Source organism: Brienomyrus brachyistius, unplaced genomic scaffold (genome assembly GCF_023856365.1).
Source record: "Brienomyrus brachyistius isolate T26 unplaced genomic scaffold, BBRACH_0.4 scaffold108, whole genome shotgun sequence".
NCBI classification, from domain to species: domain Eukaryota; kingdom Metazoa; phylum Chordata; class Actinopteri; order Osteoglossiformes; family Mormyridae; genus Brienomyrus; species Brienomyrus brachyistius.
In genome coordinates this window covers 398,900-470,988 of record NW_026042383.1, presented here as the reverse complement: position 1 = coordinate 470,988, position 72,089 = coordinate 398,900, and the positions used below count along the sequence as shown (strand labels likewise).

At 45.1% G+C, this 72,089-nt stretch overlaps 2 protein-coding genes and 2 non-coding genes across 4 annotated transcripts; 2 read left to right on the top strand and 2 right to left on the bottom strand.

Annotated features, from left to right (window-relative positions):
- The first annotated feature begins 17,135 nt into the window (after positions 1 to 17,135).
- Positions 17,136 to 17,207, top strand: trnad-guc (transfer RNA aspartic acid (anticodon GUC)). Its single transcript has one exon. It is a non-coding gene; the product is annotated as a tRNA-Asp (tRNA).
- Positions 17,208 to 17,766: 559 nt separating this feature from the next.
- On the top strand, positions 17,767 to 26,481 carry LOC125727658 (splicing factor U2AF 65 kDa subunit-like; the record flags this gene model as incomplete). The annotated part of the gene is made up of 10 exons (XM_049004530.1): positions 17,767 to 17,815; positions 19,781 to 19,955; positions 20,303 to 20,406; positions 20,655 to 20,806; positions 21,157 to 21,273; positions 21,361 to 21,499; positions 22,732 to 22,811; positions 25,755 to 25,877; positions 25,969 to 26,055; positions 26,242 to 26,481. Coding segments are annotated over exons 1-10 (1,266 nt in total), but the record flags the coding sequence as incomplete, so codon positions are not given.
- Positions 26,482 to 27,235: 754 nt separating this feature from the next.
- LOC125727659 (splicing factor U2AF 65 kDa subunit-like) lies at positions 27,236 to 35,903 on the bottom strand (the record flags this gene model as incomplete). The annotated part of the gene is made up of 10 exons (XM_049004531.1): positions 35,772 to 35,903; positions 33,632 to 33,806; positions 33,181 to 33,284; positions 32,781 to 32,932; positions 32,314 to 32,430; positions 32,088 to 32,226; positions 30,780 to 30,859; positions 27,840 to 27,962; positions 27,662 to 27,748; positions 27,236 to 27,475 (listed from the first exon to the last, which is right to left on the bottom strand). Coding segments are annotated over exons 1-10 (1,266 nt in total), but the record flags the coding sequence as incomplete, so codon positions are not given.
- A 476-nt stretch (positions 35,904 to 36,379) lies between these two features.
- Positions 36,380 to 36,451, bottom strand: trnad-guc (transfer RNA aspartic acid (anticodon GUC)). Its single transcript has one exon. It is a non-coding gene; the product is annotated as a tRNA-Asp (tRNA).
- Positions 36,452 to 72,089: the final 35,638 nt, after the last annotated feature.

Below are 72,089 nucleotides of genomic sequence, written 5' to 3'. Positions count from 1 at the left end.
TCCGTTGTTTTTGCACAGCTGTCTAACTTAAGGTGGCACATCATGCTGTGACAGCTCGTTTCGCTTCTCTGTTCCTCAATGTGCCAGCAAATCTGCTTAGAGGAAGTAAAACTTCAAGGGGTGGCAGCTTATGAATGTTGTGCAGATGTGATCCTAAGCTCTTCTGAGTGACTCGAATTTTCCCACAGGGGCTATACGACATCCACATCAAGCTGCAGAGTGTGCCCTTCCTGCACTGGGATGCCCCAGCCACCTCCCACTCCCTGACTGCCAGGTATATTGCCCCCTACAGGATTTTCCCTGCTAATGCTTCAATGAGCCCAGTACACGCCTTTAGCAAGACATTGGTGCTTCATTCTCACTGTATATTCAGGTTTGGTGTGTCTGTCCATTCAGGGAGGTTATGAGCTCTCCAGTAACCTGCTTCAACCTGGTGGAGAAAGTGGGCACTATTGTGGATGTGCTCAGCAACACCTCGACCAATCACAACGGGTTCCCTGTAGTCTCCGGGTTGAGTGATGGCTGTGAGGTATGTCCCTCCCACTAGGGGTGATTTTGTTTTCCTGGAGATTTGTCACATGATGTACTTTGGGGCTTTGCTAATCTGAATTTTGTGCTCTTAGCCAGGGAAAATCTGTGGCTTAATCCTGCGTTCCCAGCTTATCGTGCTCCTGAAACACAAGGTGAGTGTGACCTAAGGTTCCTGCAGAGGTCAGCTGAATAAGGAGCATGTCTGTCCACACTAACACCTATCAGGGTGCTTGGTGTATATGCATGCCTGTGAATGACAGTGCAGCTGACCAATGAGGGGTTTGATTATTGAATACCTGGATGTGACTGGCAGTGCGATTGACCAATGAGGGGTCTGTTTACTGCGTACACGGTTGCGAATGTCAGTGCAGCAAGCCAATGAGAAGTGTGCTCATCCACGTTGTGACCGGTGTACTCTTTTCAACCAGGTGTTTGTGGAACGGGCTCGTTCTCGTCTCAATCTGCGCAAACTGCAGCTGAAGGACTTCCGGGATGCCTACCCTCGCTTCCCTCCGATCCAGTCCATCCATGTGTCCCAAGACGAGAGGGAGTGCATGATGGACCTGACGGAGTTCATGAATCCCACCCCCTACACTGTCACGCAGGTACTAGTCTCAGTCTCAGCCTTGGTCTTGGTCCTTGAGAACCAGAGACACATTTGACTAAACAGTCATGTTCTGCGACTGTGTTCTTCTGCCTCTTTTTCAGGAGACGTCGCTTCCTCGTGTCTTCAAGCTGTTCAGGGCCCTTGGTCTGCGGCACCTCATTGTGGTGGACAGTGACAACCAGGTGCGTCTGCCTTGCGAGGTCCTCAGGCCTTCGTCATCTCCAGCACATATCTCCATTCTCATTGTAAAATTCGAAAATTACTGCATCGGTTTTCAGCCAGTGGCCGTTGGGCATCCATCTAGATCAAGGTTATCACCCTGGTTTCCTGTGCTACTCCCACCCCTCCCTCATAACATAACCAGCTATCTATGCCCTGTTCTACGTACCAATCATGTTCCCGGTGCCCAGGTGGTGGGACTGGTGACGCGGAAGGACCTGGCCCGTTACCACCTGGGCAAAGACGGCCTGGAGGAGCTGCAGCTGGCACAGACGTGATGCGTGGAAGGCGACTGCCGCGCTGCTCACCAGGCCAACCCCCCCTGCCCCCAGTCAGCCCCCGCCAGAACCCGCACCGGTCGTGCATTTCAGCAAAGTCCGGAACCCGGGATGCCAATGACTGACTTTCTGGTTTCGTTCACCGAGGGTTGGTTGTGATGGGGGAGGGGATCGATTCCATGTGTGTTTTGCGACTTTTTGTTGCCCCCTCCCAGTTTGCACATAAAATAATTTATCCGTTATGTTTTTAAAGCACTTCAGAGAGAGAGTGAGTGTGTGTGTGTGTGTGTGTGTGTGTGTGTGTGTGTGTGTGTGTGTGTGTGTGTGTGTGTGTGTGTGTGTGTGTGTGTGTGTGTGTGTGGTTCTACACACACTTGGGTGTCAGTCCCGCTCTGTGGTCATTTGCAAAGCTTTGGTAGCATTGTGATATACATTAGTGTAAATGTGTAAAAAGCATTTCAAGCTGTGTGTGTGAGAGAGAGAGAGAGAGAGAGAGAGAGAGAGAGAGAGAGATTAGCCAGGCCAATAACGTTCCTCTTTTACTCAGAGTTTTTTGAGTGTGGTCTATTGACAGAGGGTACCACAGTTTTCTTGTGACTTTAGTTTTACTTTAGGGGAAGTTAATTTTCCTCTCCCAGATAATTGTCTTGCACATTGTACCATTAACCAATGCCTCCCACCCCTCCCATGCCAGTGTAGGTAAGACCAACCCTGCCCCCCCCCCCCCCCCGGAAAAACCCTGACTCGCTTTGACCTTTTTCTCTCATGCTGGATGCTAGCGGTTTTTAACATACAGTGTTTTTTCTCGTGAATTCGCCCATTGGCTGACTGCCACACTGCCTGCGTCCTCCCCCACCCACGCCAGTACGTGACAGTATGTATCCCCCCCACCCCGGGTGATTCTCCAGGTCCTGTGTTTTTGATGGCGATTTGTCTCTTGTTGCGCCGTACAGCCTCTAGGTGGCAGAAACCCTGGTTTCTGATATATACCTGAATAAATTATGCAAATCGGGGTCAGGTTTACATGGGTCGGGTGCCAAACAATGCCAGTAGTGTGTGTGTGTGTGTGTGGGGGGGTGACTTCACAGGTGCTCTCCTGAAAATGTGTGTATATCATTGTTTTTAAATGGCACTTACTGAAAGCAGAGTGGGGTTCAGGGCAGCTTAATGATTTGCAAGGTGACCATGGGTCGTGTTTGGCCAAGGGGGCGCTAGTGTGTTGAGGAAAGGAACTTATTCTGGTCTTTGCAGGCTGTGCTAGAAACCCAAACCCACCCCCATGGCTGTATGTGGCTCCGCACTTTAAATGCTTCTTACCCCACCTCGTTTCCCATCTGCGCCCTACAACTTACAAATCCTTGCAATGTCACGTGCAAGGGGGCCCCCTACTGGCCAAGCAAGGCCCTACAGTCGCTGGTGCCCTTGGGGGTCCAGCCGTACAGTTTTTGCCAACAGCAGAGTTTACACTTTGACTAGTTATGTGCTGTTTAGTTATTTTGTTTTTAATTAAGGTGAACTTGCCTAAGTGACCCTGATCAGTTAAATAGGGTTTTTACCCACCCAACAAGCCTATCGAAAATGGACATACCAGTTAAACGGTAAACGATGTGAATCCCTTATCAGATTTTGATTTTATTCTGAATATTAAATGTCGTGTTTTAACTCAACCTTAAATAAATTAAAGTATCTCCATTTTAAAGAGCACTGTGACTGGATGAGAGAATTGTTTCGGCGTTGGCAAGTACCACCTTAGCGTACATTTATAGAAACGGCTGAAATATACTGGATAATTTTGCATAATTTTTATTTTGCCAAGCTTGATTTTCTTCTGTGATTTCTGAAATCTAATAAAGGTTTTGATGCATATGCCTATTTGTATTGCACGAGTCAGTCATGCTGTTTAATAAGAATCATTTGTATTTATACAAACAATGATAAAAAAATTATTGTATTAAATGGCGTGTTTGATGATACTGCTGGTGACTCCGTGGCACTCTTTGAGCAACGTGTCCGTATCCTAATTTTCTACCTTCTGACACACAAATTCTCAGACTAAATGAGATTACTGCAGTCCCGTTGCCGGGGTAATGCAATTGTTTAGGTGGATGTCGCTGAATGCATTTCAGTGGGAGGTCCAGAAAGCCTGGGACGCGATTTGACGGGGTAGAAATGAGATGTTGTACCTTGCAGATTTGTACCTTGCAGATTTCCCTCGATTTGCTTATTAGTTGCTGGAAATCAATATTTAAAAAAAAATGTGCGTTGAACATGCCTTTCCATCCCGATCCATGAACCCAGTTTTCCCAGATATCAGCAAAACAATGAGAAATTCTATATATAAAAAAAAAAAAATCAACATTTGATTAAGTTTTATTAATGCTTGCTTTCATGTTAAAAAATTTTGGTGCACAATTTAATTTTTTTTTTAACACACAACATTTGGTTGAAATTGTAACGTGGAACATCAAGTCTGGGGCGCAGTTAAGGGGGGGAGATTAGGACAGTAAAAAACTTGGAACATAACTGCATTGGTGTGGGTTTGTGGCCCAATATGATATGCATTCATGGGGCCCAAATTCTCTAGCAGAATCACAGCATAGATTTCTTTGTATATTTTTTAGGTTTAAAGGACTCCGGAGATTGAGATATTGTGTTTTTAAAGTTTCCTTGGACTCCCACAGTAAATTTTACAGAGCTGGGGTCTCCATAACTTTTGCTGTGCAATAAATTTTGCTGACTGGGAAAGGGGGGGGGGGTTCCCCAAGATTTTTGCCGGCTCGCCTACCCATCGGCTCACCTTGAAAATGCCCAAAATGCCACCTGGCTGTTCAGCCCTGCTATAAAGTTGCAGAAAGACACGACGTTGTACTGTGACCTTACGATGTTACAGATCCGAGAAATAGCGTACTAAGCAGCACGTGTTTCCCTGCTGTGTTAAGGTGGGCCTTAGAAACCCATAACGCACTAATGCAGCTCTGGATGGCGGGCTATGCGTCAGTAATGCTGTCAGAGAAGATTCACTCATTAGTCTGATGTGAACTTAATCAGATTATGGGTCCTTTTTAGTCGCAGAATACAACATAATCCATGGCAAATGGACATCGGTGCCGTCTTTATGATGTTATGCTGACAGTGCCTTTAATCCCACCCCCCACCCCCCACCAATCCCTTTCCCAACTTCATGTTGTCTCTTAATCCTGTATGTTTCAGTAATATGAAGACGGAATTTCAGTATTCTCTGTTGCGGTTGTTTTATTTTTATCTCGCGAGTTTCATGCATTTTTAAGAACCGCGCAGAACATCAGTTAACTCTGTGCTGCTGGAATCCTGAGGATTGCCTTGATGGGTAGTGTAGGAGTTGAAGGATTTGCGTAGTCAGATTTAATTTTTTAAAAAGGAAATCTATTAAAAAGTAACATGCAAAGTAGTTTATTATTATTATTTTTTTTTTTTTACATAAGAATTTCAAGAGAAACTGAGAGCCTCGTTTTAATGGGCTTGTCTGGTAAAGTTAGTTTGACACTTGTACTGCATGTATTATTAAACATTTATCTATCCATCCATCCATCCATCCCGGCTCCGTCAACATGCAAACTTCAGTAATTCAAAACACTTAGTATTGAGCTTCCATTGTGAGCCTTAGCAGCCAATAAACAAACCGCCAATAATGAATATCACAGGCTTTGGTGATGGACACAGACTTCCAGACACGCCCCATATTCCTGACGCATTCCTCACCATGACCCTGTCTACTTCACATTCGCAGCCCAATATTTCATTCAAACTGGAGTTCGAAAGCTTGTTGGAGCCGAATGGACAATTTTAAAGACCAACATGGCAGAAAATTCAGTTCTGAAAGAAAGGAAGTTTCGATTTTTAATGAACTTATGAGATGCAGCAGAGATTCATCTTACCCTCAGTAATCTTTAGTTATAGCTTTCAGGGACTGGGATATAGATAATTTAGAAATGTGCTGCTTTTTAAAACACTAAGTAGGATTCCAATACTTTTCCAAGACACGGTATAATAGTATAATGTATTGTTGGTGCGCTGTGGGAGGGAGGTGCTGTCCTGGCAGGGGAGACAGGTGACTGAAACCTTTTGTAGCGATTTGTTCCGCCTGTCTGTTGGGCAGAATTTAGTTTGCTCTCTTTGTGCTTCCAGTAAATCTAGGTCCCGTTCCCATCATACCAGCAAGTCCGTGCAGGGTGGATCTCTGGCTAATCTCTTTTGTTGTTTGATTCCCTCCACGGAGGAAAAAAAAAAGAACTCGAGGTCACCTGCGGTTCCGAACCACATCTCCAGCAGGTCAGTGATCTCAGAGTAGCACATGCCGTTTATAAGCCAAAAGAAAAATGGTTGAAAAGTACGACACCTGTGTTATTCTATTTTGGTATTTAAGTGACAGAATTCCACTAAAGGTGAATTAAAAACTTGCTTAATTTATTGAGAAATGCTGAAGAAGTAAATGAACAAAGGATGAGAGAAGCTGCTGGAATCTGAAGCAGACATGATGCAGGTTCGAAACTGCACAGTTTTGATCTGGAATATGGGACACAATCCACATTATAAGCACTGAGCTAAATGCCAAGTTTTAAATGGCTATTTATCTATTACAACCATTGTTTCAGTGAAAGTTGTATGCAGATGTTTATTACTTAGTAATAAGGCAATATTTGGCTCAACTATGGTTTGTCTGTTACTAATGAAATAAACTTTTCCTATATATAGAGACACAGGACTTTTCTCACTTCTGATCTAAACCATAATTTAGTCTGTTCTTATTTAACATGACACTATAATAAAAATACATCCGAAGTTAAAAATCCTGGAAGACTGCGTCAAATAGAGCAGCAGAGCACCGCCCCCAAACAGCCTCTGTGGGGCAGCAGTGAGCTCAGAGTGCATCCCCCCCCCAGGAGGCAGTGTTAGGAAGAGCAGGCTGCTGTGGGACTTGCTGGTGACCCCAGGGACTTGGTCTTGCCGTTGTCCTCTAAGGCCTGGGCGAAAAGGGCAGGGTTACGGCTGGAGTGCCGCTGGCGTCTCACAAAGGGAAAGACACTGGGGCATGATGGGAAGGAGAACATGTTAGCGTTCCGCTAACACTTGTGGCACTGCCTTTTCTAAGTCAGCCATGTTGGAAAATCCTTGACTACCATGGAATTACAAACAGAAACTGGAGAGCATCACAGGGGACGCAAAAGCAATTAACATTACAGAGCTCTGTGTAGTCTTAGTGACGAAGCTAAGCTGAAGCCAGCAGTTCACACTAAGCCCAAAAATCCCTGGAATTAATCGTTAACAACCCCAGAAACAGAACCTGTGTGTATCCCACACCAATATGAGTCTTATCCCCTTATATAAAATACATGGAATATATTACAGAAAGACCCCTTTTATAGAAGATAATAGTTTTACCTTTTTTTGGTCTCTTGTGGTTCTATGGCTCTAGCCAGCATGTTTTTGTAGAGATCGGACTTTAAATAGCGGGCGTAGGAGTCCTGAGGGTGAGAGGAGAGGCCGAGAGCCCGTTTTAATGAAGCTGTCATCCACTTTCATGGCTGTGCACAGTTAATGCTCCTACCTTCTTCATCAGGAAATAGATGTGCATCTGGGCGTCATCCAGGACAAAACGATGTGGGCTTTTCATGCCCTGCAGGGTCTTCTCCATGGTCTTGCTGTCCACGTTTACCCACTTGCTGGCTCCCGGGGCCAGGAACTGCCTGGGGGGAAGGAAGTGATGAGCCTGAGCTTTGCAGTCCCACTGGGAGTAAGCAAGTGCCACATCAGGGCCTGCTCTAAATTCAACTGGGATGCAAACTGTCCCACTGGGCCACAAGGTCGCACTCACTTGTAGACCTCTTCCACCTTCTGCGGGATCGTAGCGCTCTCGCCGTGCCGGATGTCCTCACAGGCCTCCCAGAAACAGAGGTTCTCCACTGTGAATGAAACAGCGCATGCATCAGCTACCTGCAGGAGGCGCTCATCACGATGCCAATATGGAGGAGAATTGCCTTTCATAGAGGGATCATGATTATTAATTTAGCAGATGCTAGATCCTATTTTTTTTTTTTTTTGAGAGGGCAGGGTCAGTCAGTCCCTGGAGTAACTGATCGACGGCCCAATAGTGAGGTCACTCAGCTGACTCTGGGATTTGAGCTGATGACCTCCTGCAATGAATCCCAATCTGCTGAGTCACACACTGCCCAAATAGGCCCGCAGTGATCAAATAATGAATATGATTCTTACTTGCTGACGATGCCTCCATGAAGCTGATCTACTTGGGCGGGGGGGTCTACATGCTGCTCACCACTGAACTCCTTCTCCAGGTACTCCCTGAACTTGCACCGTCCCAGAGGGTCCCTAAGGAGCTCCGTGAAGCCGAACCCCCATCGTTCCACCCGCAGCTTGGTGGGTGTCTCCACCCTGCACCAGGAGGCGTGGAAGTGAAGAGACGACAGTCACCTCTGGGGGTGTGGCCCTGAAGAGGCAGGATGGGGCGCGGTAACGCACACTCACATGTCGGCATTCAGCGTCCAGAGTGCCGTGTCATCTGTTATCCAGGGGTTGCTGGGGGGGCAGCCTTGCATCATGGGGTCATGGTTCAGGTACTGCTCGCTGAACTTAAGGAAGCTGAACACAGAAGACCAGCCATTCCCAGTTTTAGTCCTACTTTCTATAATCCTTGCAAGTCATCAAATATTCAGGTTCAATGCTGGCATATTCCAGCAAACTGGAGCTCGAAATGGTGACGAAATGATTATACGTCATTGAACCCTATAAGGAAATTCTCTTTTCATCTCCTCCATCTTGCTCTCCATAGGTGAGAGAAAGCTTGGTAGCAAAGGGCAGCTGCCCGTAGAGGCTCCCAGGAACCTGGGGGTTAAGGGCCTTGTTCAAGGACCCACAAGTGTGCTGAAGCCAGGCTTGAACCGGCGACCTTCTGATCAATATTAAGTAATTATTTGCAGTTAAATACAGTTCAATTCAGTTTAATAGTCAACCGGTTTCAATATTAGTTAGGCATCATTAATCCAGGATATGTGTGACTCTGAGATTTATGGTGAAAGATGGATGGGCAGATGGACGAAAGAACGAAATAACGAGGTTAGATTTTCACAAAGAGCAGTCCCCAGCATTTTTGTCAGAATTAACATGAAATAGATCCCCCCCCCCCACCAATCAGAGGCACAGTATACAGAATACCCAGAGATATCCCCCAGTTAGGGACTAATGTGGACTGGTGTCGAACCAGTGGTCCCCCAGCTATGCTGGGACTGAGGCTGAATCACAGGTGTTGGGGGGGGGGTAGGTGGGGGAGGCTGTTATCCAACCTTTCCAGGCAGATGGAGGACTTGACCCTCGAGCGGCCCAGGGATTTCCTGATGTGTTCAATCTGGTGTCGGGAGCCATGAAAAATCACACGGGGAATATAAGAGTCAGAAAAAAGGCACAGCATGGTACACATCCAAGCCCTGATAAGAGCCATGCTGTTGTACCTTTAAACAGAATTTGTCAATATCTGAGAGCCAACAAAAGAAAACGACAACACAGATGTAGATCCTTCCGAAGCAATTTTCTTATGACAGCATTCTTAAGAGCCCACTTAATCACCCTCTTTGGTTGTTCTTGGCAACCATCCCATCAGCTGAAATAGGTTCACTCTAAATTCTTTCAGGCTTACCTCTCTTTTGTAGTAGTCCGCGTTCTGTTCTGTAAAGAAGGAAGAAACAAAACCGTCTCTAAACATGATATAAGCCACATGTTTATGGGAGTTTTACTTGCGCAAAAATGTTCTGAGGGCACAAGGTTCATTGGTTCAGAGAGATAACCAATCAGACTGTAGAAGTGGTGGATACAGGCAACTAGAGGAGGGGGGGGGGTCAACCAATCAGATGTCTTGTTCCTGCCTCCTCTAGTTCCTTAGACCCACCTCCTCTACAATCTAATTGGTTATCTCTCTGAACCAATCATTTTTCCTTCTGCCCTCAGAACATTTTTGTGAGGGTAAAACTCCCACGAGCGAATCACATGCAAGGAATCAGACAGTAGGAATTCTGCTCACACTCAGCTCCTGGCTTTACTAAGCAGACATCCAGTCTAGAAACCATGAATAATATAGCACTATTACGAGTATGTATTGTGGGACTGCTGACGTACTTACGTTAGCATGGAAAACGAGAGCAGGAAGTGAGGAAGAAGTGAGACAGAAAGATGAGCACAACGAAGTGCTGTCACACTCACACACGAGCTTCCCTCGGATGCCCTCCCACCAAAAACACTGATTATCACTTCACTTCCTTGGGTAATTTGGGGGCCCAAGGCAACAGCCTATTCTGCCTATAGCTGCCATATATATATAGATATTAATATACATATTTTTTCTTCATGACTTTGATCTTATCTAGGCCCCGAGCGGCTCTCTTGTTTGCCCGGATCCGGTCCTGTGACTGACAGAGGCGATAAACAGCAGGTACTGGCATTACGGAAAAAATGTATATGCTTAATAAAAAGCTCAGACCAGCTGGACTCGGGAGTTGTGCCGGTTCCTTCGCTCAGGGCCTTGTTCTTGAACGCTGAATGTTCCCGGCTGCAGAAAATCAGAGGGTGAGAAATCCTTAGCTGAACTTCAGATGAAGAGTGAGCTCGTTTCTCTCAAGCAGACTGACGCCGGTCTAACGCTGCATTAATACCCCTTAGCACTACTGGTCACATTTCCCATGATGCCACTGGGTACAGCCCATGGCGACACTGCCCAGTAGGGGACAGTGTGACAGCTTTCCAAAAGGACCATTCGGTCCTGGAGGGCCAGTCGGTGACACAGTATCCATGATCAGGACTGGGGTACCCTGCTTTACAGAATAAACTAACCAAATGTCGATACTGAATGCAATCTGATTTAACATGGTTTCCTTAAATCCCAATTAAAGTGCTTCAGATCAGCTCAGGACTTAACAGCAGAGAGACTATTTGGCAAATTATTACGCTGCTATTTGCAATTACATCCATTATCTCTCCGCTAACATGCAGCATTAAGCCTGAGCCGCAGGAATAGAGGTCAGATAATGGATCCGGTATTCCGGAGGTGGGATCCTCTTCCAGCTCGTTTAAAAGGCCCAACAAGTGGGGGGGTGGTGGGGGGGGAGACGCAAACACAGCATGTCTGCATTTTAGCTTCAGGCCGTCTCCCAGTCCCTTCGCACTCCTCTCTCCCAGATCCAAGCATCACCAGTCTTAGCGATGCGTCTCGTGTTTCTCGGGCAAAGAGAAAGGAGGCAGGAAGCGGCCATTTTGTCATTTGCTGGTTTTAATCCCCCCCCCCCCCCCCAGCTTCCCCCGTCCACCTGGCCGTACCAGAGTGCAGAGCGTCCCTGCCTTTTAAACACGAGCAGCACCTGACTGGGGGGCCCTACGCTGCGTGGTTTTTGGCTCAACTGTGTTTCCGTCTAATTGGCGTCAAAACGGTGGGTTTCATCAATGAGGGTGGTGTGTGGCTGAGCGGGTTGGCAGTCGCCGCCTATGACTGGAAGGTTGCCGGTTTAAATCCCACAGTCAGCAGAGTGACATCACCACTGGACCCCTGAGAGAAGTCCCTAAACCCCCAACTGCTCTAGTCTCAATAAAAGGTACATCTGCAAAATAAGCTGAATTTAGGATGTGATCCGCAGCTGCGTGGCTGCCATTCCCACCTCCTGATGCCGCCCCGGATGGGGATAATGGCCCACATAAACGCTGATGCTTATTAGCCCTGAGAGATGCTGCGCACCCAGCAGAAAGGGGCCCTAGTGACGGCCGGGATTAAGCCAGATACACACCACACTCTGCTCCTGTCCCACACTTTCATTCTCCACTCTCCTGTGTTATTCATGAACTCCAAATTACACTCAGCGAGGGTGCAGTTGCTCATTCCCGCAGCCTGCTGTCCTGTCTGTCTTCTGAAAGCTCTCGTCCCACAGAACATAGGCTTCTTCCCAGCTAAGTAAATATTTCATGATCACACTGAAGCAGTAGTGGGTTATCAGGCCTGAAGTGATATATTCCTCCCCCACAAAGTATGCATGGAGACACTCTGTGTGTCTTACTTAACGAAGATAAAACTCCCCCGTGAATTTTGCTGAGCTCAATGCTCTGGAGATGACGGAGATCGAAAATTATACCGGAAATGTTCCATATGTCCTTACAGATGTTTCCTTTGCCTTCCTTCATTGAACAAACCCGTTGTCGTGGGAGAGAACTGCACAACCCCCCAGCTCTCTGTGGGGGAATGGGACCCTGCCTATGCCTTCCTGCCAATCCTGCCAAGTTTCCCCTGTAAGTTGAAGGATCTCCTAACAGGCCTGCATGTAGATTAATGTCATACCCAGGACAAAGCAATTGCAGGTTAAGGCCCTTGCTGAAAGGCCCAACGGAGTAGAATCACTCTGGGCATTCACAGGATTTGAACCAACAACCTTCCACTTGCTTGCACAGATCCCTAGGCCCAGAGCCACCACTCTGCCCCACAACCTCAAAAAAATCCTAGAATCGCCCCCAGCCTGAGGCGATATTCGAGCTGCCAAGGTGCATTGAGTTCAGGTTTACCCAGTGTGTGCTTTACTCTAATCACAGCATACTGGGTTTTCGCCGGGGCAGATGTAGGGAGTCAGGGGTTTCGGGGGAGGTGCTTACTGGCGGTCTGTTGACGAGCCAGTAGGCCTGTTCCTGACATTCCAGCACGATGCGGTCCGCCTTGCGCCTCTGTTTGGCTGCCCTGGTAGGAGCAGAGCAGTCGATGGAGAGTCAGAAAGCATACTGGGTAATTAGCATATAGCGGTAATCACTGAACTGCAAGGTAGGGTTTTCATTTTTCTGTTTCCTTTTTCACTTAGAAATGGATTTCCGACTCTAGTGTTTAGGCTGAGGTCTGATTTAACAGATAGGAGGGAAATTATGACCACACACCATGTTACTTTTTAATTTAGGTAACATCATCATCCTCTTAATACGAGATTTATTCATCCATTCTCATCTGTCCCCTTGTGTGCATTTATGAAATTGATTTCATAGCTCGATGCGACAGTATTCCCGGGCTGGGGTGGGGTTTACCTGAGCTGCTCCTTCGCCTGCATCACCACGAAGTCCCAGGTGTGGTTGATCCGTTTGTGCAACATGTTGTAGCTGTCCTGCGGAGACGATGTTTAAATGCGACATTGCCAGGTCGCACGGCTGGCTGCGTTGCTGCATGGGTTCACGTTATGACTCACAGGCCGAACCCCTCCCAGGATATCAGCTGGCAGTGTCGGATTCACAAACCCTCTTACTGATGAGAACCTAAAATGCGTTGACCCTGACGCAACATGGCGGCAAGTTGGTGGATGTCTATGTGCGATCCTACTATGTGCATAATTGGTGGGAGGTTTCCTTACACAAAAATGTTCTGAGGGCAGAAGGAAAATGATTGGTTCGGATAGATAACCAATCAGATTGCAGAGGAGGCAGGACCAAGACATCTGATTGGTTGCTCCTGCCTCCTCTAGTTGCTCGGATCCACCTCATGTACAATCTAATTGGTTATCTCTCTGAACCAATCATTTTTCCTTCTACCCTCATAATATTTTGTGTAAGTAAAACTCCCATGAGCATTCAGCTATCACATGATCTCATCAAGCAATGCTTCAGACCAGCGAATAAGAATAGCATTGAAATGTACATAAATAAAAATTTTCTCTTACCTTTTCATAGTCTATCAGCTGCCCTTGCTTTCTGATATTCTTCTTAGTCAAATAAATCGCTTTAGAAGAGCAAAAGAAAGACATGGCAAGAAACTGTGTTTTTCTATTATTCTAGTAAAGGGAAGTAATGATGTAATAGGCGAGCACATGATTAATAATTGGTAATCACCGTAATCTAGCTCGGAGGCTGGCCACTGCTGAGAGCTCCAGAAGTACGGAGTCTAGCAAAAAGGAGATGCTGTCATTTGAAACTATTCAGAAGCAGCGTGACAAAGGTGCTTTGTGATTTAACATGTCAGGGACAAGGCGGGTGGAAGGCATTTTGCTACTTTAACTGGCATTGGTTCTCATACATCAGTGTTTCCCAATCCGGTCCTCGGCGACACACAGATGATCCACGTTTTTGCTCCCTCCCAGCTCCCTACCAGACAGTCTACGTTTTTGCACCCTCTCAGCTCTGGAGCCCGGACCAGATTGAGAAATACTGTCCTACACGGTAATTCCGCAGTCTCTCCAACGAATAGTTTCGATATGCGTGCCCCCCCACATGGCCACCACCCTCTCGCGCTGCCCTCCATCTGAAGAAACCGTGGTTTTAGGTTACCTGGAAGCGATACGGCGTCTCGTCGGGCCGCAGGACGAGCGTCCTGGGGTCCTTTAGGGGGTAAATGTAGCCGTGCTTCACGATCAGATTCCCCACATGAAGTGCCTCTGAAAACACACAAAGTGGTCACTCATTTCCACGTAAACTACTCAAAGCTCAAACAAATCCACTAGTCGTAGCCCAGATTTAGGCATAGTAATTCTCTAAATTTTTGTCAGTGGAATACAGTAGAACACACGATAACTAGAAACTGAGTAGGCATATTATATTTTATTTTACGGTATAGCAAGTAACTGGAAAAAACGTTGACATGGTGCACAGAATAAGCCGCGGGGATGGTGCATTCCTCATCGGAACTATAATTAATTACGAGTAATTGGGACTTTCCACTTTCCGGCTGCCTCCGCGGCCATTGGCAGTCAGGCGCTCCCGGGGGTTTCAGACCAGCGCAGCAACAGCGCTGCTAGGGGGAAGCCTAGTGTTTACAGGGAGGGGTAACTGCTTACCGGGGCAACAGGTTTTTTGCCCATTCAAGTCTGTTAATGCATCTGCCATCTACTGCCTAAAAGTCCCCTCCTTTCCATTCCGACTTCTTTTCCAATCTGGGCTGTAAATCAGGGAAATCTGCTCCCTTGCTATTTAAAACCTCATCTGCATCGCCCGGGAATTCAGGACAACAGCGTCTTGCAGAAGTGCATAATGAGGGAGACGGATAGCGATATTTCTCCAGGCATGACTGACTGCCTCTGGCTATCAGCGAAGTTTGCATCGGGACTATCAAACCGTACAGCTCAGCATGCGTAGCGGCGCGACTCGGGACTGGCCTACAGATTATTTGTACTAATAGCCTCTCAGCAGAAAGATAAATAATTCAGCAGATAAATTGACGCCAGGGGAAGAAAATCCCAAAAGCTTCAGGCGAATGGGGTGTCTATGTTATGGACAAGCTCAATTCTGACATTTATTAATTCACAGGCTCAGCAATATCAATGGAACAGAACATGCTTCTGTCAGACACGTGAATTGCATATGCTTACACATAAATGCAGCTAGGCTAATCTGTTGTATGGATGACAAATTCTATTACTTCATTTGTATTTATTATTCAAAAGACTCGTTTATTTCTGTTATTTTATTACAAAAAAAAAAAAACCTGATGACGTCTTTCGCCAGCTGGGGCGCCATCGTCGTCACGAAGGGAAAAAAACAATCAATTAACCTCACATAAGAGCACCAGGTAACGCTACCCTACAGACTTCTCGGCCCTACCTTCTTCCATGATGGAGTACTTCTGAATTAGCCACTCCACGATATCATTTCCTGGGAAGGCATAGCGAGGAAGGCATCTAGTTAGAGTCGAGAAATGCATTAAGCCGTCATAAATCAAAAACGCTGAACTCGATAAATAAATTACATAAATAAATATGAGCGCAAGGAGATCGATGACAGTCTTAATGCACAGGATTCCCGAAGACCGCCGATGTATGGGCTTTCCTGTGAAGGGCTTAAATGACCATTAGGACCCGGCCCCCGGGACACTGCACGGCCGGGTGTAAGACAACCCGGGCGGCACGAAAAATTATTTTTAAAAAGTAAAATATGTATCGTGCACCTGTCATCGCATGTGGAATCACTGTGATTAACAGTCTTTGATTCTTCATCTTTATCCCCATGTCGGGATCTTGCATCGCCACAATGACTTGTTCAATCTGGGATAAGAAGAATAGTCAAAATCGTGAAATCAAGGTGACGACAGACATAGTGAAAACGTTCAACCTAGTAATATAATAATTGCTTAATGTGTGATTTGATATGTAATCGTTATATTCATCATTAAATCACCGGAGAGACACACTCATATATTTAGGCATATATATAAGTAAACTACAAGGTTTTTCCTCTGACTATCTTAACTGCACGTCAAAGACGTTATCGGATATTCCCGACTACAGACTTTCGGTTTGATCATTTATTCGCGTTATTAATTCGGCTCCTGATTACATTAAACTAAACATGCTCAGATTGTTACAACCTTTGCTTGTCGGTTATTTTTGGGATCTTTCTGGATGGGCTCAAGGCGGGGTCTGTAAGCACAAGCAAACTGCCAGCACTTTTGTTTTACATGAAAATAGTTTGATGTCGGCCTATTGCGTTATTGTCTGGCTATAATTTGGAGGCAATATTAAACAATAGGCCCATATATTGTAAATATACATGTTGTGTTGTTTTGTTGTTATCACAAACGTATAGCCTGATCATAAATTTCATGGATACCTGGATGTTGTATGTTCCATTATATTTATGAATGAATGATTTATGTGAAGTCTGGCTTAGATTCGAGAATTAATCATATAGATTAAAAAAAGTTTTCATTTAAAACTTATCTCATATAATAAAATCCTCGTCCGAACGAACATATGTCAGAATGAAAAAACATTTAAATTATTTTTGTGATGCATCAGTATCAATAGCTACAACGTCATAACAGATATAGATATAATGCGGTTCATACTTTTGAAGTTGATGCGTATCTCCCGAAAAAAATCAACTCCAGAAGAGTCCGCGTCTGTAAATGCCTGAACTTCGGAATCGATCCTACCTTTGTTAGGCGCGGCATCTGTGTCTTGCAGCTGTTCCCTTGGATAAAGATGTTAATTGTCATGCTTACAGCATCTCGATCTCCGGCGTTTGTGAAGTTGGGATTGATGCTGTCCTGTGTTTTTTTTTTCCTTCCACACTTAAGCTCTGCTTGTTACTGCCCCATAGCGGAGCGCAAGTGAAACGGACTACCGGAGATTTGCACTGTTTTTCTGTTAGTGTGTATAATCAAAATATGACTCAGTTTGGCCAGTTAGAAAAATATGATAATAGAAAAGTATTCTTTTCCTCTCACTTTTTTTTCTTGATTTAATTACCGACTTCACGTACTTACACTGTGTCCCGTTGCACGATGTAATATTGCGAAACTATGATTTTGTGGCAGTGTTTTGTAAAGGAATTTTCCGTTTAATCATCGTCTTAGTATAAAGCTATATGGTTGTTCTGGTATCAGTGGACGTACATTATGTATTTTTTCTTCTCTTGAGCACCATGGTCATGACATGAAGCTCAGTCATTGATTACTCGCAAATGTTAGTAGTCATCCGCTGTTTATCTTGAAGATGTAAAAGTAGTGCGCGTACATCTCCTCGTTAGTATAGTGGTGAGTATCCCCGCCTGTCACGCGGGAGACCGGGGTTCGATTCCCCGACGGGGAGAGTCTGCATCTTTTTGCCTCGGTCTCAAAAGGCACCAAGCTAGAACCGGCCCCGTGTTAGTGGAAACGGGGCTTGTGACTTGTACTCATGCATAATATTCTGCGGGTCGCTCAGCAGCGCAGCATATGAAACTAGACTCGGATTGTAAGTGTGTGGTTTTGATAATTGATGTATGGATGGATGGATCCTTAATAAGAGATATAAACAATAAGGTCCAGTCGCCAACTAATCATGTAAAATACGTCATAAACTCATGGTTGTTAAACCCAGAATAAAAATGAAGACGTATAACTAGGAAAGTCAACTTGCACATTTCAATTTTGGTTCGATATAATCACGTTGTCCTTAACCCTCCAGTGCAGGAGGGGACGGTAATGCGCATCGAATGTTTCCGAACCTGTGTGTGATACAACCGAGGAAGAGCCGATGACTTCGGGGGAGGAGGGGCAGGCGACTCGGAAGAAAAAGCAGCAGAACCCAATGCAGCCTGTAGCCCATTCAAAGGCCTACTGTTGGACCTCTGCTTATTTTGCAATACGTCTTTAGTACGGACTGAAAAATGTCCGATTTCGATGAGTTTGAGAAGCAGTTAAGCGAAAATCGGCAAGGTAAGTTTGGCTTTGAAGATCGGTGTATGCTCCCTGTTTTAGGGTAATAAAGTGGCCGGCGTGTCCTAGCGCCGAGGATGGTGCGGAGGGCACTTCTGCTGGTTCCGAAAAGAAAAGTGCGGCTGGGAAATCGGTGCCTTTTATCCGAGCGCTCGCCGATTCTGAAACCTGCCCGATTCTTCTTCTCCCAGCTGCCGCAGGATCCCCGAAAACTGACCGCTTTGGTAAATCAGTGACATTCTTTGCTTGGCATTGTTATAGAGATCGCTAGGCCTGCATCCATCAGTGCCCGGCGTACATAACATGGACATTTCAATGAAACGTTATTGGGGTGCACTCGATGTGAAAGCCTGCGGTTTTATTTATTTAATTATTTACCATTATACACTTGGATCATAAATTGCGACCCGCGTATTTTCATTCGCAGTAACACACTATGCATGGATGTTTGTTGCAAGCGTTATATTTTCAAGATCACGTTTAAAGTTTTATGCAAATAAAAACGACCGCGACCACTTGATTTAAAGTCCGCACTTAATAACAGTGTTAGTTACTTGGTTTTTAAATACTACGACGAGTTTTCTATATAATGATATGATTTTGTCTCTTTCCGATGCACAATAGCCTTTCCCTTGGGTCCGAAATGCTGGCCCTGTCATCCGTACAGAATAAGTCTTTCTCACACGATCGCCGTTTCTTCATGATGTATAGACTCTAAAAATCAGCCGCGTTCCCTGGAATCATAACAACTGCTTTTAGGTCGTTATTGCAAAGTCTTGCACCTGTATCTACCTTTACAGCGGATAGCAGTAACTAACAATGATGTACAGTTATATAACAATACACATATAACTTCATTAAAGTGCAGAGAATCCAGTAAACTGAATAAACTTAAGCCATACTAACGCAACTGAAATATACAACATGCGTTACAACGGAGTCGAAAGTAGGATTGATTTATGTACCTATCAAATGGCAATCTTGTCATATCAGCTCCTTATCACTAAATCACTAAAATGTCATTCGAAACGACCTGATTCGGCTAGACGAGCACTAAGTGCCGCCGTGTTTGATAAACTAGCAGTTCCAGTCATTCATATCTGCGCTCTGACTATGCCTGCGATTGCGGTAATTGGTTATTACCGATTTACGTAAGATGCATTGGCCGCTCCGTGTCTGTACTTTTGCAGCGGTGCATTACCGTAACGCTGTTATAACTGATGCATGAAGCTGATTCCTCGAGCAGCACCTGCGTTTAAATGCTTCACTGAAAACTGCACCTTCAGGGATTTATTTAAGCTTCTATATGAAGGACCTGCTGGGATAGAAAGGTGATATTTTATTGCTAGTTTAATAAAGTGCTGTCTGTCAGATTGAAACGATATTAATTACCCATCCATCGTCCAACCAGTTATCTTAGTCAGGCTCCCCTGGAGCCTATTCCAGGCAAATTCCCCATACAGAGAGCAGAGGCAAAATTCAGGCCTCCAGACTCGGAGGCGTGAGGCAACTGTACTCACCACTGTGCTCCTATATCATTAATTAGTCTGGTTATGTTTTTATTGTTTCACAACAGACTGACATTCAAGGGGATGTCCTTGTGCCCTTGAAATTATTAGCCATTGAGAGATGGGTGTGTTTGTTTCAGGAGGGTGTGATTGAATATGTGAATTGAATGGAGGTGCTTCATTCTGGTGAGGAAACTGGGGAGTTAGACCCCGTACCACATCTTGGTCTCCGTAAGTGACTTTTAAGGCATAGCGCTGGGTCAGTCAGCATCCAGCACCCCAGGGAAGTTGGTAATATGATTACTCTGTGACTCATGGGCTTCAAACCCACAACCATCCGGACACACATTCATAATCCCTCTGAGTTACACATCTTGGATTTATCGAAATGGATGGTAGGGGGGCAGTCATGTCGCTCCGCCCACCGTCTCACTGGTACCACGGTGTCGTCCCCCAGAGCGGGAGAAGGAGCGACACAAGAAGCGTAGCCGCAGCCGGTCTCTGAGCCGTGGCGAGAAGCACCGCCGCTGGAGCAAGGACTCCAGGGGGCGGAGTCACGAGAAGCGCAGCAGCAGCCGCGACCGCAAGGGTCGTGACCGACGGAGCAGCTCACGCGAGCACAAGAAGCACAGGTACCCCCCCTCACGGTCCCGGTTACAGGCACTGAAGCTGATATCTAGCATGGTTTGAGGCCTCTTAACAAGTTTCTTTCACAATCAACCAATTGGTTTCTTCGTGGTGGGAAGGGGGACTGTACCCATATTAAATTTTAACTGGCGTTTATAAGTAGCCCCCGCCATAGCGATGGGACCTCAAAGCCAGCCTAAAAAGTGGCGCATGGTCACACCCTCATGACCTTAAACTGCCTGCGATCCAAAGTTAAATGTAAACATTCTGCCATCTGTTTGTTTTTGCCAGATTCTGAGTGTTTACACTGTATTGTTTGGGGAAAACAACCTTCTGTTTTGTGTTTGGGCAGCTACTCTCCTCGGAGAAGCCGTAAGAAAAGGACATACAAGTACTGGGATGTTCCCCCTCCGGGATTCGAGCACATCACCCCCATGCAGTACAAGGCAATGCAAGGTTTGGATGCGACGCTTCCATGTGTGCTAGTTCAGTATTGCAAGGTTATGGTATATTGGTTGCAATGAAAGCATTTATTCTGGAGTGCCCTCCTCCCCCCTGCTGGTCAAAGAGGGAATAACACTTGGGATGATTTCAGAGAGTGTGAAGAGAGCTTAAACCTAGGGGTTAGAAGCAAATGAAGGCGACGATCCGGATGTTCTGGCCGTCCCTGGTTGGGGTCTTGAAGCCCTTTCTCCTCCCCACAGCTGCAGGGCAGATCCCCACGATAGCTTTACTGGCAACATCCACCACCAGCGGCGTGGCAGTGACGCCCACCCAGGTGCCGATGGTCGGCAGCCAGATGACCCGGCAGGCCAGGCGGCTTTATGTCGGCAACATCCCCTTCGGCCTGACGGAGGTGAGTCCAGGCAAAGTCCCGCGTTGCCTTCTGTCATGCATACTGGTGTCATGTGTAGCTCAGTGAGTTAGGACACTGAGCCGGTCACAAGAAGGTTGTTGGTTCAAATCCCTTGGGCAGCAGAGTGATTTCACCATTGGGCCCCCGAGCGCAGCCCTTAAGCACTATTTGCTCTAGGAACTGTCTGGTCCTGCTTCTTCAATGAAATGTATGTTGCTTTGGATGAAAGTGTCCGCAAAATAAATAGATAAATGTACTAGACTTGTCAGTCATTTTTTTTCTCGTTTGCCTGTTTTGATGTCTTCAGACGTCTGCCTGTCTTCATTCAGTGTGTCTGCCTGTCTTTTTAGGAGGCCATGGCAGATTTCTTCAATACCCAGATGCGATTGGCTGGCTTATGTCAAGGTCCCACCAATCCCGTCCTCGCTGTTCAGATAAACCAGGACAAGAACTTTGCCTTCCTTGAAGTAAGAGTCTTTCCTGCCTAATGGCTGCTGTGTCCAGGCGGAGACCGCAGCCTTCCCTGATTAACGACGTTCTTCGTTCTGCCCTAGTTTCGGTCCGTGGATGAGACCACGCAGGCAATGGCCTTCGACGGCATCATTTTCCAGGGTCAGTCGTTAAAAATCAGGCGGCCCCACGACTATCGCCCCCTGCCTGGCATCTCAGAGCAGCCCACCTTCCACGTACCAGGTCCGTTTTGCTTGTCGCCGTCATAACCTTAATCTTTATTTACCTTTGAAGAGCCGATCGGCAAGGCCAGTTTTTTGTACTCGTTACGGACTGACTGTCCTTCGCAAGCTGCGGATGTCTTGTCATATAAAGAGGGAGACTTTCACTTTTATTTACTTAATGTTGTAAATATTTAGCAGACAGTTTTATCCAAAGTGAAGAATGTTTTTTTTTTTTTTTTTTTTTGAGAAATCAGGGTCAGCCTGTCCCTAGAGCAAACTCGCCGGCCCAGTGGTGTGATCACCAGTGATGTGAACCAGTGATCTTCTGATGATAACGCTGGCATCCTAACCAGCTGAGCCACACACACACACACACAGCTCAGTCACTCACTTCTTACTGTTAACATAGGGGTGTTGTGTGGCTCTGTGATGTTTGCCCATGAAAAGAAGGTTGCTGGTTCAAATACCAGGGTTGGCAGAGTGATTTCACCACTGGGCCCTTGAGCAAGGACCCTAACCCCCAAATTGTTCTAGGGTTGCTGGCTCCTATTCTAGTTAAAAATTCTGGACACACCTACTGAAAATGACTTGTTTTTCAGCAAGATAATGACCCAAAGCCCACCTTGAAGGTTATGCAAGTAGCTTATTACCTTGTGAACTAGGAAAGAGATGGTCCCCACAGCCCCCCAACCTAAACTCTATAGAGCTGGTTTGGGATCAGTTGGATGAGAGTAAGAGTAAGGTAGCCAGCTTGCGCGCAGAACTTGTGGAAACTCGAGGACTGTTGGAGAAACGGTCCAGGTGGGTACATATGTTAGCTGGTTGAGTCCGCAATGCTGTCATCGAAGCCAATGGCTCCTATTTTGAAGAGACAAAAATTTTATCTTTGCAGTACTTCATATGCATAACTTCCATGCCCAAAGGCCTTTTACTATAAGGTGAATAACAGCTAAAATAGAGACAAATGCATTAAGAGCAGGTGTGTCCATACTTTTGACTGGTGCTGCATGTGTCAGCATCTCCCATGGAGAGCAAGATGGGAGAGACAAAAAACAGTCGTCAAACTGCCCCAGTATTTAGGTATTTTTTTGCTGGAGTTACATTTATCTGATATTATATAGGAGATAACGACGTCATACTGATTTGAAGTTGGCTTATTTCACTCGCGCCGTTTGCTCGTGGTCATTATCCGGCATGTTGACGGTTTGCTGTGATCGGCCGGCTTTGGGCGCCGTGCCGCTCTGTCTGCAGGGGTCGTCTCCACCGTGGTTCCAGACTCGCCACACAAGCTCTTTGTCGGAGGCCTGCCCAACTATCTCAGTGACGATCAGGTACCCCGCCCTCAGTCTCTGTCGCCGGGGAGCCGACCCACAACCCTCCTGTGTTTCTGTCCCACTGCTGCACGTGGAACTCAAGCAGGCATGCACACACACGCACACGCACGCACGCACGCACGCGCACGCACATACATACATAAAATAAACACTCGTCTCTGTGTAACTGATTAGTAGGAAAAGAAAGCCTGTCAAAGTTACCTCACCGCTTAAAATTCATTACAAGATACTGGGGGGTCAAATGTCAGCATCATGTTTAAAGCTAGCTGCTGAAAATAGCCGCACATTTGAGGTTTTCTTTTTTTTTTTTTAAAGATATTCATGGGATTTATTAAACATTTATTAGACATGTAGGTAATGAGTTGACAGTTACATTACGCTCATTGTTTATCCAGCTGTAAATTATGAAGATATTGAGACCCCGCTAATGTAAAAGGTACGTTTCCCAAAACCTCATGTTATCGACTTGCATAGTTGGAACCATTCAGTTGTTATCTAATGTTGTTAGCAAATAACCTTATTAGCAACAAAGGCTTTGGGAAACGTGCCTTACAGCTGGCGGCTTGCCAAACCAGTCACGTAGCCAGTCCCTGTGCTGCCTGTTGCTGGGTACCCTGGAATATTTGTATATCGGGTTAATTGCTGAGTGTTAGTCGGATGAATCAGCCGCGTCGTTTTGCTGCATGAAAATTTAAAATCGAGTCATCTGCGCGTCACCTAACTGACGAATACCTCCACATTGCCGTACACCTGTGTTTGCCCAATCCCAGTCCTCGGGGAACCGCCGACTGTCCACATTTTCGCTCCCTCCTAGCTCCCAGCCAATCAGGAACACCGAATACCTGGTACAGGTGTGCTGAGAGGAAGCAAAAACGTGGACTGACCGGGGGGGTACCCCCGAGGACTGGGCTGGGAAACACTACCATAGACTGTGCTTGAAATGTGGGGGAGATCGACCAAGTCCCCAAACGCTTCAGTATTCGCAGACGTGCCGTGTCTCACGTCCATGTCCGCACACTGAGAACGATGACTTCACATCCCGTTAACAGCGATGGGGAGCTGCGGAAGAATCGTTCCCTACATTGCTGTGTCGCTCGAAAGGCAGAAAATACTTCGGACCTTTTTCCCGGTGAACGATTATCAGCTTCACTGGAGTTTTCACATCGTGCCCCATGCCCTATTCTGTTATGACGTCAGTGATGGATAATATTACCATAACAACATGCACAGATGAGGTCGTCTTACTCTGAAAGTGTTGAAAGGGTCACATTTTAGACATTTTCTACTTCTCATTAGCATCTTTTATGATTTTTTTTTTTTCTTCCTATATCGCCACCCCACTGAAATCGGCCCATTATAGACATAATCCATACAGGCATTTAATAGTTTACCTATTTATTTTGCAAAAGTTAATCGCAAAACGTTTTGCGTCCACCCCTGCATTGTAACATTTTGAGCTCCGGTGTCCCACTCACTTTAGCCTAAACTGTTAAAAATGGCAAGACTCAGCCCACAAGATAGTGATCGCGGTTTCAGTGAAAGGTAAGTGAGAAGTGCAGTCAGTTTGTTTTTCTTTGATTTTTTTCCTCCTTTTCGGATTGTCATCGTAATCTTTCTTATCCAGTGTGAGTCACATGTAATCCAAGTCAAGAGGAAGGCTGTACCAAAGCAGCACTGGGGGGAGAGAGTTTGAATCCAGCAGAACTGTTAATGTATTTCACGTCAAAGCCAGTAAATGTGCCATAGACAGGTGAAATGGAAACCGCTGCTTGTATCCTGGTGTTTACATTTTTTTTGCAGTCCCTGCTACCGCTTTGATACTTACAGCTCTTTCATTTTTGTTCCCCACTTTGTCCCCAGCTAGGGGCCTGTAAGATCGTTAAGTCTTCGCTCATAATTTGTTCAGTAGTACTGACCTACTGCTGCCATGCCAACATGTAACACAAGGCAAGTAAGACATTCCGTCCCTCGCACGGATATCCTCCCTGTCGACGGCCTGCCCCTGTGGGGGGGCTCTGTCCTGGAGTGCTCTTAAGCATATGGGGTCCTTTTTTTGGGGGTTGAAGGCTGGGGAGAGACTTATTATGCTGATCACAGGGTATAAATTTGATTTTTTATTTTTTTTTGCCCCTAAGAGAAGGTAGGAGGTAGCGCCCTCTTGTGGCTGCCAGTGTCCCAGGTGACTCCTTTCTGAAGTCAGTGGTTAATGCGGCTTTACAGTAGATTCCTGTAGAATAAGTGAGGAATGATGTTAGCAGAGCTATTTCGTCCTGTTTGGCTTCAAGCCGTGGCCCCTTTAGCAGGACCCTGTGGCGGCTCTTAGCTTTACCTGTGAGTTTATCTCCTGTAGGCTTTGTCCCTCTAATTAACTGCACCAATGTGGTTCTTGGTTTTAAGAACAGGAAGTCAGTGATTCGGCTGGGTTTGTGTTCTGCCGAGTCGCCCCCCCCCCCTCCACATTGTATACATGGAACACTTAACATATAATTAGCTGTTTTTATTTAGTTTTTTTTTTATATACCATCTAGCTTAATTATTGTGGCCCTTAAAATCAGATGCAACTCGGTCCATATTTCAAAATTCGTAGTTGGAATTATCAGAGAACTTGATTAGGAATTCAGTTGTGTTGTATATGCTGTAGGATGGGGGGGGGGAATCTGTGTTATCATTCATTGACAAGAATCAAAATAGTTACTTTTGTACGCTCCCAGTAAGTAAGTCATGCAGAAAGGGCACAGGGGGCTTTGAGCTCTAGTGTTGCACCGTAATGTCGAGCCACTTGTCATAAAGCCATTTTCCTGATGTCTTCACTGTTTCCTCATGTCGTTTTGCAAAGTTTAACATGCTGCTTCTCCCACAGTTAAGATTAGCATTTCTAGCGAGGCGCCGTGCCTGGACTGTCGGGCTAATCGCCCCCCCGCGTCTCCTCCTCTTGCCCAGGTGAAGGAACTCTTGACGTCGTTCGGACCTCTTAAGGCCTTCAACCTTGTGAAGGACAGTGCCACGTCACTGTCTAAGGGTTATGCTTTCTGTGAATACGTGGACATCAGTGCCACTGACCAGGTGCGTGAGGTGGGGCAGCAGCTGGAAGGTCTGGGGTGACTCGGGGCTTCCGGATGGAATTGCTGACGCTTGTGTGGGATGCATCCCGCAGGCCGTGGCTGGACTCAATGGCATGCAGCTCGGAGACAAGAAGCTCATCGTCCAGCGGGCAAGCGTGGGGGCTAAGAATGCCAACGCTGTGAGTATTTGCCCTCGGCTGCCGCCTTTCTGATGTCCTAAACCCAACTTGGTTCCTGGGTGCCTCCCAGGAAGCTTAATGCCCCTATTTCTTGGGTTTATTTGGGTCCATGTAAATTTCTCGCTGTTACTCGAGACGATTGGACGATCAGGGGGTATCTGACACTCTTGTCGCCCCCCGGGACAGACGGCCATCATCGAGACGCCGGTGACGCTGCAGGTTCCAGGGCTGCAGCGGCTGCAGAGCTCCGGCATGCCCACGGAGGTGCTGTGCCTCCTCAACATGGTCATGCCCGAGGAGCTGGTGGACGACGAGGACTACGAGGAGATCCTGGAGGACATCCGGGAGGAGTGTTGCAAGTACGGCAACGTGCGCTCCATCGAGATTCCGCGGCCCGTCGATGGCGTGGAGGTGCCTGGCTGTGGCAAGGTGGGACCCGTACTCTCCTGTACCAGTGGCAAAAAGAAGACCTCTGTAGGCACTAAACACAGGCTCATGGGAGCATTTCTTGCACAAAAGTGTTTTGAAAACGGAATAATTTTTTGTGTAAGAAAAACAATCTGATTGGTTCAGATAGACAGACAATCTGATTGGTTCAGATAGACGACGGACAATCTGATTGGTTCAGATAGACGACGGACAATCTGATTGGTTCAGATAGACGACGGACAATCTGATTGGTTCAGATAGACGACGGACAATCTGATTGGTTCAGATAGGCGACGGACAATCTGATTGGTTCAGATAGGCGACGGACAATCTGATTGGTTCAGATAGGCGACGGACAATCTGATTGGTTCAGATAGGCGACGGACAATCTGATTGGTTCAGATAGGCGACGGACAATCTGATTGGTTCAGATAGGCGACGGACAATCTGATTGGTTCAGATAGGCGACGGACAATCTGATTGGTTCAGATAGGCGACGGACAATCTGATTGGTTCAGATCTGAACCAATCAGATTGTCCGTCGTCTATCTGAACCAATCAGATTGTCCGTCGTCTATCTGAACCAATCAGATTGTCTGTCTATCTGAACCAATCAGATTGTTTTTCTTACACAAAAAATTATTCCGTTTTCAAAACACTTTTGTGCAAGAAATGCTCCCATGAGCCTGTGTTTAGTGCCTACAGAGGTCTTCTTTTTGCCACTGGTACAGGAGAGTACGGGTCCCACCTTGCCACAGCCAGGCACCTCCACGCCATCGACGGGCCGCGGAATCTCGATGGAGCGCACGTTGCCGTACTTGCAACACTCCTCCTGGATGTCCTCCAGGATCTCCTCGTAGTCCTCGTCGTCCACCAGCTCCTCGGGCATGACCATGTTGAGGAGGCACAGCACCTCCGTGGGCATGCCGGAGCTCTGCAGCCGCTGCAGCCCTGGAACCTGCAGCGTCACCGGCGTCTCGATGATGGCCGTCTGTCCCGGGGGGCGACAAGAGTGTCAGATACCCCCTGATCGTCCAATCGTCTCGAGTAACAGCGAGAAATTTACATGGACCCAAATAAACCCAAGAAATAGGGGCATTAAGCTTCCTGGGAGGCACCCAGGAACCAAGTTGGGTTTAGGACATCAGAAAGGCGGCAGCCGAGGGCAAATACTCACAGCGTTGGCATTCTTAGCCCCCACGCTTGCCCGCTGGACGATGAGCTTCTTGTCTCCGAGCTGCATGCCATTGAGTCCAGCCACGGCCTGCGGGATGCATCCCACACAAGCGTCAGCAATTCCATCCGGAAGCCCCGAGTCACCCCAGACCTTCCAGCTGCTGCCCCACCTCACGCACCTGGTCAGTGGCACTGATGTCCACGTATTCACAGAAAGCATAACCCTTAGACAGTGACGTGGCACTGTCCTTCACAAGGTTGAAGGCCTTAAGAGGTCCGAACGACGTCAAGAGTTCCTTCACCTGGGCAAGAGGAGGAGACGCGGGGGGGCGATTAGCCCGACAGTCCAGGCACGGCGCCTCGCTAGAAATGCTAATCTTAACTGTGGGAGAAGCAGCATGTTAAACTTTGCAAAACGACATGAGGAAACAGTGAAGACATCAGGAAAATGGCTTTATGACAAGTGGCTCGACATTACGGTGCAACACTAGAGCTCAAAGCCCCCTGTGCCCTTTCTGCATGACTTACTTACTGGGAGCGTACAAAAGTAACTATTTTGCATCTGATTTTAAGGGCCACAATAATTAAGCTAGATGGTATATAAAAAAAAACTAAATAAAAACAGCTAATTATATGTTAAGTGTTCCATGTATACAATGTGGAGGGGGGGGGGGCGACTCGGCAGAACACAAACCCAGCCGAATCACTGACTTCCTGTTCTTAAAACCAAGAACCACATTGGTGCAGTTAATTAGAGGGACAAAGCCTACAGGAGATAAACTCACAGGTAAAGCTAAGAGCCGCCACAGGGTCCTGCTAAAGGGGCCACGGCTTGAAGCCAAACAGGACGAAATAGCTCTGCTAACATCATTCCTCACTTATTCTACAGGAATCTACTGTAAAGCCGCATTAACCACTGACTTCAGAAAGGAGTCACCTGGGACACTGGCAGCCACAAGAGGGCGCTACCTCCTACCTTCTCTTAGGGGCAAAAAAAAATAAAAAATCAAATTTATACCCTGTGATCAGCATAATAAGTCTCTCCCCAGCCTTCAACCCCCAAAAAAAGGACCCCATATGCTTAAGAGCACTCCAGGACAGAGCCCCCCCACAGGGGCAGGCCGTCGACAGGGAGGATATCCGTGCGAGGGACGGAATGTCTTACTTGCCTTGTGTTACATGTTGGCATGGCAGCAGTAGGTCAGTACTACTGAACAAATTATGAGCGAAGACTTAACGATCTTACAGGCCCCTAGCTGGGGACAAAGTGGGGAACAAAAATGAAAGAGCTGTAAGTATCAAAGCGGTAGCAGGGACTGCAAAAAAAATGTAAACACCAGGATACAAGCAGCGGTTTCCATTTCACCTGTCTATGGCACATTTACTGGCTTTGACGTGAAATACATTAACAGTTCTGCTGGATTCAAACTCTCTCCCCCCAGTGCTGCTTTGGTACAGCCTTCCTCTTGACTTGGATTACATGTGACTCACACTGGATAAGAAAGATTACGATGACAATCCGAAAAGGAGGAAAAAAATCAAAGAAAAACAAACTGACTGCACTTCTCACTTACCTTTCACTGAAACCGCGATCACTATCTTGTGGGCTGAGTCTTGCCATTTTTAACAGTTTAGGCTAAAGTGAGTGGGACACCGGAGCTCAAAATGTTACAATGCAGGGGTGGACGCAAAACGTTTTGCGATTAACTTTTGCAAAATAAATAGGTAAACTATTAAATGCCTGTATGGATTATGTCTATAATGGGCCGATTTCAGTGGGGTGGCGATATAGGAAGAAAAAAAAAAAATCATAAAAGATGCTAATGAGAAGTAGAAAATGTCTAAAATGTGACCCTTTCAACACTTTCAGAGTAAGACGACCTCATCTGTGCATGTTGTTATGGTAATATTATCCATCACTGACGTCATAACAGAATAGGGCATGGGGCACGATGTGAAAACTCCAGTGAAGCTGATAATCGTTCACCGGGAAAAAGGTCCGAAGTATTTTCTGCCTTTCGAGCGACACAGCAATGTAGGGAACGATTCTTCCGCAGCTCCCCATCGCTGTTAACGGGATGTGAAGTCATCGTTCTCAGTGTGCGGACATGGACGTGAGACACGGCACGTCTGCGAATACTGAAGCGTTTGGGGACTTGGTCGATCTCCCCCACATTTCAAGCACAGTCTATGGTAGTGTTTCCCAGCCCAGTCCTCGGGGGTACCCCCCCGGTCAGTCCACGTTTTTGCTTCCTCTCAGCACACCTGTACCAGGTATTCGGTGTTCCTGATTGGCTGGGAGCTAGGAGGGAGCGAAAATGTGGACAGTCGGCGGTTCCCCGAGGACTGGGATTGGGCAAACACAGGTGTACGGCAATGTGGAGGTATTCGTCAGTTAGGTGACGCGCAGATGACTCGATTTTAAATTTTCATGCAGCAAAACGACGCGGCTGATTCATCCGACTAACACTCAGCAATTAACCCGATATACAAATATTCCAGGGTACCCAGCAACAGGCAGCACAGGGACTGGCTACGTGACTGGTTTGGCAAGCCGCCAGCTGTAAGGCACGTTTCCCAAAGCCTTTGTTGCTAATAAGGTTATTTGCTAACAACATTAGATAACAACTGAATGGTTCCAACTATGCAAGTCGATAACATGAGGTTTTGGGAAACGTACCTTTTACATTAGCGGGGTCTCAATATCTTCATAATTTACAGCTGGATAAACAATGAGCGTAATGTAACTGTCAACTCATTACCTACATGTCTAATAAATGTTTAATAAATCCCATGAATATCTTTAAAAAAAAAAAAAGAAAACCTCAAATGTGCGGCTATTTTCAGCAGCTAGCTTTAAACATGATGCTGACATTTGACCCCCCAGTATCTTGTAATGAATTTTAAGCGGTGAGGTAACTTTGACAGGCTTTCTTTTCCTACTAATCAGTTACACAGAGACGAGTGTTTATTTTATGTATGTATGTGCGTGCGCGTGCGTGCGTGCGTGCGTGTGCGTGTGTGTGCATGCCTGCTTGAGTTCCACGTGCAGCAGTGGGACAGAAACACAGGAGGGTTGTGGGTCGGCTCCCCGGCGACAGAGACTGAGGGCGGGGTACCTGATCGTCACTGAGATAGTTGGGCAGGCCTCCGACAAAGAGCTTGTGTGGCGAGTCTGGAACCACGGTGGAGACGACCCCTGCAGACAGAGCGGCACGGCGCCCAAAGCCGGCCGATCACAGCAAACCGTCAACATGCCGGATAATGACCACGAGCAAACGGCGCGAGTGAAATAAGCCAACTTCAAATCAGTATGACGTCGTTATCTCCTATATAATATCAGATAAATGTAACTCCAGCAAAAAAATACCTAAATACTGGGGCAGTTTGACGACTGTTTTTTGTCTCTCCCATCTTGCTCTCCATGGGAGATGCTGACACATGCAGCACCAGTCAAAAGTATGGACACACCTGCTCTTAATGCATTTGTCTCTATTTTAGCTGTTATTCACCTTATAGTAAAAGGCCTTTGGGCATGGAAGTTATGCATATGAAGTACTGCAAAGACAAAATTTTTGTCTCTTCAAAATAGGAGCCATTGGCTTCGATGACAGCATTGCGGACTCAACCAGCTAACATATGTACCCACCTGGACCGTTTCTCCAACAGTCCTCGAGTTTCCACAAGTTCTGCGCGCAAGCTGGCTACCTTACTCTTACTCTCATCCAACTGATCCCAAACCAGCTCTATAGAGTTTAGGTTGGGGGGCTGTGGGGACCATCTCTTTCCTAGTTCACAAGGTAATAAGCTACTTGCATAACCTTCAAGGTGGGCTTTGGGTCATTATCTTGCTGAAAAACAAGTCATTTTCAGTAGGTGTGTCCAGAATTTTTAACTAGAATAGGAGCCAGCAACCCTAGAACAATTTGGGGGTTAGGGTCCTTGCTCAAGGGCCCAGTGGTGAAATCACTCTGCCAACCCTGGTATTTGAACCAGCAACCTTCTTTTCATGGGCAAACATCACAGAGCCACACAACACCCCTATGTTAACAGTAAGAAGTGAGTGACTGAGCTGTGTGTGTGTGTGTGTGGCTCAGCTGGTTAGGATGCCAGCGTTATCATCAGAAGATCACTGGTTCACATCACTGGTGATCACACCACTGGGCCGGCGAGTTTGCTCTAGGGACAGGCTGACCCTGATTTCTCAAAAAAAAAAAAAAAAACATTCTTCACTTTGGATAAAACTGTCTGCTAAATATTTACAACATTAAGTAAATAAAAGTGAAAGTCTCCCTCTTTATATGACAAGACATCCGCAGCTTGCGAAGGACAGTCAGTCCGTAACGAGTACAAAAAACTGGCCTTGCCGATCGGCTCTTCAAAGGTAAATAAAGATTAAGGTTATGACGGCGACAAGCAAAACGGACCTGGTACGTGGAAGGTGGGCTGCTCTGAGATGCCAGGCAGGGGGCGATAGTCGTGGGGCCGCCTGATTTTTAACGACTGACCCTGGAAAATGATGCCGTCGAAGGCCATTGCCTGCGTGGTCTCATCCACGGACCGAAACTAGGGCAGAACGAAGAACGTCGTTAATCAGGGAAGGCTGCGGTCTCCGCCTGGACACAGCAGCCATTAGGCAGGAAAGACTCTTACTTCAAGGAAGGCAAAGTTCTTGTCCTGGTTTATCTGAACAGCGAGGACGGGATTGGTGGGACCTTGACATAAGCCAGCCAATCGCATCTGGGTATTGAAGAAATCCGCCATGGCCTCCTAAAAAGACAGGCAGACACACTGAATGAAGACAGGCAGACGTCTGAAGACATCAAAACAGGCAAACGAGAAAAAAAATGACTGACAAGTCTAGTACATTTATCTATTTATTTTGCGGACACTTTCATCCAAAGCAACATACATTTCATTGAAGAAGCAGGACCAGACAGTTCCTAGAGCAAATAGTGCTTAAGGGCTGCGCTCGGGGGCCCAATGGTGAAATCACTCTGCTGCCCAAGGGATTTGAACCAACAACCTTCTTGTGACCGGCTCAGTGTCCTAACTCACTGAGCTACACATGACACCAGTATGCATGACAGAAGGCAACGCGGGACTTTGCCTGGACTCACCTCCGTCAGGCCGAAGGGGATGTTGCCGACATAAAGCCGCCTGGCCTGCCGGGTCATCTGGCTGCCGACCATCGGCACCTGGGTGGGCGTCACTGCCACGCCGCTGGTGGTGGATGTTGCCAGTAAAGCTATCGTGGGGATCTGCCCTGCAGCTGTGGGGAGGAGAAAGGGCTTCAAGACCCCAACCAGGGACGGCCAGAACATCCGGATCGTCGCCTTCATTTGCTTCTAACCCCTAGGTTTAAGCTCTCTTCACACTGTCTGAAATCATCCCAAGTGTTATTCCCTCTTTGACCAGCAGGGGGGAGGAGGGCACTCCAGAATAAATGCTTTCATTGCAACCAATATACCATAACCTTGCAATACTGAACTAGCACACATGGAAGCGTCGCATCCAAACCTTGCATTGCCTTGTACTGCATGGGGGTGATGTGCTCGAATCCCGGAGGGGGAACATCCCAGTACTTGTATGTCCTTTTCTTACGGCTTCTCCGAGGAGAGTAGCTGCCCAAACACAAAACAGAAGGTTGTTTTCCCCAAACAATACAGTGTAAACACTCAGAATCTGGCAAAAACAAACAGATGGCAGAATGTTTACATTTAACTTTGGATCGCAGGCAGTTTAAGGTCATGAGGGTGTGACCATGCGCCACTTTTTAGGCTGGCTTTGAGGTCCCATCGCTATGGCGGGGGCTACTTATAAACGCCAGTTAAAATTTAATATGGGTACAGTCCCCCTTCCCACCACGAAGAAACCAATTGGTTGATTGTGAAAGAAACTTGTTAAGAGGCCTCAAACCATGCTAGATATCAGCTTCAGTGCCTGTAACCGGGACCGTGAGGGGGGGTACCTGTGCTTCTTGTGCTCGCGTGAGCTGCTCCGTCGGTCACGACCCTTGCGGTCGCGGCTGCTGCTGCGCTTCTCGTGACTCCGCCCCCTGGAGTCCTTGCTCCAGCGGCGGTGCTTCTCGCCACGGCTCAGAGACCGGCTGCGGCTACGCTTCTTGTGTCGCTCCTTCTCCCGCTCTGGGGGACGACACCGTGGTACCAGTGAGACGGTGGGCGGAGCGACATGACTGCCCCCCTACCATCCATTTCGATAAATCCAAGATGTGTAACTCAGAGGGATTATGAATGTGTGTCCGGATGGTTGTGGGTTTGAAGCCCATGAGTCACAGAGTAATCATATTACCAACTTCCCTGGGGTGCTGGATGCTGACTGACCCAGCGCTATGCCTTAAAAGTCACTTACGGAGACCAAGATGTGGTACGGGGTCTAACTCCCCAGTTTCCTCACCAGAATGAAGCACCTCCATTCAATTCACATATTCAATCACACCCTCCTGAAACAAACACACCCATCTCTCAATGGCTAATAATTTCAAGGGCACAAGGACATCCCCTTGAATGTCAGTCTGTTGTGAAACAATAAAAACATAACCAGACTAATTAATGATATAGGAGCACAGTGGTGAGTACAGTTGCCTCACGCCTCCGAGTCTGGAGGCCTGAATTTTGCCTCTGCTCTCTGTATGGGGAATTTGCCTGGAATAGGCTCCAGGGGAGCCTGACTAAGATAACTGGTTGGACGATGGATGGGTAATTAATATCGTTTCAATCTGACAGACAGCACTTTATTAAACTAGCAATAAAATATCACCTTTCTATCCCAGCAGGTCCTTCATATAGAAGCTTAAATAAATCCCTGAAGGTGCAGTTTTCAGTGAAGCATTTAAACGCAGGTGCTGCTCGAGGAATCAGCTTCATGCATCAGTTATAACAGCGTTACGGTAATGCACCGCTGCAAAAGTACAGACACGGAGCGGCCAATGCATCTTACGTAAATCGGTAATAACCAATTACCGCAATCGCAGGCATAGTCAGAGCGCAGATATGAATGACTGGAACTGCTAGTTTATCAAACACGGCGGCACTTAGTGCTCGTCTAGCCGAATCAGGTCGTTTCGAATGACATTTTAGTGATTTAGTGATAAGGAGCTGATATGACAAGATTGCCATTTGATAGGTACATAAATCAATCCTACTTTCGACTCCGTTGTAACGCATGTTGTATATTTCAGTTGCGTTAGTATGGCTTAAGTTTATTCAGTTTACTGGATTCTCTGCACTTTAATGAAGTTATATGTGTATTGTTATATAACTGTACATCATTGTTAGTTACTGCTATCCGCTGTAAAGGTAGATACAGGTGCAAGACTTTGCAATAACGACCTAAAAGCAGTTGTTATGATTCCAGGGAACGCGGCTGATTTTTAGAGTCTATACATCATGAAGAAACGGCGATCGTGTGAGAAAGACTTATTCTGTACGGATGACAGGGCCAGCATTTCGGACCCAAGGGAAAGGCTATTGTGCATCGGAAAGAGACAAAATCATATCATTATATAGAAAACTCGTCGTAGTATTTAAAAACCAAGTAACTAACACTGTTATTAAGTGCGGACTTTAAATCAAGTGGTCGCGGTCGTTTTTATTTGCATAAAACTTTAAACGTGATCTTGAAAATATAACGCTTGCAACAAACATCCATGCATAGTGTGTTACTGCGAATGAAAATACGCGGGTCGCAATTTATGATCCAAGTGTATAATGGTAAATAATTAAATAAATAAAACCGCAGGCTTTCACATCGAGTGCACCCCAATAACGTTTCATTGAAATGTCCATGTTATGTACGCCGGGCACTGATGGATGCAGGCCTAGCGATCTCTATAACAATGCCAAGCAAAGAATGTCACTGATTTACCAAAGCGGTCAGTTTTCGGGGATCCTGCGGCAGCTGGGAGAAGAAGAATCGGGCAGGTTTCAGAATCGGCGAGCGCTCGGATAAAAGGCACCGATTTCCCAGCCGCACTTTTCTTTTCGGAACCAGCAGAAGTGCCCTCCGCACCATCCTCGGCGCTAGGACACGCCGGCCACTTTATTACCCTAAAACAGGGAGCATACACCGATCTTCAAAGCCAAACTTACCTTGCCGATTTTCGCTTAACTGCTTCTCAAACTCATCGAAATCGGACATTTTTCAGTCCGTACTAAAGACGTATTGCAAAATAAGCAGAGGTCCAACAGTAGGCCTTTGAATGGGCTACAGGCTGCATTGGGTTCTGCTGCTTTTTCTTCCGAGTCGCCTGCCCCTCCTCCCCCGAAGTCATCGGCTCTTCCTCGGTTGTATCACACACAGGTTCGGAAACATTCGATGCGCATTACCGTCCCCTCCTGCACTGGAGGGTTAAGGACAACGTGATTATATCGAACCAAAATTGAAATGTGCAAGTTGACTTTCCTAGTTATACGTCTTCATTTTTATTCTGGGTTTAACAACCATGAGTTTATGACGTATTTTACATGATTAGTTGGCGACTGGACCTTATTGTTTATATCTCTTATTAAGGATCCATCCATCCATACATCAATTATCAAAACCACACACTTACAATCCGAGTCTAGTTTCATATGCTGCGCTGCTGAGCGACCCGCAGAATATTATGCATGAGTACAAGTCACAAGCCCCGTTTCCACTAACACGGGGCCGGTTCTAGCTTGGTGCCTTTTGAGACCGAGGCAAAAAGATGCAGACTCTCCCCGTCGGGGAATCGAACCCCGGTCTCCCGCGTGACAGGCGGGGATACTCACCACTATACTAACGAGGAGATGTACGCGCACTACTTTTACATCTTCAAGATAAACAGCGGATGACTACTAACATTTGCGAGTAATCAATGACTGAGCTTCATGTCATGACCATGGTGCTCAAGAGAAGAAAAAATACATAATGTACGTCCACTGATACCAGAACAACCATATAGCTTTATACTAAGACGATGATTAAACGGAAAATTCCTTTACAAAACACTGCCACAAAATCATAGTTTCGCAATATTACATCGTGCAACGGGACACAGTGTAAGTACGTGAAGTCGGTAATTAAATCAAGAAAAAAAAGTGAGAGGAAAAGAATACTTTTCTATTATCATATTTTTCTAACTGGCCAAACTGAGTCATATTTTGATTATACACACTAACAGAAAAACAGTGCAAATCTCCGGTAGTCCGTTTCACTTGCGCTCCGCTATGGGGCAGTAACAAGCAGAGCTTAAGTGTGGAAGGAAAAAAAAAACACAGGACAGCATCAATCCCAACTTCACAAACGCCGGAGATCGAGATGCTGTAAGCATGACAATTAACATCTTTATCCAAGGGAACAGCTGCAAGACACAGATGCCGCGCCTAACAAAGGTAGGATCGATTCCGAAGTTCAGGCATTTACAGACGCGGACTCTTCTGGAGTTGATTTTTTTCGGGAGATACGCATCAACTTCAAAAGTATGAACCGCATTATATCTATATCTGTTATGACGTTGTAGCTATTGATACTGATGCATCACAAAAATAATTTAAATGTTTTTTCATTCTGACATATGTTCGTTCGGACGAGGATTTTATTATATGAGATAAGTTTTAAATGAAAACTTTTTTTAATCTATATGATTAATTCTCGAATCTAAGCCAGACTTCACATAAATCATTCATTCATAAATATAATGGAACATACAACATCCAGGTATCCATGAAATTTATGATCAGGCTATACGTTTGTGATAACAACAAAACAACACAACATGTATATTTACAATATATGGGCCTATTGTTTAATATTGCCTCCAAATTATAGCCAGACAATAACGCAATAGGCCGACATCAAACTATTTTCATGTAAAACAAAAGTGCTGGCAGTTTGCTTGTGCTTACAGACCCCGCCTTGAGCCCATCCAGAAAGATCCCAAAAATAACCGACAAGCAAAGGTTGTAACAATCTGAGCATGTTTAGTTTAATGTAATCAGGAGCCGAATTAATAACGCGAATAAATGATCAAACCGAAAGTCTGTAGTCGGGAATATCCGATAACGTCTTTGACGTGCAGTTAAGATAGTCAGAGGAAAAACCTTGTAGTTTACTTATATATATGCCTAAATATATGAGTGTGTCTCTCCGGTGATTTAATGATGAATATAACGATTACATATCAAATCACACATTAAGCAATTATTATATTACTAGGTTGAACGTTTTCACTATGTCTGTCGTCACCTTGATTTCACGATTTTGACTATTCTTCTTATCCCAGATTGAACAAGTCATTGTGGCGATGCAAGATCCCGACATGGGGATAAAGATGAAGAATCAAAGACTGTTAATCACAGTGATTCCACATGCGATGACAGGTGCACGATACATATTTTACTTTTTAAAAATAATTTTTCGTGCCGCCCGGGTTGTCTTACACCCGGCCGTGCAGTGTCCCGGGGGCCGGGTCCTAATGGTCATTTAAGCCCTTCACAGGAAAGCCCATACATCGGCGGTCTTCGGGAATCCTGTGCATTAAGACTGTCATCGATCTCCTTGCGCTCATATTTATTTATGTAATTTATTTATCGAGTTCAGCGTTTTTGATTTATGACGGCTTAATGCATTTCTCGACTCTAACTAGATGCCTTCCTCGCTATGCCTTCCCAGGAAATGATATCGTGGAGTGGCTAATTCAGAAGTACTCCATCATGGAAGAAGGTAGGGCCGAGAAGTCTGTAGGGTAGCGTTACCTGGTGCTCTTATGTGAGGTTAATTGATTGTTTTTTTCCCTTCGTGACGACGATGGCGCCCCAGCTGGCGAAAGACGTCATCAGGTTTTTTTTTTTTTGTAATAAAATAACAGAAATAAACGAGTCTTTTGAATAATAAATACAAATGAAGTAATAGAATTTGTCATCCATACAACAGATTAGCCTAGCTGCATTTATGTGTAAGCATATGCAATTCACGTGTCTGACAGAAGCATGTTCTGTTCCATTGATATTGCTGAGCCTGTGAATTAATAAATGTCAGAATTGAGCTTGTCCATAACATAGACACCCCATTCGCCTGAAGCTTTTGGGATTTTCTTCCCCTGGCGTCAATTTATCTGCTGAATTATTTATCTTTCTGCTGAGAGGCTATTAGTACAAATAATCTGTAGGCCAGTCCCGAGTCGCGCCGCTACGCATGCTGAGCTGTACGGTTTGATAGTCCCGATGCAAACTTCGCTGATAGCCAGAGGCAGTCAGTCATGCCTGGAGAAATATCGCTATCCGTCTCCCTCATTATGCACTTCTGCAAGACGCTGTTGTCCTGAATTCCCGGGCGATGCAGATGAGGTTTTAAATAGCAAGGGAGCAGATTTCCCTGATTTACAGCCCAGATTGGAAAAGAAGTCGGAATGGAAAGGAGGGGACTTTTAGGCAGTAGATGGCAGATGCATTAACAGACTTGAATGGGCAAAAAACCTGTTGCCCCGGTAAGCAGTTACCCCTCCCTGTAAACACTAGGCTTCCCCCTAGCAGCGCTGTTGCTGCGCCGGTCTGAAACCCCCGGGAGCGCCTGACTGCCAATGGCCGCGGAGGCAGCCGGAAAGTGGAAAGTCCCAATTACTCGTAATTAATTATAGTTCCGATGAGGAATGCACCATCCCCGCGGCTTATTCTGTGCACCATGTCAACGTTTTTTCCAGTTACTTGCTATACCGTAAAATAAAATATAATATGCCTACTCAGTTTCTAGTTATCGTGTGTTCTACTGTATTCCACTGACAAAAATTTAGAGAATTACTATGCCTAAATCTGGGCTACGAGTAGTGGATTTGTTTGAGCTTTGAGTAGTTTACGTGGAAATGAGTGACCACTTTGTGTGTTTTCAGAGGCACTTCATGTGGGGAATCTGATCGTGAAGCACGGCTACATTTACCCCCTAAAGGACCCCAGGACGCTCGTCCTGCGGCCCGACGAGACGCCGTATCGCTTCCAGGTAACCTAAAACCACGGTTTCTTCAGATGGAGGGCAGCGCGAGAGGGTGGTGGCCATGTGGGGGGGCACGCATATCGAAACTATTCGTTGGAGAGACTGCGGAATTACCGTGTAGGACAGTATTTCTCAATCTGGTCCGGGCTCCAGAGCTGAGAGGGTGCAAAAACGTAGACTGTCTGGTAGGGAGCTGGGAGGGAGCAAAAACGTGGATCATCTGTGTGTCGCCGAGGACCGGATTGGGAAACACTGATGTATGAGAACCAATGCCAGTTAAAGTAGCAAAATGCCTTCCACCCGCCTTGTCCCTGACATGTTAAATCACAAAGCACCTTTGTCACGCTGCTTCTGAATAGTTTCAAATGACAGCATCTCCTTTTTGCTAGACTCCGTACTTCTGGAGCTCTCAGCAGTGGCCAGCCTCCGAGCTAGATTACGGTGATTACCAATTATTAATCATGTGCTCGCCTATTACATCATTACTTCCCTTTACTAGAATAATAGAAAAACACAGTTTCTTGCCATGTCTTTCTTTTGCTCTTCTAAAGCGATTTATTTGACTAAGAAGAATATCAGAAAGCAAGGGCAGCTGATAGACTATGAAAAGGTAAGAGAAAATTTTTATTTATGTACATTTCAATGCTATTCTTATTCGCTGGTCTGAAGCATTGCTTGATGAGATCATGTGATAGCTGAATGCTCATGGGAGTTTTACTTACACAAAATATTATGAGGGTAGAAGGAAAAATGATTGGTTCAGAGAGATAACCAATTAGATTGTACATGAGGTGGATCCGAGCAACTAGAGGAGGCAGGAGCAACCAATCAGATGTCTTGGTCCTGCCTCCTCTGCAATCTGATTGGTTATCTATCCGAACCAATCATTTTCCTTCTGCCCTCAGAACATTTTTGTGTAAGAAAACCTCCCACCAATTATGCACATAGTAGGATCGCACATAGACATCCACCAACTTGCCGCCATGTTGCGTCAGGGTCAACGCATTTTAGGTTCTCATCAGTAAGAGGGTTTGTGAATCCGACACTGCCAGCTGATATCCTGGGAGGGGTTCGGCCTGTGAGTCATAACGTGAACCCATGCAGCAACGCAGCCAGCCGTGCGACCTGGCAATGTCGCATTTAAACATCGTCTCCGCAGGACAGCTACAACATGTTGCACAAACGGATCAACCACACCTGGGACTTCGTGGTGATGCAGGCGAAGGAGCAGCTCAGGTAAACCCCACCCCAGCCCGGGAATACTGTCGCATCGAGCTATGAAATCAATTTCATAAATGCACACAAGGGGACAGATGAGAATGGATGAATAAATCTCGTATTAAGAGGATGATGATGTTACCTAAATTAAAAAGTAACATGGTGTGTGGTCATAATTTCCTCAGACCTCAGCCTAAACACTAGAGTCGGAAATCCATTTCTAAGTGAAAAAGGAAACAGAAAAATGAAAACCCTACCTTGCAGTTCAGTGATTACCGCTATATGCTAATTACCCAGTATGCTTTCTGACTCTCCATCGACTGCTCTGCTCCTACCAGGGCAGCCAAACAGAGGCGCAAGGCGGACCGCATCGTGCTGGAATGTCAGGAACAGGCCTACTGGCTCGTCAACAGACCGCCAGTAAGCACCTCCCCCGAAACCCCTGACTCCCTACATCTGCCCCGGCGAAAACCCAGTATGCTGTGATTAGAGTAAAGCACACACTGGGTAAACCTGAACTCAATGCACCTTGGCAGCTCGAATATCGCCTCAGGCTGGGGGCGATTCTAGGATTTTTTTGAGGTTGTGGGGCAGAGTGGTGGCTCTGGGCCTAGGGATCTGTGCAAGCAAGTGGAAGGTTGTTGGTTCAAATCCTGTGAATGCCCAGAGTGATTCTACTCCGTTGGGCCTTTCAGCAAGGGCCTTAACCTGCAATTGCTTTGTCCTGGGTATGACATTAATCTACATGCAGGCCTGTTAGGAGATCCTTCAACTTACAGGGGAAACTTGGCAGGATTGGCAGGAAGGCATAGGCAGGGTCCCATTCCCCCACAGAGAGCTGGGGGGTTGTGCAGTTCTCTCCCACGACAACGGGTTTGTTCAATGAAGGAAGGCAAAGGAAACATCTGTAAGGACATATGGAACATTTCCGGTATAATTTTCGATCTCCGTCATCTCCAGAGCATTGAGCTCAGCAAAATTCACGGGGGGGGGGAGTTTTATCTTCGTTAAGTAAGACACACAGAGTGTCTCCATGCATACTTTGTGGGGGAGGAATATATCACTTCAGGCCTGATAACCCACTACTGCTTCAGTGTGATCATGAAATATTTACTTAGCTGGGAAGAAGCCTATGTTCTGTGGGACGAGAGCTTTCAGAAGACAGACAGGACAGCAGGCTGCGGGAATGAGCAACTGCACCCTCGCTGAGTGTAATTTGGAGTTCATGAATAACACAGGAGAGTGGAGAATGAAAGTGTGGGACAGGAGCAGAGTGTGGTGTGTATCTGGCTTAATCCCGGCCGTCACTAGGGCCCCTTTCTGCTGGGTGCGCAGCATCTCTCAGGGCTAATAAGCATCAGCGTTTATGTGGGCCATTATCCCCATCCGGGGCGGCATCAGGAGGTGGGAATGGCAGCCACGCAGCTGCGGATCACATCCTAAATTCAGCTTATTTTGCAGATGTACCTTTTATTGAGACTAGAGCAGTTGGGGGTTTAGGGACTTCTCTCAGGGGTCCAGTGGTGATGTCACTCTGCTGACTGTGGGATTTAAACCGGCAACCTTCCAGTCATAGGCGGCGACTGCCAACCCGCTCAGCCACACACCACCCTCATTGATGAAACCCACCGTTTTGACGCCAATTAGACGGAAACACAGTTGAGCCAAAAACCACGCAGCGTAGGGCCCCCCAGTCAGGTGCTGCTCGTGTTTAAAAGGCAGGGACGCTCTGCACTCTGGTACGGCCAGGTGGACGGGGGAAGCTGGGGGGGGGGGGGGGGGATTAAAACCAGCAAATGACAAAATGGCCGCTTCCTGCCTCCTTTCTCTTTGCCCGAGAAACACGAGACGCATCGCTAAGACTGGTGATGCTTGGATCTGGGAGAGAGGAGTGCGAAGGGACTGGGAGACGGCCTGAAGCTAAAATGCAGACATGCTGTGTTTGCGTCTCCCCCCCCACCACCCCCCCACTTGTTGGGCCTTTTAAACGAGCTGGAAGAGGATCCCACCTCCGGAATACCGGATCCATTATCTGACCTCTATTCCTGCGGCTCAGGCTTAATGCTGCATGTTAGCGGAGAGATAATGGATGTAATTGCAAATAGCAGCGTAATAATTTGCCAAATAGTCTCTCTGCTGTTAAGTCCTGAGCTGATCTGAAGCACTTTAATTGGGATTTAAGGAAACCATGTTAAATCAGATTGCATTCAGTATCGACATTTGGTTAGTTTATTCTGTAAAGCAGGGTACCCCAGTCCTGATCATGGATACTGTGTCACCGACTGGCCCTCCAGGACCGAATGGTCCTTTTGGAAAGCTGTCACACTGTCCCCTACTGGGCAGTGTCGCCATGGGCTGTACCCAGTGGCATCATGGGAAATGTGACCAGTAGTGCTAAGGGGTATTAATGCAGCGTTAGACCGGCGTCAGTCTGCTTGAGAGAAACGAGCTCACTCTTCATCTGAAGTTCAGCTAAGGATTTCTCACCCTCTGATTTTCTGCAGCCGGGAACATTCAGCGTTCAAGAACAAGGCCCTGAGCGAAGGAACCGGCACAACTCCCGAGTCCAGCTGGTCTGAGCTTTTTATTAAGCATATACATTTTTTCCGTAATGCCAGTACCTGCTGTTTATCGCCTCTGTCAGTCACAGGACCGGATCCGGGCAAACAAGAGAGCCGCTCGGGGCCTAGATAAGATCAAAGTCATGAAGAAAAAATATGTATATTAATATCTATATATATATGGCAGCTATAGGCAGAATAGGCTGTTGCCTTGGGCCCCCAAATTACCCAAGGAAGTGAAGTGATAATCAGTGTTTTTGGTGGGAGGGCATCCGAGGGAAGCTCGTGTGTGAGTGTGACAGCACTTCGTTGTGCTCATCTTTCTGTCTCACTTCTTCCTCACTTCCTGCTCTCGTTTTCCATGCTAACGTAAGTACGTCAGCAGTCCCACAATACATACTCGTAATAGTGCTATATTATTCATGGTTTCTAGACTGGATGTCTGCTTAGTAAAGCCAGGAGCTGAGTGTGAGCAGAATTCCTACTGTCTGATTCCTTGCATGTGATTCGCTCGTGGGAGTTTTACCCTCACAAAAATGTTCTGAGGGCAGAAGGAAAAATGATTGGTTCAGAGAGATAACCAATTAGATTGTAGAGGAGGTGGGTCTAAGGAACTAGAGGAGGCAGGAACAAGACATCTGATTGGTTGACCCCCCCCCCTCCTCTAGTTGCCTGTATCCACCACTTCTACAGTCTGATTGGTTATCTCTCTGAACCAATGAACCTTGTGCCCTCAGAACATTTTTGCGCAAGTAAAACTCCCATAAACATGTGGCTTATATCATGTTTAGAGACGGTTTTGTTTCTTCCTTCTTTACAGAACAGAACGCGGACTACTACAAAAGAGAGGTAAGCCTGAAAGAATTTAGAGTGAACCTATTTCAGCTGATGGGATGGTTGCCAAGAACAACCAAAGAGGGTGATTAAGTGGGCTCTTAAGAATGCTGTCATAAGAAAATTGCTTCGGAAGGATCTACATCTGTGTTGTCGTTTTCTTTTGTTGGCTCTCAGATATTGACAAATTCTGTTTAAAGGTACAACAGCATGGCTCTTATCAGGGCTTGGATGTGTACCATGCTGTGCCTTTTTTCTGACTCTTATATTCCCCGTGTGATTTTTCATGGCTCCCGACACCAGATTGAACACATCAGGAAATCCCTGGGCCGCTCGAGGGTCAAGTCCTCCATCTGCCTGGAAAGGTTGGATAACAGCCTCCCCCACCTACCCCCCCCCAACACCTGTGATTCAGCCTCAGTCCCAGCATAGCTGGGGGACCACTGGTTCGACACCAGTCCACATTAGTCCCTAACTGGGGGATATCTCTGGGTATTCTGTATACTGTGCCTCTGATTGGTGGGGGGGGGGATCTATTTCATGTTAATTCTGACAAAAATGCTGGGGACTGCTCTTTGTGAAAATCTAACCTCGTTATTTCGTTCTTTCGTCCATCTGCCCATCCATCTTTCACCATAAATCTCAGAGTCACACATATCCTGGATTAATGATGCCTAACTAATATTGAAACCGGTTGACTATTAAACTGAATTGAACTGTATTTAACTGCAAATAATTACTTAATATTGATCAGAAGGTCGCCGGTTCAAGCCTGGCTTCAGCACACTTGTGGGTCCTTGAACAAGGCCCTTAACCCCCAGGTTCCTGGGAGCCTCTACGGGCAGCTGCCCTTTGCTACCAAGCTTTCTCTCACCTATGGAGAGCAAGATAGAGGAGATGAAAAGAGAATTTCCTTATAGGGTTCAATGACGTATAATCATTTCGTCACCATTTCGAGCTCCAGTTTGCTGGAATATGCCAGCATTGAACCTGAATATTTGATGACTTGCAAGGATTATAGAAAGTAGGACTAAAACTGGGAATGGCTGGTCTTCTGTGTTCAGCTTCCTTAAGTTCAGCGAGCAGTACCTGAACCATGACCCCATGATGCAAGGCTGCCCCCCCAGCAACCCCTGGATAACAGATGACACGGCACTCTGGACGCTGAATGCCGACATGTGAGTGTGCGTTACCGCGCCCCATCCTGCCTCTTCAGGGCCACACCCCCAGAGGTGACTGTCGTCTCTTCACTTCCACGCCTCCTGGTGCAGGGTGGAGACACCCACCAAGCTGCGGGTGGAACGATGGGGGTTCGGCTTCACGGAGCTCCTTAGGGACCCTCTGGGACGGTGCAAGTTCAGGGAGTACCTGGAGAAGGAGTTCAGTGGTGAGCAGCATGTAGACCCCCCCGCCCAAGTAGATCAGCTTCATGGAGGCATCGTCAGCAAGTAAGAATCATATTCATTATTTGATCACTGCGGGCCTATTTGGGCAGTGTGTGACTCAGCAGATTGGGATTCATTGCAGGAGGTCATCAGCTCAAATCCCAGAGTCAGCTGAGTGACCTCACTATTGGGCCGTCGATCAGTTACTCCAGGGACTGACTGACCCTGCCCTCTCAAAAAAAAAAAAAAATAGGATCTAGCATCTGCTAAATTAATAATCATGATCCCTCTATGAAAGGCAATTCTCCTCCATATTGGCATCGTGATGAGCGCCTCCTGCAGGTAGCTGATGCATGCGCTGTTTCATTCACAGTGGAGAACCTCTGTTTCTGGGAGGCCTGTGAGGACATCCGGCACGGCGAGAGCGCTACGATCCCGCAGAAGGTGGAAGAGGTCTACAAGTGAGTGCGACCTTGTGGCCCAGTGGGACAGTTTGCATCCCAGTTGAATTTAGAGCAGGCCCTGATGTGGCACTTGCTTACTCCCAGTGGGACTGCAAAGCTCAGGCTCATCACTTCCTTCCCCCCAGGCAGTTCCTGGCCCCGGGAGCCAGCAAGTGGGTAAACGTGGACAGCAAGACCATGGAGAAGACCCTGCAGGGCATGAAAAGCCCACATCGTTTTGTCCTGGATGACGCCCAGATGCACATCTATTTCCTGATGAAGAAGGTAGGAGCATTAACTGTGCACAGCCATGAAAGTGGATGACAGCTTCATTAAAACGGGCTCTCGGCCTCTCCTCTCACCCTCAGGACTCCTACGCCCGCTATTTAAAGTCCGATCTCTACAAAAACATGCTGGCTAGAGCCATAGAACCACAAGAGACCAAAAAAAGGTAAAACTATTATCTTCTATAAAAGGGGTCTTTCTGTAATATATTCCATGTATTTTATATAAGGGGATAAGACTCATATTGGTGTGGGATACACACAGGTTCTGTTTCTGGGGTTGTTAACGATTAATTCCAGGGATTTTTGGGCTTAGTGTGAACTGCTGGCTTCAGCTTAGCTTCGTCACTAAGACTACACAGAGTTCTGTAATGTTAATTGCTTTTGCGTCCCCTGTGATGCTCTCCAGTTTCTGTTTGTAATTCCACGGTAGTCAAGGATTTTCCAACATGGCTGACTTAGAAAAGGCAGTGCCACAAGTGTTAGCGGAACGCTAACATGTTCTCCTTCCCATCATGCCCCAGTGTCTTTCCCTTTGTGAGACGCCAGCGGCACTCCAGCCGTAACCCTGCCCTTTTCGCCCAGGCCTTAGAGGACAACGGCAAGACCAAGTCCCTGGGGTCACCAGCAAGTCCCACAGCAGCCTGCTCTTCCTAACACTGCCTCCTGGGGGGGGGATGCACTCTGAGCTCACTGCTGCCCCACAGAGGCTGTTTGGGGGCGGTGCTCTGCTGCTCTATTTGACGCAGTCTTCCAGGATTTTTAACTTCGGATGTATTTTTATTATAGTGTCATGTTAAATAAGAACAGACTAAATTATGGTTTAGATCAGAAGTGAGAAAAGTCCTGTGTCTCTATATATAGGAAAAGTTTATTTCATTAGTAACAGACAAACCATAGTTGAGCCAAATATTGCCTTATTACTAAGTAATAAACATCTGCATACAACTTTCACTGAAACAATGGTTGTAATAGATAAATAGCCATTTAAAACTTGGCATTTAGCTCAGTGCTTATAATGTGGATTGTGTCCCATATTCCAGATCAAAACTGTGCAGTTTCGAACCTGCATCATGTCTGCTTCAGATTCCAGCAGCTTCTCTCATCCTTTGTTCATTTACTTCTTCAGCATTTCTCAATAAATTAAGCAAGTTTTTAATTCACCTTTAGTGGAATTCTGTCACTTAAATACCAAAATAGAATAACACAGGTGTCGTACTTTTCAACCATTTTTCTTTTGGCTTATAAACGGCATGTGCTACTCTGAGATCACTGACCTGCTGGAGATGTGGTTCGGAACCGCAGGTGACCTCGAGTTCTTTTTTTTTTCCTCCGTGGAGGGAATCAAACAACAAAAGAGATTAGCCAGAGATCCACCCTGCACGGACTTGCTGGTATGATGGGAACGGGACCTAGATTTACTGGAAGCACAAAGAGAGCAAACTAAATTCTGCCCAACAGACAGGCGGAACAAATCGCTACAAAAGGTTTCAGTCACCTGTCTCCCCTGCCAGGACAGCACCTCCCTCCCACAGCGCACCAACAATACATTATACTATTATACCGTGTCTTGGAAAAGTATTGGAATCCTACTTAGTGTTTTAAAAAGCAGCACATTTCTAAATTATCTATATCCCAGTCCCTGAAAGCTATAACTAAAGATTACTGAGGGTAAGATGAATCTCTGCTGCATCTCATAAGTTCATTAAAAATCGAAACTTCCTTTCTTTCAGAACTGAATTTTCTGCCATGTTGGTCTTTAAAATTGTCCATTCGGCTCCAACAAGCTTTCGAACTCCAGTTTGAATGAAATATTGGGCTGCGAATGTGAAGTAGACAGGGTCATGGTGAGGAATGCGTCAGGAATATGGGGCGTGTCTGGAAGTCTGTGTCCATCACCAAAGCCTGTGATATTCATTATTGGCGGTTTGTTTATTGGCTGCTAAGGCTCACAATGGAAGCTCAATACTAAGTGTTTTGAATTACTGAAGTTTGCATGTTGACGGAGCCGGGATGGATGGATGGATGGATAGATAAATGTTTAATAATACATGCAGTACAAGTGTCAAACTAACTTTACCAGACAAGCCCATTAAAACGAGGCTCTCAGTTTCTCTTGAAATTCTTATGTAAAAAAAAAAAAAATAATAATAATAAACTACTTTGCATGTTACTTTTTAATAGATTTCCTTTTTAAAAAATTAAATCTGACTACGCAAATCCTTCAACTCCTACACTACCCATCAAGGCAATCCTCAGGATTCCAGCAGCACAGAGTTAACTGATGTTCTGCGCGGTTCTTAAAAATGCATGAAACTCGCGAGATAAAAATAAAACAACCGCAACAGAGAATACTGAAATTCCGTCTTCATATTACTGAAACATACAGGATTAAGAGACAACATGAAGTTGGGAAAGGGATTGGTGGGGGGTGGGGGGTGGGATTAAAGGCACTGTCAGCATAACATCATAAAGACGGCACCGATGTCCATTTGCCATGGATTATGTTGTATTCTGCGACTAAAAAGGACCCATAATCTGATTAAGTTCACATCAGACTAATGAGTGAATCTTCTCTGACAGCATTACTGACGCATAGCCCGCCATCCAGAGCTGCATTAGTGCGTTATGGGTTTCTAAGGCCCACCTTAACACAGCAGGGAAACACGTGCTGCTTAGTACGCTATTTCTCGGATCTGTAACATCGTAAGGTCACAGTACAACGTCGTGTCTTTCTGCAACTTTATAGCAGGGCTGAACAGCCAGGTGGCATTTTGGGCATTTTCAAGGTGAGCCGATGGGTAGGCGAGCCGGCAAAAATCTTGGGGAACCCCCCCCCCCTTTCCCAGTCAGCAAAATTTATTGCACAGCAAAAGTTATGGAGACCCCAGCTCTGTAAAATTTACTGTGGGAGTCCAAGGAAACTTTAAAAACACAATATCTCAATCTCCGGAGTCCTTTAAACCTAAAAAATATACAAAGAAATCTATGCTGTGATTCTGCTAGAGAATTTGGGCCCCATGAATGCATATCATATTGGGCCACAAACCCACACCAATGCAGTTATGTTCCAAGTTTTTTACTGTCCTAATCTCCCCCCCTTAACTGCGCCCCAGACTTGATGTTCCACGTTACAATTTCAACCAAATGTTGTGTGTTAAAAAAAAAATTAAATTGTGCACCAAAATTTTTTAACATGAAAGCAAGCATTAATAAAACTTAATCAAATGTTGATTTTTTTTTTTTTATATATAGAATTTCTCATTGTTTTGCTGATATCTGGGAAAACTGGGTTCATGGATCGGGATGGAAAGGCATGTTCAACGCACATTTTTTTTTAAATATTGATTTCCAGCAACTAATAAGCAAATCGAGGGAAATCTGCAAGGTACAAATCTGCAAGGTACAACATCTCATTTCTACCCCGTCAAATCGCGTCCCAGGCTTTCTGGACCTCCCACTGAAATGCATTCAGCGACATCCACCTAAACAATTGCATTACCCCGGCAACGGGACTGCAGTAATCTCATTTAGTCTGAGAATTTGTGTGTCAGAAGGTAGAAAATTAGGATACGGACACGTTGCTCAAAGAGTGCCACGGAGTCACCAGCAGTATCATCAAACACGCCATTTAATACAATAATTTTTTTATCATTGTTTGTATAAATACAAATGATTCTTATTAAACAGCATGACTGACTCGTGCAATACAAATAGGCATATGCATCAAAACCTTTATTAGATTTCAGAAATCACAGAAGAAAATCAAGCTTGGCAAAATAAAAATTATGCAAAATTATCCAGTATATTTCAGCCGTTTCTATAAATGTACGCTAAGGTGGTACTTGCCAACGCCGAAACAATTCTCTCATCCAGTCACAGTGCTCTTTAAAATGGAGATACTTTAATTTATTTAAGGTTGAGTTAAAACACGACATTTAATATTCAGAATAAAATCAAAATCTGATAAGGGATTCACATCGTTTACCGTTTAACTGGTATGTCCATTTTCGATAGGCTTGTTGGGTGGGTAAAAACCCTATTTAACTGATCAGGGTCACTTAGGCAAGTTCACCTTAATTAAAAACAAAATAACTAAACAGCACATAACTAGTCAAAGTGTAAACTCTGCTGTTGGCAAAAACTGTACGGCTGGACCCCCAAGGGCACCAGCGACTGTAGGGCCTTGCTTGGCCAGTAGGGGGCCCCCTTGCACGTGACATTGCAAGGATTTGTAAGTTGTAGGGCGCAGATGGGAAACGAGGTGGGGTAAGAAGCATTTAAAGTGCGGAGCCACATACAGCCATGGGGGTGGGTTTGGGTTTCTAGCACAGCCTGCAAAGACCAGAATAAGTTCCTTTCCTCAACACACTAGCGCCCCCTTGGCCAAACACGACCCATGGTCACCTTGCAAATCATTAAGCTGCCCTGAACCCCACTCTGCTTTCAGTAAGTGCCATTTAAAAACAATGATATACACACATTTTCAGGAGAGCACCTGTGAAGTCACCCCCCCACACACACACACACACACTACTGGCATTGTTTGGCACCCGACCCATGTAAACCTGACCCCGATTTGCATAATTTATTCAGGTATATATCAGAAACCAGGGTTTCTGCCACCTAGAGGCTGTACGGCGCAACAAGAGACAAATCGCCATCAAAAACACAGGACCTGGAGAATCACCCGGGGTGGGGGGGATACATACTGTCACGTACTGGCGTGGGTGGGGGAGGACGCAGGCAGTGTGGCAGTCAGCCAATGGGCGAATTCACGAGAAAAAACACTGTATGTTAAAAACCGCTAGCATCCAGCATGAGAGAAAAAGGTCAAAGCGAGTCAGGGTTTTTCCGGGGGGGGGGGGGGGGGGGCAGGGTTGGTCTTACCTACACTGGCATGGGAGGGGTGGGAGGCATTGGTTAATGGTACAATGTGCAAGACAATTATCTGGGAGAGGAAAATTAACTTCCCCTAAAGTAAAACTAAAGTCACAAGAAAACTGTGGTACCCTCTGTCAATAGACCACACTCAAAAAACTCTGAGTAAAAGAGGAACGTTATTGGCCTGGCTAATCTCTCTCTCTCTCTCTCTCTCTCTCTCTCTCTCTCTCTCACACACACAGCTTGAAATGCTTTTTACACATTTACACTAATGTATATCACAATGCTACCAAAGCTTTGCAAATGACCACAGAGCGGGACTGACACCCAAGTGTGTGTAGAACCACACACACACACACACACACACACACACACACACACACACACACACACACACACACACACACACACACACACACACACTCTCTCTCTGAAGTGCTTTAAAAACATAACGGATAAATTATTTTATGTGCAAACTGGGAGGGGGCAACAAAAAGTCGCAAAACACACATGGAATCGATCCCCTCCCCCATCACAACCAACCCTCGGTGAACGAAACCAGAAAGTCAGTCATTGGCATCCCGGGTTCCGGACTTTGCTGAAATGCACGACCGGTGCGGGTTCTGGCGGGGGCTGACTGGGGGCAGGGGGGGTTGGCCTGGTGAGCAGCGCGGCAGTCGCCTTCCACGCATCACGTCTGTGCCAGCTGCAGCTCCTCCAGGCCGTCTTTGCCCAGGTGGTAACGGGCCAGGTCCTTCCGCGTCACCAGTCCCACCACCTGGGCACCGGGAACATGATTGGTACGTAGAACAGGGCATAGATAGCTGGTTATGTTATGAGGGAGGGGTGGGAGTAGCACAGGAAACCAGGGTGATAACCTTGATCTAGATGGATGCCCAACGGCCACTGGCTGAAAACCGATGCAGTAATTTTCGAATTTTACAATGAGAATGGAGATATGTGCTGGAGATGACGAAGGCCTGAGGACCTCGCAAGGCAGACGCACCTGGTTGTCACTGTCCACCACAATGAGGTGCCGCAGACCAAGGGCCCTGAACAGCTTGAAGACACGAGGAAGCGACGTCTCCTGAAAAAGAGGCAGAAGAACACAGTCGCAGAACATGACTGTTTAATCAAATGTGTCTCTGGTTCTCAAGGACCAAGACCAAGGCTGAGACTGAGACTAGTACCTGCGTGACAGTGTAGGGGGTGGGATTCATGAACTCCGTCAGGTCCATCATGCACTCCCTCTCGTCTTGGGACACATGGATGGACTGGATCGGAGGGAAGCGAGGGTAGGCATCCCGGAAGTCCTTCAGCTGCAGTTTGCGCAGATTGAGACGAGAACGAGCCCGTTCCACAAACACCTGGTTGAAAAGAGTACACCGGTCACAACGTGGATGAGCACACTTCTCATTGGCTTGCTGCACTGACATTCGCAACCGTGTACGCAGTAAACAGACCCCTCATTGGTCAATCGCACTGCCAGTCACATCCAGGTATTCAATAATCAAACCCCTCATTGGTCAGCTGCACTGTCATTCACAGGCATGCATATACACCAAGCACCCTGATAGGTGTTAGTGTGGACAGACATGCTCCTTATTCAGCTGACCTCTGCAGGAACCTTAGGTCACACTCACCTTGTGTTTCAGGAGCACGATAAGCTGGGAACGCAGGATTAAGCCACAGATTTTCCCTGGCTAAGAGCACAAAATTCAGATTAGCAAAGCCCCAAAGTACATCATGTGACAAATCTCCAGGAAAACAAAATCACCCCTAGTGGGAGGGACATACCTCACAGCCATCACTCAACCCGGAGACTACAGGGAACCCGTTGTGATTGGTCGAGGTGTTGCTGAGCACATCCACAATAGTGCCCACTTTCTCCACCAGGTTGAAGCAGGTTACTGGAGAGCTCATAACCTCCCTGAATGGACAGACACACCAAACCTGAATATACAGTGAGAATGAAGCACCAATGTCTTGCTAAAGGCGTGTACTGGGCTCATTGAAGCATTAGCAGGGAAAATCCTGTAGGGGGCAATATACCTGGCAGTCAGGGAGTGGGAGGTGGCTGGGGCATCCCAGTGCAGGAAGGGCACACTCTGCAGCTTGATGTGGATGTCGTATAGCCCCTGTGGGAAAATTCGAGTCACTCAGAAGAGCTTAGGATCACATCTGCACAACATTCATAAGCTGCCACCCCTTGAAGTTTTACTTCCTCTAAGCAGATTTGCTGGCACATTGAGGAACAGAGAAGCGAAACGAGCTGTCACAGCATGATGTGCCACCTTAAGTTAGACAGCTGTGCAAAAACAACGGAAGGGTTCTCAAAATCAGTCACTGGAAGGACAGATGAAAAAAAGATGGCGTCAGACTGGTGGCTAGCTGCACCACCCACACCAAAAGCAAACATGAGACCGGAGCAGTTAACGAAACACGACTGGCCCGATTCCAAGTTCTGCACGGTCTGAAAGGCGATGAGCTCATCACTCACTGACAGGCTCACACATAATGCCAAATGGACCAACCCGCTCCAACCCGAAACGTCAACACTGACCTCCACGAAATAATCGCCCACGATCTTCGCCGTCATCAGAACCAGCATTATGGGTAGGCCGTAGGTGACATTTCCGGTGGCTTCCACCATGATGACAGTCAGGCTGAGGGTCATCCTCACGATCCCACCTGGCAAAGACCTTCGTAAACAGACGCAAACCCGAAGCCTCATGTGCCTCCATGCACCTCTAGACGAGCTCTGAAAAGCAGGCTGACCGCGGACGGACACTCACCAAGCTGGGCGGCGGCTCCAATCAGAGCGTACTTCCCAGGGTCGGCCAAGGTCTGTCAAACGAAACGCCACAAATCATAAAACATGCTCATTCAAAAACTTCGAGGGGGCTTTACTTCCAACAAACATTATGTTAAACTACATCTATGCCGACATGACGCTGGGCGGCCCAGGAAATCGATACAGCACTAACCAATAGGGCACCTTCAAAGAGTCACGTGACTGCTTAAAGAGTAAATCTGATTGGACAACAAAGAGGAAATCAATCTAAAGCGGGTGTTGAAGGAGGCCCTCTGACTTCTAAAGACCCCGTTCAATTTCCTTAATATATCAAAACCTGCAGCGTTTCCATTAAAGTTCTGCACAAACAAGCAAATTTGTTGACAAAGTGAAATTGCATAAAGGGTGTTTCCATTAAGTAACATCATGGAAACAACACCTGCAATTTATGATTCCGTGCCTCAACATGGATTGAGCTTTTCATGAGATACGAGCTCTAGAACCAAGTCATCGTGTCCTACACAGCAACAAGTTCGCAAAATCGGCTTCCATTTCAGTTTTGCGAATCGCCACAAAAACCACTTCAATCAAACTGAAAGCGTTTGAGGGCTTGTCCTCCTGAAATATAATCGTACCCATTAACGGATTTTCAGTTTTGCTTCTTCAAAATGTGCAAAAAAATCAAGGTCAGTGGAAAACGTCGCCACTGTGAGGTTTCTCTGTGCTGAGGGAAGAGTTCTGCTATCGTGACGGCCCCTCCTCCGCCAGCGGACCACGCCGCCTCACCGGCTATACGGCGCTTCCCCAGGAACGGCGACCCGTCCTGATGTACCTGTATGGAATTGTGCGGCGTAATGGAGGCCAGCAAAATGCCAAAGAGCCGCCCCCAGGCGGCGCCGATGAGCAGCGAGGGGATGAAGACCCCGGCGGACACAGTCAGGCCGTATGTCCAGCAGGCCAGGAAGAAGTAGGTGATGGTGAAGATTCCCAGGGTCACGGGATTGTAGGAACCTGCCGGGGGGGGGGGGGGGGGGGGTGGTGGTGGTGGAATTCATCACCTAAGTCAGTGTTTCCCACGTTTTTGCTAAAATGTTGATCATGTAGTTGATCCCCAAGAACGCTAATCTAGCGAAACCAGCTAGTTTTACTTGATTCACCCTTGTAATGAGGATACAGGTGTACAGAAATTATTTCATGATGAATGGCATTTTTCATATGATCATTTCCATTTTTCTACCTGGTGTAAAGTGCAATTTGGAGCCGATCAAGACCAAGCCATGTTACTTTGGTATGTCTTTCATCCACTAGAGGGCATGGATGAACACAGTTTAGTGCCGTTCGAACTTGCCTACGGTGGCATTCGTCAGGGCACTTGAGAAGCGCTCCTGTTCTCCCCAGGCAGGGTGACAGTCCCCCCATCCCAAATGAGGGAAGCCTTGAATAATTGAGGAGGATTGTGTGTATGGGTTTAGCTGTCTGTCTGGGAAAACAATCAGCCAGAAGCGGCCCGTAAACAAACCTACGACACGACAGAGGTGGCAGACGAGTCTGACTGTTCAAACAGCTGCCCCGGACCTAGCCAGCCTGTCACCAATATCAAACACAGGTGTTCATTCTAAAGATGGACAATGGACTGTAATTATAATCTCTTCCAGAAGAAGGGCACAACAGGGGCGACCAATCCGGCTTCAGGTCACGACCCATCCTGCCCTGAAACACGTGCTGGAAACTCCACGGACCTGCGGGGCTGTGGAACAGGCTGCGGACACTCCTCTCCGGGGTGTTGAAGACGATCGTGGCCATGGAATTGTACTCGCCATCAGCACAGAACAGCTGTGAGAGGGATAAGTGGAGGTTCAGGCCTGAGGACAGGATACACACCCTCTCAGCTGTTCAGCCAATGAAATCACAGAGAGCCCACCTCCAGCTGCCTTACCTGCAAGGGGTATTCCTCCAGCTGATCCTCCCCCAGGGGCTGGCAGTCGTTGGAGAAGTAGATCATAGTGAAGAACACAGTGGCCGTCACGGCAGCAACCAGTATGGCCTCGATCACCTGCAGGCAGGGCCGGTGGATATACCTGGGGATGGGGGGCATGGTGGCTCAGCTAATGATTTTGTTGTGGGACAACTTTCATTTGCATCAAACCAGTGTGGGGCAGTTTCAAGGTCAGCCCCACAGTCTCGGGATATATTTATTTAATTATTTAATTTCAAGTGTTAAGATGCCTACGTTTCAGACAGGCGTGACACAGTAAAAACCAAACAGGCCTCACTTACGTGCACACACACAGGCAGAGGTACGCACACACACACACACACACAGGCACACACGCACACAGAGGTACGCACACACACACACACAGGCACACATGCGCACAGAAGTACGCACACACACACACACAGGCACACACACGCACACAGGCACACGCACACAGGCACACCTGATCCTGAGGATGGTGAGCCAGCAGTTCAGGACGTTGAACAGTGCTCCCAGCAATCCACCTGCGGGGGGGAAAGAGACATGGGCCCGGCATGAGAAAACCAGAAACAGAACCAGTCCGTTAAGATGTAAAAGAGCAAGGTTTGGGTTTCCACAATAAGACGCTCCCTCTCTCTCTCTCTCTCTCACCGAAGGCTCCCATGACGATAAACAGAGGAATCTCATACAGGTAGTACTCCGTGCTCTGAGGGGGGGGGGTAAAAAAAAAGAAAAAAAAATCAATACCCAGAATCCTCCAGTCAAACATGCAAATGACAACATCACACCCTACAGGACTACACACATGGGGGCACCTCTTGTTTGCCTCTTTTTTTTTAATTTAATTTTATTTTTATATATATATATATATATATATATATATATATATATATATATATATATATAGAGTAATTTCTTCTATTTTCTAAAAAGTTACTGATATCTAGTTGGATGGCTAGATGAACACCGCTTCAGTTCCCAAACTTCTCCTCAGGGGCACCTCAGCCGTTCCATGATTTTGTTAAATTTCACCAACAGCTGAATTAAAAAAAATTAAATATACTGGCTTAAAAAGTCAGTGAGAGACTGACTAGCTGTATGAGGTGTGCTGGTGGCCAAGTCAAAAAAAACACATGGCTGCATTGGACGGTCGCTGCAAATACTAGGATGATTTTAGCAGAGGTTCTGAAATGGCGAAGTTGACACACTTTCACAGGCATAATATCATAGTTTTACACCAACACGAGGATAATCTAAATATCATTTTCTTTGCCTGCCTAAGACTTTTGCACAGTAGTGTATAATTTTTTAAAAAATGGTGAACGTGTTGTGATCCTACAGGAAGCATACAGTGGGCATCCGGGGCAAACGTTTCCCAAAAACTTCAGGCACCGAAGGCGGGAAAAATTCTGCTGCGTTTAAAAAAAATAAAATAAACAACCGTATCTGCATACCATGTAAACTGCTACAGGTGCCTCTCTTGTAACGAGAAACATCCACAACCATGGCTAACATGCCTACCTAAACCAGGAGGCCCAACTAAAACAGCGCGGTACTCATGTCCACCGAGGTGATGACTATATTTCCAGCCCAGGGGGCCTCCCAGGAAAGTCATGCGCTGCGGGGTGGGGGCTGTGTCCAAGTCCCCCAACAAACGTTTCATGGTTTCCTTTCCGACCCATGTGACCAGAAGGCAGGTAAAAATACATCACTGCTCATGTGACAGGGTACCGAGTCGAGCCCTTTCTGGAAATAACAGCTCATCCTTTTCTCTCTCACCCTTGTTTCCCCATAAAGTTCACAGATCAGCCCCTTCTTGAACGGCACGGACAGGAAAGACCAAAACATGTTCGGGAACAGTGTGAACTTGGTCTCATTCTGGATTTTGGTCAAAATTATACCGTCTTCTTTCGCCTTTCCCAAACGAGGTAATGATTATAAAATGCTCTCCACTCTAAGTTGTCCAGACATCCATAAACATCACATTTTCCCCACTGACTAACGGGAGGCAGGAAACCAATGTCAGAGGGTAACGGCCGACATCTCCCAAGAGCTACTTGACTTGCGGACAGCATACCATTGGCCAAGACAACCAGATCAATTACCGATGCCCAATATTTTGATTTTCAAGATTCCATCTACAGACTTTTAAAAAGGACAATCTACATCACAACACCGACAGAAATGGGAAACTTACATCGCTGTCAAAGCGTCCAAAGTTGATGAGACCTGGGTTACTAAAATCTCCCGGCTTGTTGTGGTAGATACTCATGAAGAAGTTCAAGGTGAAGGTCGAGATCATGGAAGCGAAGAACTGAAAGATACGGGTCACTGAATAGTTACATTTCACCAGAGCCCCGTGGCGGGGCAAGGAGATCAGGTATGCTAATCGGAAACGTCACTCACGATTCTCCAGGTCAACATCTGGTTCCAGAAGGAGGCTCCCTCCTCCAAGCTGAAAAGGACACGAAACTGCTGCATAACTGCATTACTCACAGATCAGCTCCACTAAACTGGAAATATTCAGCAAAGGTCATACAGGGGTCTTTATTGCAAGGATAAGACTCCACTGGTGTGACTCCATGCCTTTGTGGCATTTTTTTCCTGGATTATTCATCAACACAGAGCCACCTTGTACTTTCCATCCTGAAACCGAAAAATCAATGGCGGAGGCCGAAGAAGCCCAACGCTGACAGGACACTCTAATAACCTTTTTTTTACTCATCATAGCTTCCCTTCTTCCTTGAGGGTAACATTAGATTCTGGAGGCATGGAACTGATCTGAGATCAGAGCTTCGGGTGTGTATATGGGTGTGTCGAGACTAGATGGTCAGTATGGATAACTAAGGTGCACTAAAATTGGGTGAGCAGGCAAGGCATGTCACCCAGGTTGTGTGACAATTATTTTATATATATGTATATATATATTCCATCCACCATCCCTCCTTTACGGAGAACTGCGTTATTTTTATTGTCCATTACGAAGAAAAAAAAAACTATATATATATATATATATATATATATATATATATATATATATATGGGTGTATCGAGACTAGATGGTCATTATGGATAACTAAGGTGCACTAAAATTGGGTGAGCAGGCAAGGCATGTCACCCAGGTTGTGTGACAATTATTTTATATATATGTATATATATATTCCATCCACCATCCCTCTTTTATGGAGAACTGCGTTATTTTTATTGTCTATTGCAAAAAAAAAAAAAAAAAAAAACAATACATATATACATATATATTTATGGGTGTATCGAGACTAGATGGTCATTATGAATAACTAAGGTGCACTAAAATTGGGTGAGCAGGCAAGGCATGTCACCCCGGTTGTGTGACAATTATTTTATATGTATGTATATATATATTCCATCCACCATCCCTCCTTTACGGAGAACTGCGTTATTTTTATTGTCCATTGCGGAAAAAAAAAAACTATATATATACATATATATTTATGGGTGTATCGAGACTAGATGGTCATTATGGATAACTAAGGTGCATTCAAATTGGGTGAGCAGGCAAGGCATGTCACCCAGGTTGTGTGACATTAATTATTTTATATATATGTATATATATATTCCATCCACCATCCCTCCTTTATGGAGAACTGCGTTATTTTTATTGTCTATTGCAAAAAAATAACACAAAAAAACTATATATATATATACACACATATATATTTATGGGTGTATCGAGACTAGTTGGTCATTATGGATAACTAAGTTGCACTAAAATTGGGTGAGCAGGCAAGGCATGTCACCCAGGTTGTGTGACAATTATTTTATATAAATGTATATATATATTCCCTCCACCACCCCTCCTTTACGGAGGACTGCTTTATTATTAATATCCATTGCGAAAAAAAAACACAAGAAAAAGAAAAAATATCTATATATATACATATATATATATATATATATATATATATATATATGGGTGTGTCGAGACTAGATGGTCAGTATGGATAACTAAGGTGCACTAAAATTGGGTGAGCAGGCAAGGCATGTCACCCAGGTTGTGTGACAATTATTTTATATATATGTATATATATATTCCATCCACCATCCCTCTTTTATGGAGAACTGCGTTATTTTTATTGTCTATTGCAAAAAAAAAAAAAAACTATATATATATATATATACATATATATTTATGGGTGTATCGAGACTAGATGGTCATTATGGATAACTAAGGTGCACTAAAATTGGGTGAGCAGGCAAGGCATGTCACCCCAGTTGTGTGACAATTATTTTATATAAATGTATATATATATTCCCTCCACCACCCCTCCTTTACGGAGGACTGCTTTATTATTAATATCCATTGCGAAAAAAAAAACACAAGAAAAAGAAAAAATATCTATATATATATACATATATATATATATATATATATGGGTGTGTCGAGACTAGATGGTCAGTATGGATAACTAAGGTGCACTAAAATTGGGTGAGCAGGCAAGGCATGTCACCCAGGTTGTGTGACAATTATTTTATATATATATGTATATATATATTCCATCCACCATCCCTCCTTTACGGAGAACTGCGTTATTTTTATTGTCTATTGCAAAAAAAAAACAGAAAAACTATATATATATATATATATATATACATATATATTCATGGGTGTATCGAGACTAGATGGTCATTATGAATAACTAAGGTGCACTAAAACTGGGTGAGCAGGCAAGGCATGTCACCCAGGTTGTGTGACAATTATTTTATATATATGTATATATATATTCCATCCACCATCCCTCCTTTATGGAGAACTGCGTTATTTTTATTGTCTATTGCAAAAAAATAACACAAAAAAACTATATATATACATATATACACACATATATATATATATATATATATATATATATATATGGGTGTATCGAGACTAGAAGGTCATTATGCATAACTAAAGTGCACTAAAATTGGGTGAGCAGGCAAGGCATGTCACCCCAGTTGTGTGACAATTATTTTATATATATGTATATATATATATATATTCCCTCCACCACCCCTCCTCTACGGAGGACTGCTTTATTTTTATTTCCATTGCAAAAATAAAACATTTTAAAACACAAAAAAAAAAAAAAAACGAAAATAATAATAATAAAAATTATTTTGAATGTGTATTCAAATAAGTTTGAATGTGTGTGAACTATATATAAATATATATATACACATGCATATACAGAAATATATACACACACACACATATATATATATACACACACACACACAGACACACACTCACATAAACACATACACACACTGTGTACAGTCTTATGCAAAGGTTTGGCACCCCTTGACAAATAACATCTTTTCAATTACAAAAGCAACAATATCAGTTAATACAGTCTCTTTAGGAACTGGGGGGAAAATACACAATATTTTCAGCAAACATTGATGAATAGTTACTTTTTATGCCATAAATTGAACAAAATTACAAAATAAAAACATTATTATGGCACTCTGCAAAAGTTTGGGCACCCTACGTAATCAGTACTTAGTAACACCTCCTCTGCCAGATATCACAGCTTACAAGCGCTTCTTATAGCCAGCTGAAAGGCTTTCAGTTCTTGTACTTGGGATTTTCTCACATTCTTCCTTGCAAAAGGCTTCTAGTTCTGTAATATTCTAATATATCAAGGGCTGTATTGTCAAATAGGAGATCGGCAGCATTCTCCCACCTGAGAAAACTGTACTACAATGCCCTTGATAGTGTGTAGAAACACACTCGTCAGCTCTAGTCCTCCTGTAACAACGCAAAAGGACTGGCAACCCTCAGGTATTTATGCGTGCGATTGTATGATAAATTCACCCTGACAGTCTCACACTTCTCTTGGTACCAACAGGTCTCATGGAATATATAAAAGGCAACTGCAACAATTATACTCGGCACTAAACATCGAGGCACGGAAATGCAGCAGAGCTTGTGTATTTCTCAGGATGCATTCTAGTAAAATGCCCGGAAAATGAGCTAAAGACATATTTCAAGGGGCACTATATAAAACCGATGGAAATTTTACTGATTAAATAAAAGGAAAAGCATCGTTTGAAAAATCACAAATGTTTCTAAGATTCAATGCATCGCTTTTTGACCACATCATAGCGATGAACACATCATTGTTCCTGACAATGTCCTAATACAGAAATAAAACTTTATGTTGGTAAACTCAAAAAGCCTTCAGCTGTCACACTGGCTAACGATCTCAAACGATTATAAAGCAGCATTTTGAAAAGCGCTGTTTTAAAATAACAGATACAACACTTACCTTGTCTTCTGGCCAAATGCTTTTCACGGCTTGGCACTCCAACGGTGCTGAAACGAAATTTGTATTTCCTCCTACCTCGTTGGCCCTTCAGTTCTTCTTTTCTCCCTTTGGATGTTTTTTTCCTTCTTCTTTGGATATTGTTTTTTATTTTTGTTTGTTTTTTTTTACTTTGCATGTTTTTCCTTCTTCGGATATTATTTTTTTGGCTTATTTTTTTAGACGATGTTTTTTTCGTCTTCTTTAAAAATTGATTTTTTTCGTCTTCTTTAAATATTGTTTTTTTTTTTTTCATCCTTTTGATGTTGTTTTACGGAACAAGAGCCGTACAGTGCTACTCTATCAGGAGGTAGCGCCAACTGAACGCCTTGAAGCAGTACCCAGCTCTTTTATAGGGAGCGTCAACCCGAAGTCAAGTTCTAGAACGTTGCACTCACTTTTCATTGGTTTCCCAGCTATGCTGTCAGAATAATGTTTGCTGATTGGTCGAAAATTTTAAAACGTACCCGAGTACTGTAAAAAAAACTCAAGATCTTGCTACCCTACGGAGCACCCATAAGGTGATTTTTTTAATACGTTATATGCAGCTATTTGTAGCAGGCCGTAATTAGACTAATCCACCCTTTGTCAATAAAGCCAACAAGAGAACAGGTTGCCCAAAGTTTGCTCAGGTACACGCCACAGCACAACCTTAAAAACACATCCAGCACAAATCACACTAGTGAATGACACAGCAAATCACAGCAATAAAAAAGACCCCTATGGGCAATCCAGCACCCAGACTACAGGTGCCAAAAGGCCCAGCCTGCCTAATAATGAACCCAAAATATACATACAACAAAGAAAAAGACACAAACAAAAAAGAAAATAAAACTAGCCAGCTGCTCCCACTAAACCCCGCTCCCGAGGCCACTAAGCCGGCTGGCTTGATAATACACGATACAACCTCAGATAAAACATATTAAAGCAACACCAGGGAGGTTTACAACCTGATCCTTAAAATTATCGACCCGTAATTCCACCTTGAAAACCCCTAAAGAACAGTAGTTTACCCCATGACTCACTGCCCCATTCAAACAAAAAAAAAACAGGTTTTTGGGGGTAACCTTTAGGTCAGCTCTTCAAAACCAGGTATGAGGACTCTTCAGCTAATCAGTCCTCTAATTAGAAATCTAATTAGGGAGTTGCAGCGAAAACCTGCATACACACCGGCCCTTTGCGGATAAGATTGTTCACCCCTGAAACAAGCAAACAGAAAGGCTGCTACACTGCAAATTCAATATGCCCGCCGATGCTCCACCAAATCTATCAGGACCCTGCCTGTCTTTCCCGTGCCTGCTCCTTTGCCAATATGCCCTACCATCGGAACATGCACAGCCATCTCGCCCCGGCTATGCCTCCAGTCCGAACTGCAGTTTCTATACCTGCCTATAATTGCCTGGCTACAATCCATCCCCCAAAATGAAATTGATGACCCAACGATCACAGCTAAGAATTCTATCCCCAAACCACTGGTCTTCCTCCCCAACCGAACGATCATTCACTGACCGTGGTAACTTATAAGGGTTGGTATGATGACCAGTGGTGGACCTCACCGAACGTTTAACTGGTCTCTACACCTCGGGGGGGACATAACCTCCTCCATTATACGAGGCCTACTTGTGGATGCTCTATTGCGACCCCTCCCACCAGCCCTGTCCCCGTAAAATCACAGAGTCCTCATCCGATTCCATTTCTGTTGCCCCTGTGGGCAACCCAGACTCAGGAGACATTACCAGAACATCTTCCCCTGACATAACAACCCCCTGTGGTACTGGACGCAACTCTGTTCGGTGAACTTGACGGACAACCCCGTCCCCCTCCATTGGAGTTGCAGAGTAAACTGCACCCTGATCTTGGGGACACCGAACTACCATATACAAACAGGCATCCCAATGATCCTGTATTTTACCTCGAACATGGTTCCGCAAACACACCAGCTGACCTTCATCAAACCCCTAATCATTAACCAACTCATTGTGTTTCCGATTTCGTGGTGTGGCTTGTTCCTCCAACTAAGCCTTCACATACTCTTGAAGCACCTGCAAACTTTCCTGATGGTTTTGTACCCATTCCTCCAAAGGTCCACCATACTGACTGATCCCGGCAGGAGCCTGAAGATAGTGTATCGGTAATCGAGGCTCACAGCCAGACCTTAAATAAAAAGGCATCATCCAGTCATTTGGTGGGGTGTAGTATTGTAAGCTTCTCTGCTGGAGGAAGTGTGTGAAGCAAATTGTGCAAAAAAAATATTAAAGCAACACCAGGGAGGTTTACATCTAGATCCTTAAAATGATCGACCTGCAATTCCACCTTGAAAATCCAATTACCATATAAAGGATACAAGATGTAAAGATGACAAATGACATGGCACACATTTGTTGTTTAGACTGTTGTGTCAGGTTAATTGAAAGCTGAAGGATCTTAGTGTTTACTAGTCTAAGTAACAGAATGTCTAAACACTGTGCTTGCCTTTATGGGTTTTTAAGCAGAACATATAGGTATAGAAACATATTAACATTACGTTTCACGATTCACTGACTGGAGAATAGGAGAATATACACATCAATATTACTACTTAAGTTAACTAACCCTAATCCCAACCCCTATTGGCACGGAGCCCGCCAGGGTTCAGGTGAGATATAAATCTGTAATCTGTATCAATGGTTTTGCTATCCATACCCACCCTATTAATGTTAGCTTCCCAGGGTTTCTTGTTAGACAAGCTCTGTGTCTCTCTATACCCCCATTTACTGCACGACTGATTGTCCATTTATAAAGAATCAAATAGGGTGAAGATGGTTTTAGTTTACAATTACTCTGGAAGGTGACCAGATTAAAAAAAACTAAATACCATGCCTACGTGTATGTAATCTCCATCACAGTCCCCATTTTCCCCATAATCCTCGTTTTGATAGTGCCAATTTGTGTAATGTGAGTTTTTTTTTTTTTTTTAAAAACTGTTATAGAAGAACATACTGGATGCCACATGTGTACAATTACCCCTTTCTAATTAGTGGGGTCCGTTGTGTCAGCTACAGCCTTTACTAACATACACATAAGTATACAGTCTTACAGCACTTTTGTTTTCCTTTTGTATTTAATGGTTTTCCATTTAGGGGGCAGCATGGTGGTGCAGTGGTTAGCACTGATGCCTCACACCTCTAGGGCCCGGGTTCGAGTCTCCACCTGGGTCACATGTGTGTGGAGTTTGCATGTTCTACCCATGTCATCGTGGGGTTTCCTCCGGGTACTCTGGTTTCCCCCACAGTCCAAAAACATGCTGAGGCTAATTGGAGTTGCTAAATTGCCCATAGGAGTGTATGCGTGAGTGAATAGTGTGTGAGTGTGCCCTGCGATGGGCTGGCCCGCCATCCTGGGTTGTTCCCTGTCTCGTGCCCATTGCTTCCGGGATAGGCTCCAGACCCCCCGCGATCCAGTAGGATAAGCGGTTTGGAAAGGCTGCCTAACGCCCTTAATTTGTTTGCAATTTCGCCAGGTAGGCTACCTTCTTTAAACTGCGTTTTGCTAGACTACACATTTCGAGATGTTTTATTGTAGTCTTGGTAAATATATATATATAGTTTAGCCTAACCCAGCCACTTAAGGGAGCAAGCCAGCTCAGGTAGGTGCCAGTCCCAAGCCCGGATTAATGGAGAGGGTTGGCGTCAAGAAATAAAGAGAAATAAAGACAACTAATACTCCTAGTTTGCGAGATCTGACTGCAATGGCAGCACTGCTACAAGGGTGTGGATAAATCTATACAAATATCACCTGCATGCACATTACTTCTTTTACAATAACCAACTCCTGATCCATACTGTTAGTCGTGAAAAAAAAAACTATCGTGTACATAGAGGCCCTGTGTAAAAAGATAACTGCCAAGGAAAAGATCAAAAACATTTATTTCAAGGATACAAAGTTTTTATGGTCATGTACAGTGTACAGTGCAATTCTTATTTGATTAACTTGAATGTCTTCACAGACTAGACGATTAAACAAATAAAGCAGCGCAACATTACAATAACTAATAACAAATAAACAAAGCTCACGAGTACTATTACAGTATTTATATCATTTATTTAAACTTAATTTTACCAGGTAAATTAACTACAAAGCAGTTACCACTGCTTTACCTGCTTCTCGGGAGAAATAGCAGATATACGTCATGTATGTGACTAAATTCTTAAGCCAATAAGGGCAAAGTTGTGTCGTAATGGAGGCGGATCCAGTTTGTGCAGCCGGTTAAAGACACTACGGGCATGTAAATGGAGAACGAAATTATAGTTATACCGAATCTCCTACACACAATACCAAGGTTACCAACTTTGGTCAGCTGACCGGAGTGAGACGTTCAATTCCCGTAAGATTTCTTTGCGCCAGCCTGAGAGTCTGAAAACACGTCACACCAGATGCATGAGAGATGGAAACCTGGGATATTCAGTCGAATCAGATCAAATATGATGCTAAGTTAGTACTAAGTTAAAATATGTTCCGGACTTGTAACATGCACCCATGATTTGGAACAGTCAGCAGGCTGTCTCTGGCCACGCCCCCTACACTCGGTCCGGCCCCTGGCTTTTCCTGAATTCTGATTCCTTTAGATAAACATTGACTTCATTGATATTGTTATTGATTTATCGACAGACCATCATACGTTTTAGACGTTATAATAACAACACTCTATTGATCCCCAAAGAGAGAAATTCTCTCCTTGCCTGCCCCCTCTTACTGTCCATGATACACAAGCACATATGTAGAAAAACGTCAGCTTGGAAGCCAAGGCTGGACTTAACCTACTCCTTAGGGTTCAACTGGAAACTGCCCCATGGCCGAGCGGTCTAAAGCCTCCTGCGCAGCGAAAATGGCCTTTCAAAGTAAGGGGTATTCTGTTCTCCGAAGTAAGGCGTGGGTTCGAATCCAACTTCCGACAAAAGTTCTTCAATCGCTACAGCAGAATTTGAGCCACTGATCGGCTTTAATTGCTTTGTTTTATTTTTGCGTTTCAGGCAAAACTACATAACACTTAAAGACACTACGGGCATGTAAATGGAGAACGAAATTATAGTTATACCGAATCTCCTACACACAATACCAAGGTTACCAACTTTGGTCAGCTGACCGGAGTGAGACGTTCAATTCCCGTAAGATTTCTTTGCGCCAGCCTGAGAGTCTGAAAACACGTCACACCAGATGCATGAGAGATGGAAACCTGGGATATTCAGTCGAATCAGATCAAATATGATGCTAAGTTAGTACTAAGTTAAAATATGTTCCGGACTTGTAACATGCACCCATGATTTGGAACAGTCAGCAGGCTGTCTCTGGCCACGCCCCCTACACTCGGTCCGGCCCCTGGCTTTTCCTGAATTCTGATTCCTTTAGATAAACATTGACTTCATTGATATTGTTATTGATTTATCGACAGACCATCATACGTTTTAGACGTTATAATAACAACACTCTATTGATCCCCAAAGAGAGAAATTCTCTCCTTGCCTGCCCCCTCTTACTGTCCATGATACACAAGCACATATGTAGAAAAACGTCAGCTTGGAAGCCAAGGCTGGACTTAACCTACTCCTTAGGGTTCAACTGGAAACTGCCCCGTGGCCGAGCGGTCTAAAGCCTCTTGCGCAGCGAAAATGGCCTTTCAAAGTAAGGGGTATTCTGTTCTCCGAAGTAAGGCGTGGGTTCGAATCCAACTTCCGACAAAAGTTCTTCAATCGCTACAGCAGAATTTGAGCCACTGATCGGCTTTAATTGCTTTGTTTTATTTTTGCGTTTCAGGCAAAACTACATAACACTTAAAGACACTACGGGCATGTAAATGGAGAACGAAATTATAGTTATACCGAATCTCCTACACACAATACCAAGGTTACCAACTTTGGTCAGCTGACCGGAGTGAGACGTTCAATTCCCGTAAGATTTCTTTGCGCCAGCCTGAGAGTCTGAAAACACGTCACACCAGATGCATGAGAGATGGAAACCTGGGATATTCAGTCGAATCAGATCAAATATGATGCTAAGTTAGTACTAAGTTAAAATATGTTCCGGACTTGTAACATGCACCCATGATTTGGAACAGTCAGCAGGCTGTCTCTGGCCACGCCCCCTACACTCGGTCCGGCCCCTGGCTTTTCCTGAATTCTGATTCCTTTAGATAAACATTGACTTCATTGATATTGTTATTGATTTATCGACAGACCATCATACGTTTTAGACGTTATAATAACAACACTCTATTGATCCCCAAAGAGAGAAATTCTCTCCTTGCCTGCCCCCTCTTACTGTCCATGATACACAAGCACATATGTAGAAAAACGTCAGCTTGGAAGCCAAGGCTGGACTTAACCTACTCCTTAGGGTTCAACTGGAAACTGCCCCATGGCCGAGCGGTCTAAAGCCTCCTGCGCAGCGAAAATGGCCTTTCAAAGTAAGGGGTATTCTGTTCTCCGAAGTTAGGCGTGGGTTCGAATCCAACTTCCGACAAAAGTTCTTCAATCGCTACAGCAGAATTTGAGCCACTGATCGGCTTTAATTGCTTTGTTTTATTTTTGCGTTTCAGGCAAAACTACATAACACTTAAGAGGTGCAGGATGATCTGTCTTGCTCTCGCGAGGTTTTTGTACGACGTGACATGGTGACATAATGCAGCGGACGATAAAAATCTAACCACAATGCATTGCGTCAGGACCAGAATGTATTGCTTTAAGCCAGCGCTGTATGTGGGTACATGAAGTGGAAAGCACCCAATAACAAACATAACATTTAAAAAAAATCTACAAACTAGTGGGAATATAAAATAAAATAAATGTGTCTGGGCAAATTGGTAAGTTAAATTAAATCGTTTTAAGCAGTGTTAAGCAGTGTGTGGTTTTAAACACGAGTAGCATGTACCGTGTTGACGGCGCATGAACGTATCTTGGCAGCACATGTAAAACTTAGATTTGCAAGCGGGATGTGAAACAGCATTTAGGTGTTTAAAACAGCAATAGAGTGCGTGTTTGTTCACGCAGTTACAATGTTTAGTTGTTATTTCTGTGGAACATCAGTGCAAACCCTTAGGGAACATGTTTTACATGTCAAACTTCACCGTCATGAACCACGATGCGTGTTCAAGTGTGGCGCTACAGATTGCCACAATACGTTTCGTTCATATGGGGAATTTAAGGCTCATTTTTACCGTAAACATAACACAGATTCATATATTGATACTACAAATGCCCTTACGGTGTTTACGTGTAATATGTCTATGTGCCAGCGCCAATGTCGCGATGTCAGATCACTAACAGCTCACTTAAAGGAACATATAGCCGAAGGACGTGTTGTGACATGTCCGGTGACAGGATGCGACCATACGTTCACTGTGAGATCGTCGTTTACAGCCTACATGTCCAGGAAACACAGACAATGTTCTGTGGACAGTATAAGAGATCTTTATAAGGAGACAGTTTCTCAGTTTCTTGAAACTGAACCGTTAGTTACAGGCCCTACAGAGAGATTTAGTGAGACTGATGAAGGTGAAGTCCATCTTACAGAAAATTTCAGTGACCTTTTTCTTAGAAATATTTCTCTTTTCTACTTGAAATTACATGGGCAGTTTCTTCTGCAGGCATCAACTATACAAAATATTATTGAAGAGATGCTAAGCATACATGAACTAGGACAGACATATACTTTGAATAAATTAAGTGCATTCCTGAAAAGTGACTTAACTGAATTAACAGATGAGGTTATTGGTAGTATATGTGATGTTGTGAAGGAATCTGACCTTTTCACCATTAGTCATGAAGGACCAATGAGAACCAATTTTTCAAGAACTAGGGCTTTTAAACAGATGTTTAGATACACAGAACCTGTAAAGTTGTACTTAGGAAGGGATGAAACAAGGTCACAGAGGTTTGCCTACTATGTTCCATTGAAAGACACTTTGAGACATTTACTGGAGTCAGACTTATGGCAGAATTGTGCTGCACAGGGTACATACGTACCATACACTGATGTGCTTTGTGATGTCAGTGATGGTCAGGTATATAAAAACAATGAGTTCTTTTCTCAAAACCCATCATGTCTAAAACTAATTCTATATCAAGATTCTTTTGAGGCGGTGAACCCATTAGGTTCAGCAAAAAGCAGCACAAAGTAGTAGCTGTATATTTGTCTCTGGCTAATTTACCACCTCATCAAGTACAGACCACATGTCACTTGTAATGCTGTGTCAGGAAAAAGACTTCAAACACTTTGGCCATGACAAAGTTTTCTCAAGGCTCATTGCAGACTTAAAAGACCTGGAAGACAATGGAATAACGGTGGCAGAGGAAAAAGTTAAAGGGACTGTTTTGTGCATTGCAGGGGACAATTTGGGGTCTCATAATATCGGTGGATTTACAGAAAATTTTAGTTTTTCTGAATATTTCTGCAGGTATTGCCGGACAACCCGAACAGATTTTCAAACAGATCCAAATGCATTTTACAGTCTGAGGAACAACAAAACGTTGAAGGTATAATATCTGAGTTTTAATTCATTGAATTACTTCGATGTTTGTATGCCTGGCCTGCCACCTTGTTTAGGCCATGACATTTTTGAGGGTATCCTTTCCTATGATTTAGCCCTTTACCTGAAGTACTTCATCAAGCAGAAAAAGTGGTTCACTTATTCAATTCTGAATAGACGCATTAAGAAATTTAAGTACAGTGGCTCTGATGTGTTGAGTAAGCCATGTGCAGTAAACTCCAATGGAGTAAAGCTTTATGGTCAGGCTGTTCAGAACTGGAATTTTCTAAGACTTCTTCCTGTGATCATGTGTGACAAGGTGAAAGAGCCCACAGATGATGATTGGCAGTTGACCCTTCAGCTAAAAGACATTGTGGAGCTGATTTGTGCACAGAAAATTTTATTGCCAGAGGTTGCATACCTTGACGTTCTTATCCAAGAATATCTTGCTTGTAGATTTTCTTTCTTTCCAGGACATAGGTTAAAGCCTAAGCATCACTACTTGCGACACTACCCTGCACTGATTTTAAAGTTTGGTCCTTTGATCAGGTTGTGGACAATGCGATTTGAAAGTAAATAAGGCACCATGGCAACAACAGTCAGAACAGCATCCAGTTCACAGCTAGTTTTAAAAATTGCTTTAACGCAGAGTGATTACAGGAAATAGGTGTACTGCTTAATATTAATTAAATTATTAAAATGTGCTAATAATAGACATATTTGTCAGTCAGACATTGTGCTTTTTAAAGAGCAGAAGGGATACATTAAATTACGATTATATTGTCCTTACTGTATATATTTTTACATTTTTCCCCTCCCCCCTGACATATAATCAGTGTAAGCACACAAACACATTGGCCGGTTATCCTATTCATTCAGTTCCACGGACAGTGACCTGTGTTACTGTGCTGTGACATCTGGTTCCTTCATTGGCTCTGTATATTTCTATAAATGACTAAATGGCTCTGTTGTAGAAATTTCCAGCCAGAGACTTGGTTCCTATATAACGAGAAGATTTTATTTTTACTCGGACTGAGAAGCTACAGAAAATCATCTCTGCATGTGATCTCCCCTTTACTGCTCAAGCAGAGCACACGCACATCAGCAAGTGTCAAGGCAGCAAGTGCATACAAACAACTTCTCAGGGCCTTCAGGAAGAGTCAGACTGCGGTGTCATTCAGAGATACCATTGTCTAAGACTTGCACTAAAACATTCTATGCACTTGGGCATATTTAAACAAAGTAGTATGGT